General features: G+C 50.9%; 3 protein-coding genes and 1 long non-coding RNA gene across 9 annotated transcripts; 3 read left to right on the plus strand and 1 right to left on the minus strand.

The window, feature by feature from the left end:
* Positions 1-528: 528 nt before the first annotated feature.
* On the plus strand, positions 529-20,810 carry Nr4a1 (nuclear receptor subfamily 4 group A member 1). 4 transcript variants are annotated; one of them, XM_034516919.2, is made up of 8 exons: positions 529-666; positions 4,489-4,599; positions 16,082-16,965; positions 17,744-17,873; positions 18,158-18,309; positions 18,742-18,944; positions 19,033-19,211; positions 20,008-20,810. In XM_034516919.2, exons 3-8 carry the CDS (start codon positions 16,084-16,086, stop codon positions 20,262-20,264), a joined length of 1,803 nt encoding a protein of 600 aa, XP_034372810.1. In that variant the 5' UTR covers positions 529-666; positions 4,489-4,599; positions 16,082-16,083; the 3' UTR covers positions 20,265-20,810. The 4 variants fall into 4 exon arrangements, with proteins under 4 accessions (XP_034372810.1, XP_076768241.1, XP_076768242.1 ...); XM_076912126.1 differs by lacking the exon at positions 529-666 and adding an exon at positions 795-964; XM_076912127.1 differs by lacking the exons at positions 529-666; positions 4,489-4,599 and adding an exon at positions 6,538-6,715.
* A 7,997-nt stretch (positions 20,811-28,807) lies between these two features.
* Atg101 (autophagy related 101) lies at positions 28,808-39,070 on the plus strand. 3 transcript variants are annotated; one of them, XM_076912128.1, is made up of 3 exons: positions 28,808-28,971; positions 32,159-32,471; positions 38,415-39,070. In XM_076912128.1, exons 2-3 carry the CDS (start codon positions 32,220-32,222, stop codon positions 38,817-38,819), a joined length of 657 nt encoding a protein of 218 aa, XP_076768243.1. In that variant the 5' UTR covers positions 28,808-28,971; positions 32,159-32,219; the 3' UTR covers positions 38,820-39,070. The 3 variants fall into 3 exon arrangements, with proteins under 3 accessions (XP_076768243.1, XP_034371852.1, XP_034371851.1); XM_034515961.2 differs by lacking the exon at positions 28,808-28,971 and adding an exon at positions 29,622-29,773; XM_034515960.2 differs by lacking the exon at positions 28,808-28,971 and adding an exon at positions 29,623-29,890.
* Positions 39,071-39,199: 129 nt separating this feature from the next.
* Positions 39,200-44,717, plus strand: Smim41 (small integral membrane protein 41). Its single transcript, XM_034517449.2, has 2 exons — positions 39,200-41,644; positions 43,911-44,717. Exon 1 carries the CDS (start codon positions 41,286-41,288, stop codon positions 41,553-41,555), a length of 270 nt encoding a protein of 89 aa, XP_034373340.1. The 5' UTR covers positions 39,200-41,285; the 3' UTR covers positions 41,556-41,644; positions 43,911-44,717.
* A 2,428-nt stretch (positions 44,718-47,145) lies between these two features.
* Positions 47,146-50,679, minus strand: LOC143434174 (uncharacterized). The gene is made up of 3 exons (XR_013103507.1): positions 50,471-50,679; positions 50,101-50,232; positions 47,146-47,281 (listed from the first exon to the last, which is right to left on the minus strand). It is a non-coding gene; the product is annotated as an uncharacterized LOC143434174 (long non-coding RNA).
* Positions 50,680-69,048: the final 18,369 nt, after the last annotated feature.

Here is a 69,048-nt window from a genome sequence, read left to right on the forward strand (position 1 = left end):
TCTCCCGTGGAAGCCCTGTACCTTGCTACCTTGTTCTTTGTTCTTGGGGTGTTACACAGTCTCACAGGCTGAGAGACTCATGCCACTTTGAGATACCCACGGGCTCAGAGGTAGGCTTGGGTCCTGACCTCCCTAGCCTACTTGCTGTGTGCCTTTGGGTAGCAGCTGAACCCCTCTGGGCCTCACTTTTTCCACCTAGTGTTCAGGGGAAGTCCCCGGGTAGATTTATTCACGAACTGGATGTCGGGGTGATGTCCTGGAGGTTGGAGAGGGCTCACCTGGAAACAGCAACCCTACCCTGGCCGTGTTATGTAACGGGGTGTGCGGCGAAAGAGCTTTGGGAGGCGGGGGGACGCGGGGCGGGGCGCTCGAGGCTATTCCGGGCGCAGCTATTTTTAGCCCATTGATGAGGCTGCGTCGGCCGCCGCCGCCGGGATTCCGGAGACGTCAATGGGCGCACGTCACGGTCCCCGCCCGGCCTCCCGCCGGGGGAGGAGTCGGGGGCGGGGGGCGCGGGGCGCGGGCGCGGCCGGAACCGCGGGCGGGGGCGCCCGGCGCGGCGGGAGCGGAAGGCGCGGCGACCGGGCATGGGCAACCCTTCGGGCCCGAGCGGGGCGCGAGCCCGGAAGGCGCGGGCGGAGACGCGAGCGCAGCCCGCGGGGCCAGGTGAGGGGCCGGGGCGGCGGGGACTTGCATTTGCCTATCTGTCGGTCGATGCGGTCCTCTCCTGCCCGCCCCGGGGGCGGCGGGGCGGGTGGGCGGCGCTGGGTTCGTCCAGGTCCCGGTGTGAAGGAGCCAGCAGTCCAGGCCACCCAATGAGGAGGCGCTGCCAAGGCATCCATTCGGGCTTGGGGACAGCGGTGGCGCCAGTGTGTTCTGCATGGATGCATGCCTCAGCCCCCTCACTTGGACACATCTGTTTATTGATAAGTGACCGAAGGGACTAGACAGACGTGGTTTCAAGGCAAGTGACCTGGGTCTGGGGCTAGTGTAATGGGTATGTTCTGGTAGGCAGGTCCCCGACATGTGTCCAAAGATACTGATGGACCTAGAGCTCTATCTACATGCACTGGGGCATCACCTCCAAGGGGAACGTTCAGGTCACTGACTTGGGCAAAGACTTGACAAGAAAGCCAAGCTTTGTCCTGAGCAGGGGCTAAGAAGAACGATAGTGTGATAGTGTACCGTGCTGTAAGGTCATGATTTTTGATGATGGTGTTTGTGGGGTTCACACCGGTGAAGGGTCAATAGCTCTGATAAGAAATGGTGAGGTCTTGGCTGGATGGAGGTAAGCCTGTCGACTCAGGGCAGGCCCCAAGCCTGACCCAGAAGCTCAACTACCCAGCCACAGAGCTTCACCCTGTTCCTTAGGACAGACTCAGACTGCTGTATGCAATGGAGGCAGGTTCCCACTACACAGGGCTCAGTAGCCACACAGAAGGGATGCCTGGCCACAGACTCCCAGATATGGGGGTCTGGGTGCTAATCACATAGCTTTGCTAGTTTTTAAACCGTGTTTAGGCCTGGTCACTATTTTCAATGAATAACAAAAACGATCCCTTTCTTATAGCACTGCAAGGTGAGATGTCAGTAAAGTCCCTTTTTAAAAATTCTATTTATTTATTTTATGTATATGAGTATACTGTCGCTGTCTTTAGACACACACACCAGAAGAGTGCATTGGATCTCATTACAGTTGGTTGCTGGGAATTGAACTCAGGACCTCTGGTAGAACAGTCAGTGTTCTTAACCACTGAGCCATCTCTCCAGCCCATCAGTAAAGTTCTTAGTTGTTGCTTTTATTTTGTAGAGCTGTGTTCAGATCCAGCACTGCTTTAGGAGCCCTGCTGTCCATGCCTTGGGGCAAGTGTAGATTTTTGTTAAGAAAACACTTGAATGCTTCCTAGGAAGGGCTTAGCAGGTTTCTGGCAGGTCCCTGCAGGAGCTGGCTAGTCCTAGGGGTCAGATTTTTCTGATTCAAAATTACGATTCAGCCAAAAGGGAGACTTGTTTTTTGTTGGATCTGTCCCCAGATGGCAGGGACAGCTCCTTAGCTGGCATGTTGTTCTCATCTAGCTGGTCTTCCTGACCCAGCTCAAGTGTAGGCCTGTATGGGTCAACCCTTGTCCCTCACTCCCACAGACCCTAGCACCTGCCCATCTTTTTCAAACTGAAGGTCATGCTGCTAGGCAGACGTTGTTTTCTAGTAGGGAGTTAGACAAGAGACAAGTGGGAAGTCAGTCCTGGGTGGAGCAAAACACGTTAGTGTGGGGGTGGGGTGGTAGGAATAGGTCTTTGAGAAAGTTAGATGAAATGGAAACCTGATACACCGGGAGGAAGCAGGCAGACAGACAGACAGACAGACAGATGAGGAACAAGCAAAGCCAAGGCTGTAGGTGGTGAAGGAAGGCTCCTGTGACTAGGGGGAGGGATGGGTGTCGAGCAGTAGGAGCTGATACTGAAGTTAGTGGATGTACACCCCCCTTTTAGAGGCCACCTTCCCTCTTTTGAGTCGCCTCAGCCTTGGGTTTACCCTCTACACAGCAACTGGTGCAGTCCCATTTGCAGCTGGGCCCCAGTGTTGGCTTGCTCAAGATCCCAAGGGCTCCCAGGTCTTCCCCTGTCCTGGGCACACTGCCTTGCTCACAGTAGTTCAGGAATGCCGAGCATGTGACTGTTAGGAGGGAGTTTTGATCTAGGGACAGGTGATGGGATAAGACACTTGTTCTTCAGAGCTGTCAGTCACTTTCTGAGGACAAGGTGTTAGGCTCTGGCCCCTGTGGGGGCAGAGGGGGGTGTCAGTCCACCTTGTGATGACAGGCAGTGTTTGTCCGGTTCCTGGTGCACAGGAGGACGATGGCACACTCCCTCTGGGTGGTGGGTTTGACTCCTGCTTGCCTTCTGTTCCTGGCTACAGGTGCCTCAGCTTTTCTGTTAGGCTTCCCTGTCCTGCACTTCGCCCACCTGGCCTTCACTTCTGGCTGTGAGGGACACTAGAGAATCAAGCCCAGGGCTTTGTGCATGCTAGGCACATGCTCTACCACAGTTGAGGGAAAATCTGGGTATCTGAGCCACAAGAGCATCCCTTAGCCGGTGCCCTTGGGGCAGAGGTCAGGAGCATGTGACCCACCACGGGCCTTCCCCTATCTCGGTCCTTCCACCTACTGTTGTGGAAATACCTACTTCTCCTTTCCCACCCCTCTGGCCTGCAACACGGTCCAATAGCTTGAAGGCACTGCCCTGGTTTACTCTGGGCTCTCTCTGGGCTCGAGAGGGAAGGGAGAATGATGGAGAAGGGAGGGGGAGGTGTGGTCGAGGGGCCGTGACCAGTGCTAGAGGAAAGCTAAAGGTTAGGGTTGGGTGCCTCACTGGCTTCTACTTGGATCAGAAGCCAGGTACCCAGTCCAGGAAGAAATCAGAATCTGGAGTTAGCCTTTTCTGTTTTTCTTCTTCTTGTTTTACCTCTGCCTCCCCTCCTTGCACCTCTCCCTGTTCCCTCTGCTGGGGATTGAACCTAGGACCTTGCCCCTGGTGAGCAAGCACTTAACCTTTGTCTCTATCCTTTCTATTTTTCGATAGGTTCTCACTGACTTGCCCAGAGTGGCCTTGAACTCCTGTAGTCCAGACAGGCCCTGCAGTTGTAATCCCCCTGCCTTGGTCTCCCGACACACTGGGATTACCAGCTGTGTTAAGAGGTCCACCTTTTGCATGTGTTCATTTAAAACCTCCCAATGATGACATAGCAATATATGTGCTTGGTTCTGTTTTCTGAGACAGGTCTCCCTAGGTAGCCTTGGGCTGGCCTTGAACTCACAGAGCTCCTCCTGCCTGTGCCTCCCACCCTGTTATAAATCCTGTATGTTTTAAGCCTAATAACGGCCTGCAGCTGCAGCTTTTAGAGATATCAATTACACTTTGTGATTTCTTTCCTGACAAAGAAGCAGAGAGAAACTGTTTCATTAGTTGAGGGACTGTGGGCTGGAGCCAAGATTGGAACCTAGGTCGTCTGATACCCTTCACCTCACTTCCTGTTCAGGGTCTGGTTTCCCATCATAGGATTTCAGAAGAGTCTTCTTGCTTGGGTTAGAAGACTGGGCTCCCTGAGGCCAGAGAGGTTCACATAGAGTCTTGCCCTCTGGGGACCTCTGGGCTCTAGGGCTGAGCTGGAGCCCTGTAAGGAAGGACAGATACTCTGTCCTAGCAGGGGCCACTTTCTTTCTGCTACACATCCCTGTATTCCCAGAGGCTTCAGGCAAGAAGGAAACAGGCAGAGATAGGATGTCTTCCTGGCTCTGAGATGCCCACATGCTGTCCATAGCTCCCAACCACCTTCTTGTTCCTCAGAATCCATTGCCCAGACTGTCTTGTCCCCCTTGTGACCTGGATCCTCCCCCAGTTTTGACTCCTTGGTTCCCAGCCATATTATCTCCAGGAGCATGTATGTCCCTGATGGTTGTTTGTTCTTCACTAATGCTAACTCTTCCGTAGGCCACCATCGACAGAGGCCAGCCCCTGCTCCTCCCTGGTAACTTGGCTGCATTGCTGGGCCCTGAAGGCTGAGGGAAAGGTGTGTTGACAGCTGTTGGCCAACCCAGAGTGGTGAGTATTGCTGCTGTCCTTGGTGCACCCCTGGGGCCCTTGAGCAGGTGGGGTACGATGGAGGCAGAGGTGGGTGCAGGGCTGCCTGGAGAGGATGTGGTCTGGGGGCTGAAGGGGGAAGCCCTGCCGAGGCGAGGCGGCGGGCGAGCTAGGTTGCTAAGCATGGGAACATCTGATTTTTTTTTCAGACGTGGGGTGATGATGCGGGGGTGGGGACGGGGAAGCCTTATGTTCTTAACGGCTTAGGCTGAAGTTCTGGGTCCTGGTCTCATGGCTGAGTGAGGTGACAGCTGCTCTTGGGGCAGCCTGTGCATGGTTCCAGGAAGCTGAAGGGTGGGGTAGGTAGCTGAGGTCTGGGAGCATAGCGAGGGCATGTGGCTTTGAGGCTTGGCCTGTTTCCAGGGTGTAGGTACTGCACCAGGGAGGTGAAAGTCCTGGATTATACCTGCCAAGCATGGGGACCACCCCTGTCACCATGGTAGTGTTCATCCAGTATTCTTGAGAAGGGAAGTCCCTGACCTATGGCCAAACCCAAGGTGTCCTTGGTTTGCTCCTCTACTTACTGCATTACAAGGAAAGTGGCTTCTCATGGTTCCACCAGGAGGGAGGAGGCAGTGTGGGCTGAAATGGAGAATCCTGGTCTGTGGGGCTCCCAAGGAGCCCAGAGGCTGGCTGATGGCTGAGAACATCCTTCTCCAGATGGTAGATCTGTAGGAGAGGGGGAGAGCTTTCTTACAGGGTCCCTGAGATGCTGGGATGGGGCTAAGAGCACCCAAGATTTGGTCAGCATGCTTAGGGGAGCTGGGATTCAGTCTAGCACTCTGGATGTAGGCCCCAGTGCTCTCTTCCTCTTTCTTTGGGACATAGGGCCATCTTCAAGCAACAATTTCTTGGTTTGGGAAACTCTAGATGAGTGCCTCTCAACCTTCTTTGGTGTGACCCTTTAATACAGTTCCTCATGTTGTGGTGACCCTCAACCATACAATTATTTTGTTGCTACTTCTTAACTGTGATCTTGCTACTGTTACAAATTGTAATGTAAAATAATTTTTGTTGCTACTTCTTAACTGTGATTTTGCTACTGTTACGAATCATAATGTAACTATCCTGTTTTCTGATGCTCCTAGGCGACTCCCAGGAAAAGGTTATTCTGCCTCCAAAGGGGGTCTCCACCCACAGGTTGAGAACTACTGTTCTAGGTGATTGTAAGACCGCTCATGGTCTCTCTCAGTGTCTTCAGCCCTATGGAGCTGGCGATTAGCGTGCAGTCTCATGAAGGTAGCTAGACTAGGAAAGACAGTGTGCACTCAGCCTGCAGGAAAGCAGGAGAGGCCTGGGAACCCGGGCTCCTGGGAGCTGGGCTGAGTATACCTGGGAGCCAGCTTCTTGCTGGCAGCGGGGTCCATAACACCAACTTGGGTTGAGGACAGGGAGAATTACTGTAAGTGGAAGGGTCAGGTGGCCCTGGTCAGCGGAGATCTGGACGTAGGGAGCACGTGAGTTGTGATGACAGCAGTGACCAGGTGTCTCCCTCCTCTTGACCTATGTCTCTATCCCCAGCCCACTCCTGGCTTCCTGAAGACCCAGCCTTCCCATTGGGGGCAGCATTTGGGTTTGCTCTGTTGTCTGGGTGATATGACTGGGTGGAATTCCCATGTCAAATATATTGCCAATGCCACCCTAAGGGGCTGCCAGCCAGGGCCCCGTGAGTGTTAGAGCTGCAAGTCTTGTGACGTGGGCACCTGTTTGCCAGGCCTGGGCACAGGCCCAGGGTCATGCTCACTCTGGGGCTCCCGTCAGCTGACTATTTTGGGCTCTTGCTGACCTGGGCCAAAGTCAGGCCCTAGCCAAGAGAGCCTTGAGGCGGCTCTCCCGGTCCCCAGAGGCCGGCTCTGGTTTCTGCTATATAAACAGAAGAGGACACACTGGCTTGGGGACAGTTCCCATCCAGAGTCTGCTCAGCTAATGCATGGTCTCAGCTGGGAAGAACAGGCTGGCCAGCTGTCACAGCTCCCCACTGGGTTCTTTGAGGCTGTGGAAAGACCCCCTAACCCCCCCCCCCTGCACTAACCCTGGATTCCTCTTTTGCCCCCTGGGTCTGTGAGGATACACACTGGTAAGTTTGGGGACTGGGAGATACTGAGGCACAAAAAAAAAAAAAAAAGCTGTTTTCCCCCATTCTGTCCATCCTACCAGATGTTCTGTACTGTGAGTGGCAGGCTAGATCCTCTGGCTTTGAGGGGAGGGGAAAGGAGAGGAAGAGAAGGTTGGTAGGGAGTCCTGTAAACAGAGAATGTATCCTGGCCGCACCGTGGAAGTCAGCCTTGGGACTGATGAGGACGTGGGAACAGATTTGTCCTCTTTCCTCAGACGCTGCCCACAGATTGCCTTTACGGGCTGGTGGAGGCCTCCAGGTTGCTCAAGCAGAGGAAGAAAGCAGCGAGCTGGGTGTCTATTTGCTTATCTCAAGGTTGCTCTCTGAGTAGTGCCCCAGGCTCCCTGTCCTGTAGGAGCCTGCGACTGGGCTGCCCTTAGACATCTTGCTAATCCTCTTGTCTGCTCTCCTTTCTGTCTGTCCCAGGTGCTTTGGGTGCCGAGAAGCAGGGTTGTAGTGAAGCCGGCTTGCCTCAAACATGCTCCCCGGGACCTGGGCCAGAGGCAGCCTCTTTCGTGGGAGGCTCCTATGCTCCCCTCCTCCGTTCTTTTTAAAAAAAAAAAAAAAGTTTCCCCTTTCCGAACATGAGTCTCTAACTGAATCCAGAGCCTGCCACTAAAAATACTTTAACAATAGGAAAGTGTGGCTGTCTTCCGGCTGAGGTTCCTTATTGGGGAGGTTTTATTTTGGAATTTGACTTTGTGCTGAGGAGGTTGGGTGGGGAAGCCTAGGGCAGGGCTAAGGAAATTTGGTGGGTGTGGGTGTTCTGTCAGGTAGTGGAAGACCCTCCGAGTCGGAGAACTGGCCAGTAGAGATGCACCCAAAGAGCTTGTGAGGAGGGAGAAATGAGGTAGCCTTTCCCAGAGAACTTGGAACTCTTCTGTGTCTTCCTGCTCTACCTGCCAGTTCCTCTTAAGGTCTGATCTTATTCCTATATGCTGTGTATTGGTTTCTTCTGCCTGGAAGATAGATGGGGTGCAAAAAAAAAAAAAAAAAAAAATCACTGGACTGAAGGTAGCTCCTGCAGCTATGCAGACTTCCTTTAGTAATAACACCCCCGTATTAATGGAGCACTTTCTGCAGAGAGAGCTTTTGGGTAGAACTGTTGAACTGCTCCTGCTTTCTCTCACCCAGCCCCTCAGAGGGGATGGGGTTACTGTTCAGGTCTCAGACAGGGAGAATGTAACCCTGGTCCCTGGTCTGTCCCTGCCTGTCCCTTGCCACTCTCAGGTTTCTGCTGCCAGTTCCTGGCATCCAGATCTAAGCGCTCCGTTCAGGGGTTTAGCTTTCTCTCCCCTTAGTGAACTGAACTCCCCACTGTGGAACTTAGGGTCTCCCTAGGGGGCCATGGGACCTGGCCAGGTTTCACTATGTAGAGATAGGCTAGCCTGGAGCAAGATACCTGTGATAGCTCTTCCTCAGCTTGCCTGTATTGAGGGAGGGGTGTGTGTGTACAGGGCTCATGGGCTAACTTGGGAACTCAAACTGGGAAACCTGTTTTTTTGAGGCGGGGGGTACGTAAAAATATATGATCATTGCAGGGCCTGAAGAAGGACCAGGAAATCAGGCCTGGAGACCTGGTCTTGACCCTTTACCTGGGTTCCCAGAGCTGCCCTGGGAAACCCCTGAGGCAGCAGGTAGCACTTCCCTGCCCACAACACAAATCCTCATGCCCACTGCCAGGGCAGGAAGCGGAAGTGGCCTGGTCAGGGCTGGCTGCAGGCTCTGGGGCTGAGCAGGGGAAGCTCCCCAGGCTACTTCTCAGTGGAGGAAACCAGGCTTACTCCCTTGACCCACCCCATGGGAAGAGCATTGGGGGTTGTGGGTGGGGACACCTCTTAGTAAAAGGAGGGAGGTTCCTGTCCTCTGCTTTACAGGATGGGACCCAGCCCAAGAGGCATCGTGGGAAAGGGCTGTGTGAGTCCACTTCCCCTATTCCATGTTTACCCAACTCTGCAGAGGAATGATAGTGGAGATTGCTAGCTCAGGCTACTTACTGTTGAAGAGTGGAGGCTATAACAGAAAAGACTTTCTGCAGGAAGGGGAGACAGTACACTACCCTCGTGCTCCTCACACATAGTTGGGAGTGGGTCTGTGGCCCGCGCAACCTCCCGCCAGCAGGAACGAGCGGCACACACAGGATCCTTCTGCAGTAAAGCTTTTATGCGTCTTGAGACTGTAATCCCTATCATCCTGGGCTCTCCCTAAACCCCGTTTTCTGAGACTGAGTCTGAGTATGTGTTTCAGGTTGCCCCTGAACTTTCAGTGGTCCTCCTGCCTCAGTGCTAGGACTACAGAGGTATGCCGCCATGTTTTTCTTATGTCATGTTGCAGCTCCTCCTGTCTCCCTGTTCTGAGTAACTGTTGATAGGACAGATGTATACTGAGAAACAGCTACTCTGATTTCAGAAATGTATACTTGAAAGAATTTGAATTCAGTCAAGTCCAGCTACATCTGCATCCACTTAGGTCAGCGGCTTCCTGACACTGCAACCTTTTAATACCTCATGTTGTGGTGTCCCCCAACCATAAAGTTACTTTTGATGCTACTTCATAACTGTAATTTTGCCAGTTTTGAATCATAATGTAAATATTCATGTTTTCAGGTGGTCTTTAGTGACCTCTGTGAAAGAGTTGTTTGACCCCTCCAGTGGGTCATGACCTACAGGTTGAGAACCGTTGTCATAGGTTAAGAGCTTGGGATGTAGTCTGATGACCAACCTGGAGCCAGCACACGTGAGGCTCTAGCGTTCCAGTCATCCACATCAGGAACAGCCCCACCCAAGGCTCCCCCAGAAACGCCTGTAACACACTGTGGTCTGATCTGCCTCTGCAGTTGTATTTACACCCACTGGGGACAAAGCAACAGGGTCAGCGTGAAACGGGAGTTAGAGGATGTGTTTATAAGATGCAGGTTGTAATTTTAAGCTCAGAGTGGGCAGGAAGAGGGCTGAATGGGTGAATTCAAGCATGGTATCTTGGCACCAAGTTTGACCCTTTGTTGGTATCTTGCTTCTGGGCGTTCCTCTCCATACCAGTGAGAAAGGGCTTCTTAGGAATCAGGGAGCCCAGAAACTGAAGGAGGCCAGTCATGATTCCAGTAGAGGGAAGGAGGCTGGAGGGTAGGCCTGTGGCTGACTTTGCACTGCAGACAGGACAGGATTCAGCTGAAGTACCTTACTGAGGGTGCACTGGTAGGTAGGCTGGGTCCTGGTGTGGGGCCTGACTGGATAGCACTGGTTTGTATCTGCAGTTTGTTAGTTCTTCTCCCTGACCTTGGTGGGTTTCTGGCGTTCACCTCTAGTTTTGGACACAGCTCCCAGAATTATTCATTCTCCTTTCACCCCCTGCAGTGAGTAGTTGAACCTGGTTTGAACCTTTTTTGTTTTGTTTTGTTTTTTCAAGACAGGGTTTCTTTGTGTAACCCTGGCTGTCCTGGAACTCACTCAGTAGACCAGGCTGGCCTCGAACTCAGAAATCTGCCTGCCTCTGCCTCCCAAGTGCTGGGATTAAAGGTGTGCGCCACCACTGCCCGGCCCTGGTTTGAGTCTTAAGAGCAGGACTTGGTGGTCCATTGACAGGCTTCTGCCCAGTCTAGGACAAGGTTTGCTCTAGGTCTTTCAAAGCTTGCATCAATTATATACCTGCTTCTACCTTGCAGAGCCCTGGGCTAGTGTTCTTGGACAGCCTCTGGCCCACAGGGATGAGGCCCACAGGGATGAAGTCTGGGATGTCCCCAAGTCCTTTTTGCCTTTCTTCTGTCTGTGCTAGGATCCATGCTCCACACTGGTGCCTGTATGAGTGGCCCTAGCTATATTCCCACAGAGAATCTCTTTCTCTGTATTGATGGTAGAGTGTAGCATCACACTTCCTGGTAGCAGCCACCTCTGTTCCTTGTCTCCCTCTGGCTTTGAGGCAGCAAGAAGGCAGCCTCTGCGATGTGTTGTGGTTCAAGGGGGTTGGTCTGGGTGAGAGTATGCTCTTGGGTTGTCTACAACGAGTCCTCTGCTGTTTACCTGTCAGCTTCTCCCTTGGGGTGGTCTGTGCCACTTTTTGCAAAGGCAAAATGGTGGGAAGGGAGGATAACACTCGAACTCAGGATGGCTAAGCCTAGGATTCAGAACACTCTGCTGAAGACAGGATGTGCACCTGCTTCTGCTGGAGGGAAGAACCCTTTTGGCTTGTCTTGCTGGCATATTAAAAAAAAAAAAAAAACAAAACATTTTGGGAGTAGAAGCATCTGGGGCTGGGTGGAGAAATAAAGTGGGGAGCCAGATGTGACATAACCAGGGCTAAAATTACATGTCCTTTAGAGCAAAGATGTCGCTCCTCATGGAACCCCTGGGTCCTGTCTTCGATGGTGGTGGCTTCCATATTTAAACAAAAGCCCAAGCTTATTTTGTGCAAAGGCCCAAGGAAAGAAAAATCCAACTACGGATGATGGGGGGTGGGGGTGGGAAGGAAAGGTCCATGATGGCTCCAGTTGGCATCCTCCTGTCCACACTGCATTTTCTCCTAGGTGACTTTATGTTCTCGTGGCTTGGGAAAGCCAAGAGCTGTGGACTCAATCGCAGCAAGACTACACGTTAGCTTGGGGGTTCTGGTAACTTCTGAACATATCACTGAATGATACCAGCAATGTATGAAAGCTGCTCCAGATGCAGGGGACAGCAATTAGAAAGGAGTAACAAGCCGGTTACGGAGGTCTTTTGTGGTGCTGGGATGGACTCCAGGTTACAAAAGCTAGGCAGGCACTCTACCATTGAGCTACACCCTCAGCCCGTTTTTTAAAAACCGGTTATAGCCAGAATAGGAGATCATTGGATAGTCTCTGTTAGGCTGCTGCATTGGTGGGCTGGTGTTGGTTGTGGTTGACAGCAGAGGGGTGGGGGAGGGCAAAGAAACTGCAAAGAGAATTCCTGGTGGGGAAAGTTAACCACTGAACGATTTCTCCACACCCCTTTCTTTCTCTTACCTTGCTAGCAAACGAGGGTTCCATAAGTTTAGACTGGGATGGAGATGTGACCTGCAGGGTGATAGCTCCAGGTGGCTGCAGGCTGGTCTGTACTTTGAGTACAGCCATGGCTGGGCCCTTCCCTGAAAGCAGTAACTGGTTACAGCTGCTCTCTTCACTGCTGGAGCAGGTAGTGGGGAGGCAGGTGGTCCCCATCAGGGACTGGGACCAGGGAATTGACAGGAGAGTGTGAAAGGGGCTTCTTGGAGATTGTGGCATGGTCCTGGGTTCTAGACCCCTGTGTGCTACTACCTAGCTTAGTGACCTTGAACAAGTGCCATTATGTCTCTGAATCTATTTATAAAATGGGGAAGAGTTGGCATGAGTTTGGAAAGATTTCTCAGGCTCCACCCGGTTCTGAAATTCGGCAATTTCTCAACTAGGGTGCATCCATCCTGTGAGGGGTTAGGGAGGCCACCGCTGAGAAACCAGCATCAGTGTGGAGCAGAGCCCGTGGACCAAGCCTGGCAAAGCCATGCCCTTTCGGAAGGGACTTTGAAGGCCAGATCACCCGTCGCCAGGAGCGAAGCTGGGGTTCTAACTGCCATTCCTGGGATTAGAGACCGTGCTAGGCGAGACACATCAAGTGCACATTGCCAAGGCTGAGGCACGGGCCCAGCCCACCTCCCATATTCTGGGTGTGTCCCAGAATTGCTTGCCTCAGCCCTGAACTGCCCTGGCTGCCTAGAGTGGCAGAGAGTGACACACTAGGTGTCCAGGACAGACTGGGAAATGGACAAAGGCGGAGCAGGGCCTGGGGTTGGGGTGGGTAAGAGGGAGAGGGCGCTGTTGACACCGGGAGCAACTGGAGGGGAGGAGATCTTGTTCTGGGGAAGCCCTGCGGGCGCGGCTTTACAACACCCCCTCCTCCTGGTCGGTTATTTCGGACCCCAGGACCCGATCCCGGGTCCGGCTTGGGGAGCCTAGTGGGTCTGGAAGCTGCTATATTTAGCTGGCGCGGCGGGCGAGAGGAAAACTATTTATAGATCAAACAATCCGCGCTCCCTGCGTCAATGGAACCCCGCGTGCGTCACGCGCGCAGACATTCCAGGCCCCCCCTCTTCGCCCCGCCCCCTCGGGCTCCCCGTCCCCGCGCCTCCTCCTGGCCGCCTCCCGCCGGAACCGCGCCGCCCCCCGCGCCCTTGTATGGCCAAAGCTCGCCGGGCCATGTGCGTCAGTGGCGCCCCCGCCCCTCTCCATGCGTCACGGAGCGCTTAAGAGGTGGGTCGGGCTCGCCAGGGGAGCCCCAGTGCAGGAGGCTGCGAAAGTTGGGGGAGTGTGCGAGAAGGACTGCGGAGCGCACGCGGGACCAGGCTGAGACTGGGTCGCTGGTCCCGGCCACGGGGAGCGGGAGCCGGCTGGGTAGGTACCCCGCAGGGACCGTGCGTCTGTTTTTAGGGGTGGTGCATGAAAAAGATGGGGTACGCGCGGGCGGAAAGGGTGTTTTCGGGTCGGCTTACGAGGAGGGGTGTGTAGGGTGCATTTTTGATATTAAAAGATCTTGGAGTAGGGTGAGCACGGACTTGAGGTTTAGGAAGTGGACGAAGGGTCTGTAAGGTGCTTGGTGCCAGTAGGTAGTGGAGGCTTGTCCTGGAGTCGTTTCCTCCTAGGATGCCCAGTGTGAGGCACTCTGTACACTGGGTTTGGGTGTTGATTGTGGGGTAGGGGGTGTTTTAGCATGGGGCGGGGAGAAGGTACTCAGAGCTTCAGAGTTCTGGGATCCATCCAAGTACAAGTAAGATTGGATTTCCATGGGTGTCCCTCCGGGGCTTTCAGCCCCTTTCCCTAGTGTTTATTTAACACTTCATTGGCTGTACTTTTCTGATTCCCTTACCGAACTTTCTGTCTGAACGGTGCTAGAAGACCTGGGGGATAGCTGAAGGAAATGGCTCTCTAAATTAGCTGGGTAATTGCTGTGTTCAATTAAGTTGTCAGAGTATCTAGAAGCATAGGAAGGATTGTTTTAGCTGTAGCCTGGTGCTGCCAGGGAAGGGGGCACCTTCCCTGGCAGCACCAGGGAGACTGGGTGGAAGTTACTTCTGATGGAGTCTTGGTGTGGTACTGACTAGCGGAGAACCCTTCTGTCATCCCAGACAGGCTTGCAGAGCCCAATGCTCTCTGTTCGATCTCTTAGGTAGGGTGCAGCCTGCAGGCTTGTTCACCTAACAGGTGCTAGCCACGGTGTTGCCAGGACCTGCCCCAAGCCGGATTCTCCCACTCCCTCCTTCAACCCCGCCTCTTCCTCCTCCTTGAGACACCCCCACCCCGTCAGGAGGCTAGGTGCAGGTCTGTATCTTGTGTTGCTGACTGTCAGCCTGAAGCAGGGTAGATTGGTGGGGGTTGATCCGGATGTAGGATGTCCAAGTGGAGAAACAGGATTTGAATGGAGCTGGAACAAGTGCCCAGTCCTGACTGGCTGCCACCCTCCTTCCTCCACCCCCAACCCATCCCTGCCCAGGCTGCTTCTTGCAAAGAGAGGCAGAAGTGGCCATATTTATTTCTCGCAGGTGCTGTATGCCGGAGGGACTTGCCACACCGGAGGCGGGGCTGGAAGGGGGGGGGGCACTGTTTTCTGGGAATTGTATGCCTAGCCAGTGGTGGAGCTGTCCTGTCCAGGCACCCAGGGGTGGGGTGGGGATGGGAGAAATACCGGCACTAGAGGGTTTCAAGGGCCAGCAAGTGGTGACAATCTTTTTCCCAGTACCACCCTACCCTCTGCTCCAGCTTGTGTTCCTGTGTGGCTTGTCTTCCCAACTAGAAAGTCTAGAACTATGCAGACCCCAGACTTGGAGGTGGAAAGGGACATTAGTTCCTGGAGCCTCCTCTGCAGGTTTTTTGAGCAGATGTGAACTTAAGGGCGTCCTCCAGCTATCTCTGGTCATTCAGGTGCTTCAGGTTTGGGTGTGTGTGTTACTTTTGCTGAGACCCTGGATGCTACAGGAATCAGACATCTGCTTTAGCAGAGGGACACAGGCAGGGACAACTTGTCTCTGCATCTACTGGTGGGATCCTCTCCACTCTGCCTAATTAGCTTGTGTCTACTACCGGGTTCTGAGTGTTTTTTTAATAAAATGACCAGGTTAGGGGCTGGAGAGATGGCTCAGCGGCTAAGAGCACCTACGTGGCAGTTCACAACTGTCTGTCACTCCTGTCCCAGGGGGATCTGACACCCTCATACAGACATACCTGCAGGCAAAACACTGGTTTTCATGAAAAATAAATAAAAGATAAATGACCGGGTTAGCTGAGAAGTCCCTTTTAGCTGAGAAGTCCCTTTTGAGAGCTGTCCTTTCTCCTGTCCAGAGATTTCTTTCTGGATCTTCCTGCTCAGTTCAAAATATGGTACTTAAGGTTTTATTTTTGAATTTTTAATTGTTTTTAGTTGCATTTATATGTGACTCTGTGTGTGCACACGAGTATGGGTATCCTATAAGGATAGAGACATCAGATGTCCTGGAGTTGGAGTTACAGATGGTTGTGAGCCACCTCATATAGGTGCTGGGGACTGAATTTAGGTACTGTGGCAGAGCAAGCAGTATATACTCTTCACTGAGCAATTTCTCCAGCCCCCAGTATATGGTATTTAATGGTCTGTAGCAATGTTACCCAACCCATTGAGGAGCTGGGGAGGGAGAGGAGGCCTGGTTCCCCACAACTCCTGGTAACACCCCAGAAAGTACAGAGTGGGTGCATAGCTGCAGATGGTAAGATTGGAGTGTCTGTGGGATCAGCATGCAGAGGTGAGGTGGGGTTGCTGTCTGGTGCTGCTTTCTCCTAAGGCTATTATGGTAGACAATTGTACCTTGACCCTCAGATTGTACTCCATTTCCTCAGATGTCTACATGGAGATGTCTGTCTCCACAGACTCTGTGTGAAGAGGTGAGGAAGGGGCACACAGAGCCCAGGCTGTGTCTGGGAATGTATTCCCAGGAAGTGACTGGTTGAAAAGTCAGCAGATCTGTTCCTGGGGGGTGGGTTGAAGCTCTGTGGGTTGCCTCTCCCAGCCCCAACTTGTGAACATGGAGGCTGGGGGTTGGAGGGACACAGCTTCCTCCTGTTCCTGAAGGGACTTTGCTGGATAGATGCCTTTCCTAGTTCCCAGGCCCACTCGGGTGTGGCTGGACTTCTGACTGAACCCTCTTGGACCGGGTCTCTGCCTGTGAGCATTGTGGCTCATTGAGAGAGTGCTTCCGCTGTGGGATTAGGATTCTTGGGTTCTGTAGGCCTGCCACCTGGCTGCCCTGGGCCTACCATGTTTCTTGCTTCCCTTACTGACCCTCCTCCTTCCTCCCTTGGGTCTCCTCCTTCTCCAGAGATGCCCTGTATCCAAGCTCAATATGGAACACCGGCAACGAGCCCAGGACCGTGTGACCACCTGACAGGCGACCCCCTGGCCCTTGAGTTCAGCAAGCCTACCATGGACCTGGCCAGCCCTGAGACAGCACCCACCGCACCCGCCACACTGCCCAGCTTCAGTACCTTCATGGACGGGTACACCGGAGAGTTTGACACCTTCTTGTACCAGCTGCCGGGGACAACCCAGCCATGCTCCTCAGCTTGTTCCTCAGCCTCCTCCACGTCTTCTTCCTCATCCTCCGCCACCTCTCCCGCTTCCGCCTCCTTCAAGTTTGAGGACTTCCAGGTGTACGGCTGCTACCCTGGCACCCTGAGTGGCCCATTAGATGAGACCCTGTCCTCCAGTGGCTCTGATTACTATGGTAGCCCCTGCTCAGCCCCCTCACCGTCTACACCCAACTTCCAGCCGTCCCAGCTCTCCCCCTGGGATGGTTCATTTGGCCACTTCTCCCCCAGCCAGACTTACGAAGGCCTTCGGGCATGGACAGAGCAGTTGCCTAAGGCTTCTGGGCCTCCGCCACCTCCAACCTTCTTCTCCTTCAGTCCTCCCACTGGTCCCAGCCCCAGCCTGGCCCAGAGTTCCCTAAAATTGTTCCCACCATCAGCCACCCACCAGCTTGGGGAGGGAGAGAGCTATTCCGTTCCAGTTGTTTTCCCGGGCTTGGCACCCACCTCTCCGAACTGTGACACTTCCGGCATTCTGGATGCACCCGTGACATCCACCAAGGCGCGGAGTGGGGCTTCGGGTGGCAGCGAGGGCCGCTGTGCTGTCTGTGGAGACAACGCTTCATGCCAGCATTATGGTGTCCGCACCTGCGAGGGATGCAAAGGCTTCTTCAAGGTATTTTGCTGTTCTGGGTGACTACATCCTGTTGGGAGTAGGGATGGGTTGGATCATCCACTGGGATCTGTAGTGACCTCCCTTGAGGTTTCTTCCCAGCTGGTTCTGTCCTGCTGGAGGGGACAGGCATGCCATCTTAGGGGCTGGGACCCTTTATTCAGCAGGGCACACAGCCCTCTAGGGCGCAGGAAGCTGGGGAAGGGGGCAGAAGGTGTGTGTGGCCTTCAGTGGTGCTCAGGAACAGAAAATCTAGTGGGCAGCCTCTGGTTCCCCCCACCCCCATCCTGGGGGCGAGGGGGCCACAGGCACTTGTGCTCCTGGCACTGGATGAAAGGACACAGGCAGAGGGTTTGGTTCTTGCTGGGGGTGGACTTGGGAACAGGCTGTGTGTTTGTCCCAGAGCTGGGTTGCCTGCTTGGCTTCCCCTCCTACCTCCACCCTCTTAGCTCTCTCCTCTGTGCCCCAGGAATGGGCAGGTGGACACACAAAGACACCTGTTAGAACAGGTGTCTGGACAGCCTTGGGAGTTCCCAGCCCCTGGTCTTGGGTTGTGGGATCTTCCCTTTGAGGTAGAAACCTCCTCCAGTGTCTCCTAGACTTCTCTCCCTGCTCTGGCCCTCCATTTCTCCCTCCCCTACACCCAAATGTTAGGAAAATAGCTATGAACAGAGCGCTTTTGTCTGCATCAGCCACAGGATCTGGACGGTCCCCTCCCCTGGGCTCTCCCCCCCCCCAATCCCATGCTCTGACAGCCTGTTCCGTGTCCCCCCCTCTCCAGCGCACAGTACAGAAAAGTGCCAAGTACATCTGCCTGGCAAACAAGGACTGCCCTGTGGACAAGAGGCGCCGGAATCGCTGCCAGTTCTGTCGCTTCCAGAAGTGCCTGGCTGTGGGCATGGTGAAGGAAGGTGGGTGGCAAGATGGTGCCCTCGGCATAGGCGACCTGATGGGGTGGGACAGCCGGGCTCACCAGGATCTGTGCCTAATTCCCACTTCTTCCTCTAGACTCCAGCCCCTAAAAGTAGGTGCAGCTTCCACCTGCTTTCTGGGAAGGGTGGGGTGGGAAGGGCCATGGTCTGGGTTCCCTGTCTCTGACTTCTCAGAAGTGGGGTGTATAGTATGCACTGAAGCACGCCCCCCCCCTTTGAAGGTCCCTTCATCTCCTTTCTCAATACTCCCTGTTTCTCTGCAGTTGTCCGGACAGACAGTCTAAAGGGGCGGCGAGGCCGGCTACCTTCCAAACCCAAGCAGCCCCCAGATGCATCTCCTACCAATCTCCTCACTTCCCTCATCCGGGCACACTTGGACTCCGGGCCCAGCACTGCCAAGTTGGACTATTCCAAGGTGAGGTCTTGCCCGCCCATCCACCTTGCCCTAAGAACATAGGCAGTGCCTTTGTGCCTGTTAGGAAAGGCTCTCCCTCCAGGGCAACATCAGGAAGCAAGGATCCCCTTAGCGCTGGCTAGTTGGAGAAATGCACTGAAGTGGGCGTGGGGTCGGGGAGACAATTACAAATAGCTGCCATAGCCCTGTGTTTCCCTGTGGAAATTGACAAGCACATGTGCCTAGTCTGGGAATCTTTTGCACTCCTGGATCTGGTGTTCCAGTGCATGAAGCTCTGTGGTGCAGCTGGTGCAGGCCCTGCTGTAGATACAGTGTGTGACACAGCTGTGTGGTACGGCTGGTGCAGGCCCTGCTGTGGATCCAGTGTGTGACACAGCTGTGTGGTGCAGCTGGTGCAGGCCCTGCTGTGGAACTTAACTTAATTCCTTTCAGTTCCAGGAACTGGTGCTGCCCCGCTTTGGGAAGGAAGATGCCGGTGATGTGCAACAGTTTTATGACTTGCTTTCTGGTTCCCTGGACGTTATCCGAAAGTGGGCAGAAAAGATTCCTGGCTTCGTTGAGCTTTCCCCAGGAGACCAAGACCTGCTGCTAGAGTCCGCCTTCCTGGAGCTCTTCATCCTCCGCCTGGCCTACCGGTAAGCTGCCCACCATTCTCCTGGCCCTATCCCTGCTGCCCCAGCCTGTCCGCACCGTGAGTACTGACTGTTCTCTCCCTCCTGCCAGATCTAAGCCCGGTGAGGGGAAACTCATCTTCTGCTCAGGCCTGGTGCTACACCGGTTACAGTGTGCCCGTGGGTTCGGCGACTGGATTGACAACATTCTAGCCTTCTCACGGTCACTGCACAGCTTGGGTGTTGATGTCCCTGCCTTTGCCTGCTTGTCTGCTCTGGTCCTCATCACTGGTGAGTGGCAGGTACCAGACTGGGCCCATGGGTTGCAGGACCATTGGGTAGGTAGCATCTAACACTTTGGGGGCCCCTAGAGTGCCTGCAACATTGGGATTTTAGGACCTGCAAAGGGATTTAGCTCTATTCACCCCTAAAGCTTTAATCAGCCTCTGAATGACCCGACTCCTTGGGGTACGCCTATAGGTGCTGGACATCTAGCTTAGGGTTTCGGTTTGTTTTAAAACCTTCCTGTCAACCTCTTAAGACACAGGAAAGTGCACGCATGAGTTTTTCACATTCTGCTCTTGGATAGCCAGCACCATGGTCCAGAAACGGAACTGGCTTCAGGTCTCTTAGGCTCCCTCCTTATTGTCTCTGTAAAAGGCAGCCACTCTGCCAGCCACAGTGGTGTTCTTGTCATGGACTTTAGTGTGCACATCACAGGGTATGACTCTGGTGTTAAATGTAGAGGTTTCTGGGTACCTTTTGCTTCTGCCCCCATTCCCACTTAAATTTCTTAGGGGACCCTCCTGAATAGAACAAGACCAGAACAGCTGGAGCTTGAAGGGGTGGTTAGTGAGGTCTATACCCAGCTCTCCCTGGTGGTAGCCCTAAGTCACTCCTGTGAGACTCCCTAGAAAACCTGGATCAGGGTTTTATGCTGTTTGTCTGAACCTCGGCCAGCCATTCACTGGTTTCAAAGATTGGCCAGTCTGGAAAATGGGTTCCTGTGGGACATGCTAAAGGGTTGGGGGAGCTTGTGAGGGAGAGGGGGTCAACTGAGTGACTAACTCTACTTTCCCTGCTGCAGATCGACACGGGCTCCAGGACCCTCGGCGGGTAGAGGAGCTGCAGAACCGCATTGCTAGCTGTCTGAAGGAGCACATGGCTACCGTGGCAGGAGACCCACAGCCGGCCAGCTGCCTGTCACGTCTGCTGGGCAAACTGCCTGAGCTTCGGACCCTGTGCACCCAAGGCCTGCAGCGCATCTTTTGCCTCAAGCTGGAGGACTTGGTGCCCCCTCCGCCTATTGTGGACAAGATCTTTATGGACACGTTGTCTTTCTGACTCCTGCCCTGAATGCGTGTGCACACATGTGCAAGCTCTTCTGTCACCCATGTGCCTTTAAGCCCACGGACCCCCAGACCACCTCACTCCCAGCTTGTTTTGAGCTAAGACTGATGTACCTCCTCACTCCAGAAGATGGACAAGGAGCTCAAGACCTGGGGGAGGGTGTGTATTCACGGGGGTGACCCCACTATTTGTCTTACCCCTCCAGCTCAGTCCTGGCCTCCGTGTGTTTTTGTAAGATAAATCATTTTTAACACATACCACTCTGTTGTAAATAAGCTGTCGCTACTGTAAATACAGAAAGGAAGAGGGTGAGGTGGGGGTTGGGAGGAAGTGTTGGGGCCCCCACTAGCTGGGCTAAGCCTTTCGAGCCTCCATCTTGAGATCTCTTCCGCTCTCCTTCCATGTGTACATAACTGTCACTCAAGAAGGCGATTGACAGATTCTGATTTATATTTGTGTATTTTTCCTGGATTTATAGGATGTGACTTTTCTGATTAATATATTTAATATATTGAATAAAAAATAGACATGTAGCTGAAATTGAGTTTTTCTCTGACATCACTAGACAGTCTGCCATGATTATATAAGAGAGATCAATATCCGTGGGCAAATCTTAGCTGTCGCCAGTGATCTGGTCAGCCTCGGTTATTCACCTGTAGGTGGCAGGTCACGATGGAGCCCTGTTTCATGCAGCCATTAAGGAGATGGTGGGACTAGCTTTCCCTTCTCACACTAACACACATCTCACTATGGTGCACAGATGATGTAGACGTGCTGTCAGTCCTCCCATATAATTCCTGAGTGTTGGTATTATAGATGTTCATCCTACACCTGCATCTGGAACTAGTTCCTAATGTCGGAAGCCTCTGGTGACTGCTGGCTGCTGGGCCCTCAGTGGACAGCTGCTAACCCAGGGATTAAAGCAGCAAGATAGACCTGGCCTCAGGTCTCAGGTCTGTCTCTTACCCTTCTGACCCTGGGATAAATAAAGGACAACTTATGATTTGAGCTACTTTTTAAGTATTTTAAAAAATATTTATTCGTTAAGAAAAAAAAAATGCCCAAAGTTTTAGATGGACACAGTGGTACACATGTTTAATCCCAGCATTTGGGAGGCAGAGGCAGGCACATCTCTGAGTTTGTGGCTAGCCTGATCTATGAGTCGAGTTCCAGGATAGACAGGGCTACACGTAGAAACCCTGTCTTGAAAAAAAAGGTTGGAGTACATGTGTGCATACATGGGTATATGTGAGTGCACACATGCCGTAGCGTGCGTGTGGAAGTTGAAAGACAAGTTGTAGAATCACAATCACGTCTGTCCTTTCACCTTGAGATAGAAGTTAGATCGTCCAGCTTAGCGATAAACACTTTCACCTCCTGAGCCCCCTCACCCCATTTTATTTTGGGGTCGTGGAGTGGGAGGGGGTGATGCTGGGGCCTCACAGATGTCTAGCAAGCAGTACTCTACCATAGGCCAGACCCCAAGGTCTCTCACTTCTTGGTTTGTACATTTGTAAGAAAGAGAAATAGAGCCGGGCAGTGGTGGCACCTGCCTTTAATCCCAGCACTTGGGCGGCAAAGGCAGGTGGATTTCTGAGTTCGAGGCCAGCCTGGTCTACAGTGAGTTCCTGGACAGCCAAGGCTACGCAGAGAAACCCTGTCTCAAAAAACCAAAAACCAAACCAAACCAAAAAAAAAAAACCCAAAAACCAAAACAAAAGAAAGAAAGAAAGAAAGAAAGAAAGAAAGAAAGAAAGAAAGAAATAGACCTAGCCTTTTAGGGTCAGAGGAGAGTTTTGATGTGTGGTGAGCTTGGGAACTGCCGTAGCTGGTAATTAATGCAAGCTTTGTTGGATCTGCATTCTTAGTGTCCTCCCTACTCACTGCCAACCCAGCAGTGGGAGCTATGCATCCAGAAGTCCTTGGATTCTTGGCGGGACGATTGTTCTGAAGTCATTAGCGGTACCAAGTGTCCTGTCAAACCCTCTAGCTCCTGTGTTTACCTGCCCCTCATTTGGTGGCCTAGAGGCAGGTTCTGGCGCTGGACCTCAGCTGGACCTCAGTAAAGGAATATCTGCCTTGAATGTGTGAGTTCCAGATTTGATACCCAGCACTGGAGGTGAAGATGACCAGAGAAACATGAATTGAAACCGAGAGCATCCTTAGGCCTGTGACAGGCTGGCGAGAGGCAGGGGACTGGCCACCTTCGTTGTGCTTAGCTTCAACTCAATTCCAGAATCTCACAGGAGCCCTGAAGGCAGGACTCTCAGCCATTGCTCACCACCCTTGGTCTCAGCACCCAAGGCAACAGCATCGTCATGGATCAGAGTGGGCAAAATGGGACTCTGCTTTACAGTCAGGAAGACATAAGCACTTCTAGGCGCTAACTCGGCACGGGATTCCCTAAGGAGCTCCAGCTGTGCATTCTTATTTTAAGATCTGGGAGTACATGTCAGCCTCGGGCCTAAGAAAGGTCTACGGGCTCGGGCAGACCCTGCCTAGCATGACAGGCTTCCAAGCATGCGTCTTGGGACAGCAGCTCCTTCCAAGTGAGCTTTCCCAGCACCCAGACCCACTTCCCTTTACTGTTAGAGAAGCCAGTGCCTCACCCAGACTCAGTTTCCCTGTCTCTTTGATGACTCAGGCTGGGAACAGAAGGGTAGTAGCTGATGCCCAGGCTAGTTCCCTCTCTTTTTCCTTGTACCTGAGGACAGGCAAAAGAGTTAATACCTCATGCTACGTGTGTGGGGGACAAGGGTGTGTCTCGGTCCTTACAGGACTCTGAGCTAGCTTGTTGACAGCTGCTGTATATTTGGTCCTCTACCAGCTGGATTCTTTTCATTGGAGGCGCTTGGCACCATGACCTGCTTTTCTGTTTGTTTTGAGACAGTTTTGCAGTGTGGCAAGGCTGCCTTTGAACTCACAAGGGATCTGTCTCATCCTCCCAAAGTGCTGGGATTGTAGGCCTGTACCTAGATAAAAGTTAGCCACTGTAGTTTTAGGAGAGGGTAATTCTCTTCAGAGGAGGGAAGTGACTTCCCCAGGCTTTATTAATTAATTGACTGTGCCGGGTGTGTGCAGTCTCTTGACCATTGGGCTGTCCAGCCCATGCTTTGCAAATAAAAGACTCTCCACTGACAGCAGTTCCTTTCCCGGACTCTTGCACTTGGGCCACAGGGTGGGGGCTGATCTGAGACTCCTGCCCTGCCCCACCCGAAGGCTGGAGCCTGCAGGCAAGCCCTTTCTTTCCACCAGCAACTGGAAGAACTGGCCTCCAAGTCTTGCTAGGGGCTGAGAGGGCGAACAAGGGGGCATTGAGCCTATTGGGGCCTCACAATGGTGGCTCTGTCCCTGTTGGTCGGGGGCTGGGCCCATTTCCGATGGGGACAATAGTCAAAAGGCAGTGACGCTGGCAGGGCCTGGAATCCCGGGCGGGATTTTCCAGGGCCTACTGTTTGTCCTCATGGGAGACCCAGGAAACCTGCCTCCCTATTGCCCCCCACCCACGCTGGGCTCAGTGCCCAGAGGCCCTGTCCCCCTCCCCAGCCCTGAGACGACTGCGCCCTGGGAAGGGTGGGTTCTGAGGTGGGTATGGCAGCATCTCATTTTCTCTTTAGATCTGGGTGGATGAGGGTGCCTCACATCTGGTCCTGGCCACCCAGTCTCCATTAGGGAGGGAGGTGGTGGAGATAAGCCTTGAGGAGACCAGGAACTTGTCTATGCTGTTGCTGTGTTGAGCTGACTACAGATCTGCTCTTATCCTGTGTACTCTGCTCCCTGGTAGTGGCCCAGTCCTACAGATGGAAGCACGTGGGGGCTTGTGAGGTGGGAGGCCATTTTGTGGTGAGCGGCCATATGAAGCAGATCAAGGTCATATCCTGGATGAGGGTGGTTCTGGATGGCCTCACATGAGGGCTGAGCTAGGGATTCTAGAGGGCTTTAGTTTCAACACGTGGGTGAGCCCGGGACCTCTCCAACACACCGCTGACTTCGGACAGCGAAGCCCAGGACCAGTAGGCTTTCTCAGAGTGTGAGAACAACAGCCAAGCCCCTGTCTATTTGGTTTCCACTTATGTCTAGGCTCGGTCTTACTGCCCCATAGCTCAGCTGGCAGCTCTTCTTCCCTTCAGAGGAACCTGTGTTCATCCCCAGGCTGTCTCTAGCCCTGTGCTAAGTGCAGGCTCTCAGGATTCTGCCTATGTCCTATGTCGCTATGCCCCAAGTTTGGGGGACTATCTGGTGAAGGCCTTGATGGTTATCAGGACTAGACACTTCAGAGCCAGGTGGGAAAAAAAGCCTCTTTGCTGTCTCTTCTGAGGGCAGGAGCCCCATTCCAGGCTCCCCAGCTGGATTCCAGCCTGGTCTTGCATTCCAGGGGTCCCCCAGAATCCTTGGCCTGGCCTCTGCCTCAGTCCTGCCTCCCCTAGACTCCCGTTCATCTTCCTCACCACTTTGACTCTCTTCTTGTCTTGCTGGGCCCTGAACCTGGCAGGCTGGGGGGGGCCACTTAAGGTCTCTTCAAGGTCTGACCCAGACACTGGCAATGTCTTCCTCCACTCATGACCATAAATCAGGCTCTCTGTGGCTGTGGGGGTTGGGGGTGGCAGCTGAGCCGGTTAGGGGAGGGTGTTCACGGGCCTGTCCTCGTTGGTACATGCTGTGTTAGCAGGGAGCGGTGCCCAGCTGCAAGCCAGGCAGGCCTGGTGCTGACTGGCCCTGCTCCTCCAGCCTGAGCCCCCCAGGAGACCAGCCTTGGGGGGGGGGTAACCAAGCAGGAAACCTGGATCTTTTGCTAGTGTCTCGGGGAGCTAGAATACCCTAAAGATAGATTGTCCCTGTTTAGCTTGAAGCCCGGTCCAGAGAAAGAGTCCCCAAGGAGAGATATAGACCCCAACCAGAATTCTAGGGTTTTTCTCCAGATATATAGGCCTTTACAGTAAATGGACATACAGCCCTTGAAACTCAAGGAGAGTAGATCCCCTAAAGTCCTGAGGTCAGACAGCAGACACAAGCACACAGCCTGAAGAAGCTGGCAAGTTTGTCACCGTCTCTGTTACTCTCACCACATTACTTTCCACTTTTTCCTCCGCTCAGCCACTTTGTCTGCTACAGAGGGCGGAGGTGGGGAGTGACATCTCAGAAAGGGTGGGAGGTGGAGGAATCCTTGGATCCCAGGGGACATCAGGGGATGTCAGAAGGGGACAGCTGGTCTCCTTTGCACCCCGTGGCCTAGCTAGAGGGTCAGCAGATACGGTTCTGGCTATGCTGCAAGGCTGGCCACCGTCAGGAGCCCCCAGCCTGACGTCAGTCCCACTCAGAGTTGTTGCTGGGGTTTGAGTCATGCCCTGTGACGCCACTAGGGTCAGCTCTGCAGCAGCTGGAGTGGCCTTCGGGGGCCAGCTTCAGGGCTCAGAACTCCCCCTGGGCACACCCCAGGATGAGGTGGGGCCACCCGAGGCCACATTCATCAAGCAGCACCAGCTGCCTGCTTCCAAGGACTTGGGTTGGTCTTCAAGGTCTCTCCCCAGACCTTTGCAGCATGCACGGCTGATAGCACCCTAGTCAGCAGCCTGGCTGCCTGGCTGCCAGGACACAGGACTCTCGCTGAGAAGTCTGAGCTTCTGCCCTTGTTTATTCTGTCTCAGAGCTGCACTCTTAACCCTCAGCAAGCCCTCTCTGCCAGCCTCTTTGTCCCCTTCTCCAGAAAACTCTGTAGCTCCATGGCTTCCTGGCATTCTCCCCTCCATGCCCAGCTGCTTAAGTTGCTACACTGTGTTCTCTGCCATAGGCTGGCTTTTCTTCTCATGTCTAGTCACTTCCCACCTTTCTGAGAATTTGACTTGCTACTTCTCTTAATCTGGTGGATTTCTTGTTTTCTTTTGTTTTGAGACAGGATCTTTCTTGCCACATGACCCAGGCTGGCCTCATACTTATTCTGTAGCCCAGGCTGGCCTTGTATTTTTGATCCTCAGGCTCCCACGGGCTGGATTACAGGACTGTACTACCAGACCCAGTTTCCTCTTTTCTCTGAGCAAGTCCATTTTCTTTCCAGACCACTGGTGTCTTCTGAGGATGACAGCAGTAGCTGCCCTCCTCCCTCCTGATGGAGTTTCCCCCAAACCGCTTATTTTTTTATTCCCACTTTAAAAGATTTTATTTTGCATGCACGAGTATTTTTGCTCGTATGTGTGTCTTGCACCACCTGATTGTTAAGAGAGGGCGCCAGTGGACAGTTGTGATCTGCCATATGGGTGCTGATGACCAAACTTGGGTCCTGTGCAAGAGCAGAGGCACCTCTTCAGCCTTCAGCCATTTCTCCAGGCTTCTTGGCTAGGTTCGTCTCCTGGCTCATCTCTGTTGTAAGCCTCAGCATCCCCAGAGAACTGGGATGGTTAATCTGCTCTGTATTAATCTGGTGTTTCATGGGGCTCATGCTGAACATTGAACTATATTCCCAGAACTCTTTTTTTTGTTTGTTTGTTTGTTTTTTTGTTTTTTTTTGAGACAGGGTTTCTCTGTGTAGCCCTGGCTGACCTAGAACTCACTCTGTAGACCAGGCTGGCCTCGAACTCAGAAATCCGCCTGCCTCTGCCTCCCAAGTGCTGGGATTAAAGGCGTGCGCCACCACCGCCCGGCTCTCCAGCCCTTTTTATAATATTAATTTTGACACGTTTCTTTAATTGCTCAGGTTGGCCTTGAACTCACTCTGTATCTTAGGGTGGCTTTGAGCAGTGGAAATTATAGCTATGAGTCCAGACTAAATAACTGCATCTTGATCATTAGGGGTCAGGGCATAGGATGGGAGAACTCAGACCACAGACAAACATTTATTTATTTTGGCTAAGGCTGGAATAATCAGAGAAGGGCTTGAGGTGCCCTGGAAGGAGTCAGGAAGGTCTGAGGAGGCGAGGCTTGGCCAGCATGGGAAGCCAGAGAAGTGAAAGGACTCAGCCTTAATGGCAGGCAGCAGAGGCCACACAGGCAGGACGAATTGAGATGAGAGCTGGAAGGAAGCCAGGCTAGAGGCCCATCCTTCCAGCTCTCAGAGGTGGAGACAGGGGGATCAAGAATCAGAAGCCAGCCCTGGAAAGAGGCTCTCTCAAAATCACCAGCACACCACCACCACCACCAGCAGCAACAACAACAGCAGCAGCAACAACAGCAGCAGCAACAACAATGGAGTAACAACAAAGTGAGTGAAAACATTGAGAGAGCAAGAGGCAAGAGCGGCTACGTGGCCCTGGCAAGTGTCTGTACCGGGACACAGAACCAGTGGGATACACACACACACACACACACACACACACACACACACAGGGAATGACATGGTTATTACATGGGATAGTTTACATCATTATAGAGACAGCCCAAGAGCTGGTGTCAGCAGTGCGAGAGCCAGGAGAGCTGAGGTTTAGGGTGAGTCTGAGTACTTCAGTCCAGAGACTGGAGAAAGGAAGAATGTTCCTCACAGGGGACTGAGCCTTTGTGTTCTAGCAGACGTGTGTGTGAGTGGACGGTGCCCACCGCTCTGGGAGGACCATCCATTTCATTGAGTCTACCACTTTCAGTGTTGCTTTCCCCAGAAACACCTTCAGTGCATCATCTGACAAGTGTCTGGGGGTGTTCCAGGCAAGTTGGGGGTGTCACATACAATTAACCACCACAGTAAAGTACTGCACATCACTGAGCCTCAGTTTCATTATCTGTAACTGGGGCTGCTGGGCAGTGTTTTATCTCATGAGAAAGGTACAGTTGCGGGTACGTCAGCACTGCTCTGCCTCTGAAGTGCGGGCGCGACGGCTACTGAGGCCGAATGGTGTCCTTAGATTAGTGCCAGCAAGGGTCTTGAGACAGAGTGTGGGCTCAAGTTGTAGCTTAGTGGGAGAGAATCCACCTAGCAGGCACAGGGCCCTAGGTTCGACACCCCATCCCCTTGGTTTTAACCCTCAGGATTCCATAGTGCTCCTTTTGATCAATCAGCAGTATAATCCTTTATCCATTTTAGGCTCTGAATTCAGCAGTGTCCTGTGGCTTGAAACTGACACCGTGGGATGCTGGCAAGCATACCGTGAATCAAGGAGGTTCCCTCCTACACAGTGAGTGCTGAGCGTCTGACACACTCCTTCCTGAGGGTGAGATGTGTTAAAGGATGGTAGTGAGTGTGGCAGGTTGTCCAGGAGAAGCCAGGCAGATAAGCTCATGTATCAGTAAAATGCACAGGTTTGAACTCGAGGTTCTGTTATTTACTTAGTGATCTATCTAAGTGAGTGACTTAACTTCTCTTACTGTCAGATTCCTACCCACCTTGTAGGATTGCTGGGTACAAGACATTCACTGCTTTGGGAGATGAAATGTGTTTGGAAACCGAGCATATTAATGCTCACGTTAAACAACTCAGGAGTGCCCCCTGTTGGAAGTTAGCGATGTGTGTGCTCTTTAGGAGCTAAGAGCAACTGACCAAACCTGTGGGCTCTGGGGCTTATCAACGACATAGACAACTAAAATCTCTCCGAGAAATTATACAGCAGGAACACTTAATTTATACTTATGGGACGCCTTATAGATCACAAAGGTATCTCTTGCGATCCCTCACAGCAGGTCCCCGTTTATAAGGGATTTCGGAAAGGATAAGTAATGCCAGAGGAGCAACCGCGAAATCGTTAAAGACAAGACTGCCACCTGCTCGGTCATGATACATCAGGTAGTGTTTCTGTATGAAGATAACTTAGGGAGATTAAGCTCCCTTTTCGACGTCTTCCTGTGGGTCTGAGCTCAGTGAGCCCGACTGTTGTGCACTTTGGGTAGGCACAGATTCGCCATCCGCTCGGCGTCCTGCAGCACACCGGCGTGCGCTCATCTCCGGGCACCTCTTAGATGCTACGGCCTTGATCTTGAGATTCCTGTTGTCTTACGGTTGTCGGCACCGAGTCGGGGGGGTGGGATGGGGTGGGATGGAGGGTAGGGGGTGGGGTCCACGATGGGTCTCTGAAGAGGGCTCTCCGCCGATGACACTGCCCGGCCACCAGGGGCAGCGCAGGGTCCATTTGTCTCCTCTGTCCCTTTCGTCTCGATGGCGGAAGTGAGTTGTCCCAGTCCAAACAATGCTCTCGCTGGTGGGAGTGAATGGACTCGTCCAAACGAGGGGGTGGGTTCTCTCTACGAGTCTAGGGTCAGAAGCACAAACAAGAAAAAATCCTAGCACCGAAGTTACACGGTATCATGGGAGAGTATTTAACTTGTGCGAGCTTCCCGATGCCGCCGTTGCAGCGGTGTTGGGCTGGGTCGAGTCGAGCCTGTCCAGCACCCTCCATGGGCGCGGTGGTTCCTTCCGGTTCCGCCCTCCGGCCGGGCAAAACTTCCGGTCCGCGCGCCGCTCCGGCGGAGGGAGCGCAGCCCTGGACAGGCGTCTGTAGGGTCTTGACTCTGTCCTCATATTCTGTGCTGCTGCCCCGAGACGGCGCGAGGTTGCCGGCAGCGACCCTGACGTCCGATCCGAATTCTCGGTACGGATCCAGATAGCCTGATTTTGCTTTTGGTCTGTCCCTGAATACTCGAGGTTCGCGCTAGGGAAGACGAGAACCCGAGGCTGAGTGGCTCCTGCTCGGATTTCTACAAGCAAGGTGGGGCATGGCGTGTCCTGGGTCAGCCTGATGGGTCCGGGGACCCGAGGGAAATGCAAATGTAGTCTCTGTGTAAAAACTGTCTGGGGCTAGAAGGAAGGGGTTGGTCCTGGAATAAAGCTGAAACCGAGGGAAGTTGCTGGTGAGAGGGAGAAATAGTAGAAAAGGCTGGACCAGAGCTGGGAATCTCTAGGTGGGAAAATGTAGGATGGAATTAAACAAGAGAACAAATAATAATGAGTAAGGGACCCGTCGCATCCTTGATCCACGAGAAACGAACTCTTGGAAGAACCTGGTACCCCGGGCCAGGGTGCACTGAGGGGTTAACAGGAGCCAGTTTATAGCGACAAATAGGATATGATCTCTCTGCTGTAGGAACAGTGTCTAGTGAGAGAGGCAGAAAACACCCGGTGGAACAGGTGCCTGAGCTGATAATGGTCAGGTAAGGGGGGAACCAGGCTGATGGCAGAGTGGTCCCCACACTGTTGTCTTACGCCCAGACTGGAGTGCTACTATTTAAGGGCAGGATACAAAGCCCAGGTCTTGGGAAGTTGAGGCAGAAAATTGCTACCTCAATCAAGGAGTAGGAGGGCAGCCTGGATTAGATGAAGGGCTGTCTCAAAAATAAAAAAACAACCCCCCTCCCCAACACACTAATAAGGCAGCTAGCAAAACTAAAGCCAGTGATTGAAATACAAGTCGAGGATTCCTTTAGTAGAAGAAATAGTTGAATTGTCTAAAGATGAGATGGTGTGTTGAAGGTGGCGAGAAGTCACCAAGAAAATGGCAAGTAGAACACACATGCAAGAAATGTTAACTGCTTCACTCCCTGTGGGCTGGGTTTGTTATCTTCTAAGTTCCTTCCCCACCCTGCCACCTCAGTGGTTCTTTATATGATTACCAAGTAGTAACAGTATATAACAAATATAACATCTGATGCTTAGGGTTTGCCACTTGATAGGCAGTTTTAAGGGGAATACACAGCTAGCTTCTTCAGCCCGAGGCAGTTAATTTAAGGCACATTGCTTTGCTATGACTAGCTCCCTTTTTATGGGTCCTGGAGGTCAGACCCCTCACTCATCCCAGACGACCGCCCTGCCACTGAACTACACCCTCAGCTTGTACAGCTGTAGGGCAGAGCTTCGTGCACTCTAATCCTGGATGCCTGACATTTGAGTCATTGCTTTCAACTAGTAGACTGTTTTACATAAAATATCCTAAATCTTTGCTGCAGTCCCAGTTTATAGGTAGAGAACAGGTTTGCAAAAGCTGAATGGTTTTCTTAAGGTCTGAGAGAGTCGTAGTTCTGTTCCTGTTGTAAAATACCTGAGATTGCGGGCGGTCTCAGCACTTGGAAGGCAGAGGCAAGATGATCTCTGAGTTCAAGGCCAGCCAGATCTTGTCTGTCTGTCTGTCTGTCTCTTTCTTTGTTGAGGGGGACAGGTCATGCTTTTAAGTACACGTGTCTGTTTTGTCCTGGAACTCACTTTGTAGTCTAGGCTATTCTCGAGCTCACTGAGATCCACCTCCTCTGAGCCTCTGCCTCCTGAGCGCTGGGATTAAAGGTGTGTGCCACCACAACCAGCTCAGACTTTTTCTGTTACAAATGAATAAGAAGCAGGAGCATTGTTGTTAGGTATTGACCTAAGACTGTTGGATGTGAGTGCTCCCACACTGCATCCCTCACTGCCCCATTGCTAGTTGCACTTCTGCTCGTCTTGCTACCCAGCCTTTCTGTAGTAAATGTACTTTACCATAAAGTCTGGATGGCCCTGCAGTGTGTGTATTACAGGTTTTAAAGCCATCCTTTATAGCTTCCATTGGTTTGTCCAAAGAGGTTTGTGACCCCAAAGGAGTCAACAAGAGCTGGCTTTCCGATGCAGAGATCCGATATTGATGCTGGCGTAAGGGTTCTATAACTTGTCCGCTTGCTTTAACCAGGCTGCTAAGGTTTGAGGAAATGGACTCACTGTGCTCCCACCTCAGGCTCTTGCCATTGTGAGACCCTTTCCCTTCCTGCTGACTGTTGTAGCACAGCGGGTCTTGACTGAACTGCTGGACTGAACACCACACATGAATGCAAGTCTCACCTCACTTGGTATTTGGCCTGGAAATCTTGAAGCTCAGCCTCTTGCTGATCCCAAGGGTCTGTGGCTTTCTCATAAAATGTGCTGCCAAAACACAGGTGGGCCAGTAGAGGCCGGGAGTGAGCTCAGTTGAGCAGGAGGTGGGCAAGACCATCTAGGTGATCTGACTTGGTTCCTACAGGTTGGCCCTAGGTGGGGTGAAGCGTCCTGTCTCTCGCCTTTCCTCCGGCTCCGGCTGCAGGATGAACTGTCGATCAGAAGTGCTGGAGGTGTCAGTGGAGGGGCGGCAGGTGGAGGAGGCCATGCTGGCCGTGCTGCACACGGTGCTCCTGCACCGCAGCACAGGCAAGTTTCACTACAAGAAGGAGGGCACCTACTCCATCGGCACCGTGGGCATCCAGGATGTGGACTGTGACTTCATTGACTTCACGTACGTGCGCGTCTCCTCTGAGGAGCTGGACCGAGCCTTGCGCAAGGTTGTTGGGGAATTCAAGGTAGGTAGGTGCGTGGCCCAGCCAATGGCAGGTGGACCTGGAATATGTACTTCTTCACCCTGGCTGTGTGCTGGACTGGCTTGCCTTTCCGAAGAGCAGAGTCATTTCCTCAAGGCTCAAAAGGGCAGATGTGTTGAGGGAGGGCATGTATATAATTCCTCAGGAGGAAGAGCAAGCTGGCTGCCACCTCAGCCCCTCAGCTAAGCAGTGAGGTCCCTGTTCCCGTGGTGGCCTCCCTGGCTCCACAGCTGTCTGTGACAGCTTCTCTCACTTCTCTTTCTTCCTCACACAGTCTGGGCTGAAACTGTAAGAGGAGACGTGCTTGGCAGAGTGGTTTCTGTCTGAATGTGAAGTCCCTTTGGGCACTGTGACCTGTGCCTGTGGACACGACACAGCAGGCCACTCACGTCGGTCACCTCCCTCTGGTGATGGGAATGGCATTGTGGATTTTTTTTGTTGTTGTTGTTATTTTGGGTAGTGTAGAGAATAATGGTTTCGTTGTGACGTGTTACACATGTATGTCTTTGTACCTTGCCCTTACCCATCCATCTCGTGATGATCTCCTTCCTCCCCAGTAGTGCTCCTTTCATGTCACTCATGTGTGACACATTGTTTTCATTTCTCCCACGTTGCCCTATTCCCCCCTCATGGGGCGATGTGGTTTTTATCTTTGTCTTATTGAGACGTCTACTTTCAAAGTATGGGAGGGAAATCCTTCCCCTTTCTCGCCTTTCTCCCTCCCTCCATTCCTCTGTTCCCAGGCACAATGGCAGGGTTTGCACAGCTGGGTGGATGCTCTCCTAGGCTCTGACATCGAGCTCCTTCACCACCATCCTGTAAGCTTGGAAAGGGTGAGGTTGTCAGGATTTCCTGGTGACTCTCTTAAGACAGGCAGTGTCTGTCCCTCTGACCTCCTGGTGACAGGCAGGCACAGAGAAGAGGACTTAAGAGTCGGGACCTTCGTGCATGGAGGCTAGCCTAGTCTACATAGTTCTAAGACAGCTAGAGCTATGTAGTGAGGCCGTGCCTCAGAAAAGAAGTGTGTATGGGTGACTGTTAGGTACTGGAGCCATCCCTCCTCCTTAATAAGTCTGACCTTGGCAGGTGACATCAATGAACCTGGAGTGACAGCGGCACCTGCCTCATGGGACAACAAGGGGTTAGTGATCAAGATGTGCCTAGGGGTTGAATGGAGCCTGGTGCTGTTGCAGGGCTATGGAGGGATGACTGTACCACCCGGGGCATCTTAACCTTCTGGTGCTCAGGGTGCCGCCCAGCCCAGCCTGGAGCTGCAGCCCACAGGACAGCGTAGGTCGAATTATAGATGGTCGGTTCCATGAAGACAACAAGTACAAGTGAAGCTGCCGGATCTGTCTCCCTCACCTCTCCTGCTCCTTCCCTTAGCTGCCTCTTTCCTAAACTGGTCCCTGAGGCTTCACCATCCCTGCTTTTAAAAGGGACAGAGCTGGTGCTGGAGACATGGCTCAGCGGTTAAGAGCACTGGCTGTTCTTGCAGAGGTCCTGAGTTCAATTCCCAGCAACCACATGTTGGCTCATGGCCATCTATAATGGAATTTGATGCCTTCTTCTGGCACAGAAATGCAGATAGAGCACTCTTACATTAAATGAATAAATCTTTCTAAAAAAATAAAAGCGAGTTTGTACTGTCAGGATATAGAAAAGCAAGTAGAGTATCAGGGGAGGAGATACTGGAGAGTGTTTAGAAGTGATTGTATTTTATTTACATGTATGTATATGTGTGTGTCTATGTATGTACAAGTGTGCACATGCTGGTGGAAGCCAGAAGAGGCCGTCAGAGTCTCTGGAGCAGAAATTAGATGTGGTTGTGAATGTTGGAACTCCTCAGGTCCTTTGCAAGAACTTGTAACCAGTGAGCCCTTTCTGCAGCTCTGGGAAGTGATTTGAAGGTTGGGGGGACCCAAGACTGGTGTAGCAGAAAGAGGAGGCCCTAAGTGTGAAAGAAGAGGCTCTTATTGTGAAGCTGAATGACAGGCATTGAGATCAGACAATTTGGAGATCACTTTGTAAAGTGATCTTTTAAAATACCTGTATGCACATGTACATGTAGATGCAGGTATATTGTGCAAGTGGAGTCCAGAAGATGGCCTAGGGTATCATCCTTTGAGACCATCTCTTACTGGCTCCAAAGCTCTAGGCTGGACCAGTTGGTTAGTGAGCCCAGACATTGTCCTGCTCTACCTCCCTAGCACTGGGGCAATAAACATCCACACCTCACCCACCATCTTTATGTGGGTGGGGATCAGACTCTCAGGCTTGTGGGCAAGCTCTTTCCTTACTGAGCCATCTCCTCGCCCATGTGAGCCTCCCTTCTGCAATTGTTCAGAGAAACCAGTGGGGCTGTTGGGAGTTCTCGACATAGAATGGACACCTCTAGACCTGGTAGCCTACTTGAGCTCCCCAAGTCTTCACCTCCCCTGTGCTAGGATTACAGGCATGCACCCTGTCTTAGTGTTGTATTCCTGTGATAAAACATCACAGCCAAAGCAACCATTAAAAAGATATTTTATTTGGGACTTACAGTGTCAGAGGGTTAGAATCCATGATCATTATGTCAGGAGCATGGCAGCAAACAGGCAGGTCATTGAAACAGGAGCTGAGAACTGACATCAGTCCATGAGCAGGAGACAGTGAGCTTTTGAGATCTCAAAGCCTGTTCTAGTGGCAGACCTCTTCCAACAGGGCCACACCTCGAAATCCTTCCCAGACAGTTCTACCAACTGGGGACCAAGCAGTTGAACTTAGAAGCCTCATTCAGACCAACGCATTCCACTCCTGGCCCTGTAGGCTTTTGCTATACTAATGCAGAATGTCCTGAGTCCAACTTAAAAAGTCTCCATGGTCTTTCACAGTCTCAGCACAATTTTTTTGTTTTTGTTTTTCAAGATAGAGTTTTTGGTGTAGCCCTGGCTGTTTGGATCTCACTCTATAGACCAGGCTGGCTTTGAACTCAGAGATCTACCTGCTTCTGTCTCCCAAACGATGGGATTAAAGTTGTCACCACACCTGCATTCAATTTTTATAGTCCAAAGTCTTCTGAAACTCAAGTTAACCTCTTATTTGTAACCCTTTATAAAATAAAAAAGCCTATCACATAATTCCAACATACAGTGGCACAGACAACGTTGCCATTCCCACAGGAAACACTGGACCAAAGCAGGACTGAAAACCCAGCAGGACAAACTCCTATCTGGTGTCCAAGGTTGTAGATGGCTGTTTGCCTTAGAAAATCTCCTCCCCCAGTGCCAGCATTAAAAACACTGGTGATTGTTGTAGGCCTGTGTAACAGTGGTGATTGCTGTAGGCCTGTGTAACAGTGGTGATTGCTGTAGACCTGTGTAACAGTGGTGATTGCTGTAGACCTGTGTAACAGTGGTGATTGCTGTAGGCCTGTGTAACAGTGGTGATTGCTGTAGACCTGTGTAACAGTGGTGATTGCTGTAGGCCTGTGTAACAGTGGTGATTGCTGTAGGTCTGTGTAACAGTGGTGATTGCTGTAGGCCTGTGTAACAGTGGTGATTGCTGTAGGTCTGTGTAACAGTGGTGATTGCTGTAGACCTGTGTAACAGTGGTGATTGCTGTAGGCCTGTGTAACAGTGGTGATTGCTGTAGGCCTGTGTAACAGTGGTGATTGCTGTAGACCTGTGTAACAGTGGTGATTGCTGTAGGCCTGTGTAACAGTGGTGATTGCTGTAGGCCTGTGTAACAGTGGTGATTGCTGTAGGCCTGTGTAACAGTGGTGATTGCTGTAGGCCTGTGTAACAGTGGTGATTGCTGTAGGCCTGTGGTTGTAGGCCTGTGTAACAGTGGTGATTGCTGTAGGCCTGTGTAACAGTGGTGATTGCTGTAGGCCTGTGTAACAGTGGTGATTGCTGTAGACCTGTGTAACAGTGGTGATTGCTGTAGGCCTGTGTAACAGTGGTGATTGCTGTAGACCTGTGTAACAGTGGTGATTGCTGTAGGCCTGTGTAACAGTGGTGATTGCTGTAGGCCTGTGTAACAGTGGTGATTGCTGTAGGCCTGTGTAACAGTGGTGATTGCTGTAGACCTGTGTAACAGTGGTGATTGCTGTAGGCCTGTGTAACAGTGGTGATTGCTGTAGGCCTGTGTAACAGTGGTGATTGTTAACCATATGATGAGTCAGTCTTAGGCTGTCTTGTATCTCCTCTGTCAACAAAATTGTTAGTTTTAAATCTATCCTCAGGCAGACTCTTGGGACAGGGTGCATAAAAGGATGCATAAACATCCCAGGAATGGCCTCTAGCCCAGTCGTTAATATTGTTGCCCTCTGAAGCCTCTTGTGTGTGTGTGTGTGTGTGGGGGGGGCTCCATAGTCCACATTGTCTAGCACCACTGTCTTCTAGACATCTACTAGGATGGCCCATTGAGCCTCACTTACAGTATTCATTTACCTTCCTAGTCCAAATTCCCTACGTCTTCCACATTCCCTCAAAACAGCGTGGTCAGACCTGTCACCGGAGGCACCCACTCCTGGTATCAACTTCTTACTTTTTTCTTGCTGTGATAGACACTGTGACCAAGGTAACTAGTAGAAGAATGTATTCGGACTTACAGTTTGAGAGTGTCAGTTTGTCACCATCAGGGTGGGGAGTGTGGCAGCAGGCAAGCAGGCGTGGTGCTGAGGCAGTAGTTGAGAGCTTACAGCAGGTTGAGGCAGAGAAAGCTCACTGGGGAAGGCACAAGTCTTTTCAAACCTCAAAGCCCCCCCCCCCCCCACCAGTGTTGTACCTCCTCCCAGGCTACACCCCCTCCAACCAGGCTACACCCCCTCCAACCAGGCTACACCCCCTCCAACAAGGTTACACCCCCTCCAACCAGGCTACACCCCCTCCAACCAGGCTACACCCCCTCCAACCAGGCTACACCCCCTCCAACCAGGCTACACCCCCTCCAACCAGGCTACACCCCCTCCAACCAGGCTACACCCCCTCCAACCAGGCTACACCCCCTCCAACAAGGCCGTATTCCCTGTCTATTCCAAACAGTTCTTTTTTTAAAAAAATATTTATTTTATGTACATGAGTACACTGTAACAAGAAGGGGGCATCAGATCCCATTACAGCTGGTTGTGAGCCACCATGTGGTTGCTGGGAATTGAACTCAGGACCTCTGGAAGAGCAGACAGTGCTCTTAACTGCTGAGCCATCTCTCCAGCCCTCCAAATAGTTCTTATGAGAGGTAATTAATTGGTGCAGAAAAAACCGAAACAGGAAACCAGGGACCCATGGCAGTGGGCATTCACTCATCGAAAGGCTTGTCTTTGTCATTACAGCTTCGTGATGTGTTCCATGTTTACAGTCTGGCTAGAAACCAGAGAAGCCTGGCTCTTGGGCACACTTTCAGGGTTATATAAACATCCGGGGCAGGAGAGCATCTTCTGCCCTATTTTCTAGAAACCGAGGAAGGCCACAGGCATCCGTGTTCTCACATTTGTTGGCATTCCAGATTCCTTTCTTGAGAAACACAACATCAGATGTTTCTATGTCCCTGTCACAGATTCTGTACAGCCTCACATAACCTTAATCCAAACTCCTGCGGTTTCCCCAGTTAGGGACCGAGTATTGGAATGTATGAGCCTGTGGGGGCCGATCCCATTCAAACCACAGCACGGCCTCTGGCTATAACATTTACCACGTGTGAGAGTGTCACGTGTGCATCAGCCCCTCATTTCACACTTGTTAGCATAGATAGAGCTGGGCATGGAGGGTTAGTGCTTGAACCATGCAGGCTGCCCGTGTTTGATGTCGCCATCACAGGTCCCCCTCTAGGTCTCGTCTGCCAGTGTTTAGTGGGCAGGGTGGGTACAGGTGAAAATGAATTCCCCAGGGTGAGGGAATCAGGCCTCTAACGCTGTGGCCCGCTCATCTCTCGTGTCTTCCCCAGGATGCACTGCGGAACTCAGGTGGTGACGGGCTAGGCCAGATGTCCTTGGAATTCTATCAGAAGAAAAAGTCTCGGTGGCCTTTTTCGGATGAGTGCATCCCCTGGGAGGTGTGGACTGTCAAGGTGCATGTGGTAGCCTTGGCCACAGAGCAGGAGCGGCAGATCTGTAGAGAGAAGGTGGGAGAGAAGCTGTGTGAGAAGATCGTCAACATCGTGGAGGTGATGAGCCGGCATGAGTACCTGCCCAAGATGCCCACGCAGTCGGAGGTGGACAACGTGTTTGACACGGGCTTGCGGGATGTGCAGCCCTACCTCTACAAGCTCTCCTTCCAGATCACCGAGGCCCTGGGCACCTCCGTCACCACCACTATGCGCAGGCTCATCAAAGACACCCTTGCCCTGTAGGCCTTGCTGGAGCCTTGGCAGCTCCTTAATGGTTCTGGGAGTGTGTTGCTGGGATCTCGGGGCTCTGGAACCTGCACTAGATTCTTGGTGAGACTTGAAGAGAAGCTCTTGGTGTCCTTGTTTTGTGGTTACTGGCCTCTGGTGACCCTGTCACTGTTGCAGTGGTTCGGTCCTGGGTGCAGCCTTTGCTGTACAGTGAGGGCACTGAATAAAGCTGAGGTGCGAGTTTGTCTCCTGTCCTGAAACATGAACACTTTGTGACATTCTCCTGATGACATACATGTATGTTGAGGCCATTATTCCAGGTTTCGAGGAGGAGGTGGGCTTATGCAGGTTTTTTGTTTGTTTGTTTTTTTTTTTTTTTTTTTTTTGGTTTTTCGAGACAGGGTTTCTCTGTGTAGCCCTGGCTGCCCTGGAACTCACTCTGTAGACCAGGCTGGCCTCGAACTCAGAAATCCACCTGCCTCTGCCTCCCGAGTGCTGGGATTAAAGGCGTGAGCCACCGCCGCCCTGCTGAGGACAGGTTGAACCTGATGCAGCCTGCGCTCTGTTAGACACTCATACGCACAGGTGTTTCCCAGCCAGTCTTGGTTTGTGATGTCCTGTGACTGCTCTGGTCAGCCTGCCCTCACTGTCCGCTGATGTCTGGGGACTCACTCATTTCTACACAGGCCTGTCTACGCAGTGTCCACTGCTGTGCTTTGCTCACTTGCTCTGAGGAGGCCTGAGCCCTGCTGATGGAGCTCCTGTGGGGAGGGATGCTGGACTGGCTGGGGCCTGCACATGGTCCTGGAGCAGGGCATCTAGAGTTGTGCCTGCCTTGCTCGGGCTGTTTTCCTGACAGGTTGTGGTATTCTGCTCAGTCTCCGGGTGCTCTGCAGGATCACGTCCAAGAGGGCTTGGTGTTGGAGGAGGTGTCTTCACAAGTTTGCCTGGTGTGTTTCTGTCTGGGTGTGACTTTTTTTTTTTTTTTTTTTTTTTTTTTTGAGGTGTTAGAGGTTAAATTTTTTTGTTTTGTCTGTTTGTTTGAGGCAGGGTCTACATAGCCCTGTCCTGGAACTTGCTTTGTAGCCCAGGCTGGCCTCAAACTCAGATCTACCTGCCTCTGCCTGGGATTAAAGGTGTGTGCCACCTTGCTAGCTGGCTCTTTGTTCTTTGTGAGTCAAAAGTTTTAGGTAGTCCGAGCTGGCCTCGAATTCATTCTGTAGTCTGACCTTGGGATTCTGTCCTACCTCTAAGAGCCGGGATTACAGGTTGGTGCTACTCTGTCCTGTTTTATGCCAGGCTGGGATTTAAAACCTGAAGCTTCCTGCTGGGCAAGTTGCTAGGCAGGCATTCTACCAATTGAGCTATATCCCAAATCTCTCCACAGTGGCTTTATTTTTGAAAAGGGAATTTAAAATTTGCTCAAGGATCTCCAGGAGCCCTGGGCAGGCTTCTCTGCCTCAAGATCCACTGGCCTCTACCCCTGGCTGTGTGACAGATCTAGTTAGCAGTGGCCATCTTGGACACCGAGACAGGAGTGTCCTCTTCCTTCTGCAGCATATGATTCCCCTGCGGTAGGGCAGTGGGCCAGATCTCTGCTCCCTTTAACAAAATGCTTTTAGTTCATAATATAATTAGTACGTCATTCTCCCCTTCTCTTTCCTCCCTCCAAACCCTCCATGTGCCCCTCCTTGCTCTCTAGGTCTGTGTTGTGTTCTTTGTAAACAGGGTCCCTTGGCCAAGAGGACGGGAGAGAAAGAATGGCGGTAGACCTTGGCACCTGGGGTCTGGAGGAGTCCTGTGTTCTACTTGCCTGCCCTGAGGGAAGGGTTCTCACCATTCGGACTGTCCCTGTGGACGAGAAGTGTTGAACTTGTAGTTCAGGAACAGGAAGCTGTTTGTCCTGTGCTTTGCTCAGAGTGGTCGGCACCTGGGATGGAGTCTAAGAATCTGAAAAGCTCTGGAAGCTCTGAGGTGCAAGATCTTGGCCTTTTTTTAGGGAGGAAAGCCTTGGACACGGGCCTTTTGGGCTTACCTGGCAAATTTTTTTTTTTTTTTAAATTTTATTTATTTTGTGTATGTGAATACACTGTCACTGTCTTCAGACATTAGAAGAGGGTATCGGATCCCATTACGGATGGTTGTGAGACACCATGTGGTTGCTGGGAATTGAACTCAGGACCTCTAGAAGAGCAGTCAGGGCTCTTAACCGCTGAGCCATCTCTCCAGCCCCTTACCTGGAAATTTTGAATTATGGGCATGGGGTTGGAGAACAGATAGGATGGGCCTAAGAATCTAGCCTGTCAGAGCAGGACCTAGAGGCCACTCCGGAGGAGCCTGTCTAGGAGGGGCCTGAGCGTTTGCTCAGCATGCAGTTGGGTAGAGTGGGCGGTAGGGCCCTGGGAGGCCCGCCCCTTAGAGACATCTGACACAGCCTCAACTCTCAGGGTAGTGTGCACATCTGGGCAGCTGGTGGGAAGCATGAACAGCTCACAGGTGGGAGCTGCGGCCAAGGCTGCCTGGCTGAGCTGCTGCAACCAATCTGGGTTGCCACTCCGACCCCCGGAGGGGCCACGCATGGTGCAGGCAGTAGTGTTAGGCGTCCTGTCGCTTCTGGTGCTCTGTGGGATCCTGTTCCTGGGTGGTGGACTCCTCCTCCGTGCTCAGGGCCTGATAGCCCTGCTGGCTCGAGAAAGGCATTCATCCCCTGAGGCTGAGCCTGGTGCCTGTGGAGGAGATGAAGACTCTTAGATTCTGCCCCTTCTGTACCCTGCAGTCCAGAGCTCGTCCTCTGGGGCACAGCAGAAGGTTCAGCCCACAAGCTCTTGTTTTCTGCACAGGTGAGAACCTTGAAGCACAGGGAGAGTGGGGTTGGGGCTGGGTGGGGTGGGCACAGTGATGTCCTCTGTTCTCATTGAGTGGACATCACTGGGTGCAGCCAGACAGCTGCAAGGCCAGGGTAGAGCTGGAGGTTCCCTGTGCCTCTGGGGCACAGACAGCCTTCGTGCCCATGTGCTAAAGGAGGGAGGCCCGAGACTTCTGTGAATGGAGCTCTTTGGGTACCTATGTCCTCCATATTCTGCATCTGCCCAGCTCACCTTGTGGTCTGCTGGACTCAGCAGGGCTCTCTGTCCTGGAGGCTAATACCATCCAGCCTTAGCTCTCAGATTGCTGCTGTCTCCTTCCGAAAGCCTTTGTCCATGGAGGGAGTGGGCAGGCTGGGGCCCACCGAGGTGAAGGTAGAGGAGAGATTCTTCAGTCCCACTCGAGGTACCCCTGGTTGTTTGGGTGAACTGTAGGGATAGAAAGATGTGCCAAAAACCCCTCCCCTGACCCCTGCTCGTGTGTAGGTCAGCCAGGAGCTTTGTGTGCTGCGTTGGGGGCAGGGATGGCAAGGTTTGGAGGAGTGTATGCGTAGGAAGAAGCGAGGCTGAGTATTCCCAGCTGTGGGGGCTGTGTCTGGGTCTCCTGCCTCCAGCTCTCTAAGGACGGGAACCATCTGGAGAGAAGGGTCTGGGTGGCTCAAAGGACAAGTAACTCCAGTCCAAGGCCACCTCCAACTGAACGGTGAAATGGGGGCACTTTCACCGGCTCATTGGAACTCAGCTGTGTGTGAGGGTTGCTGGGGGCTTCTGTGAGTGGCCGTTTCTTAGTGACTCTCAAGGCTCCTACTTTCCAGGAAGGCACTGGTACATGATGCCAACGATGATGGCCTGGTGGGGGGCTGGGGATGCGGGCAGGTGCAGGTAATCTGCTGCGAAGCTGACGATGTGTGATCCTTGCTTAGCACCTAAGAGGTTGGCACTGGTTCTGGGCAGCCATGCCATGTTAGCCTCAAGAGTGACAGATTTCACATCTGAGATGCCTCCTCCACAGCCTCGGACTGCACCGCCAGGCCAGGGCAGTGTGGGTGTGTGTGTTGGCATGGAGATGGTGGGCAGGGCCCAGGGAACTGTCCCTATTCACTTTCCTGGTCTTGGGCACCAGGGAGCTTCTGTTGTATCAGGCTCCTCTCAGCCTGCCGCCTGATACATTCTGCAGTCTTCCACCATGTGCCTTCCCTCTCTCTCCTCAGTGGGATAGAGGGCGTCTAGATTCCTTTGAACCTCTTCACTGACAATCAGGTACACCCAGAGGAACTTTGAGAAAAGGTGAAGCTCGAAGAGACAAACAGGTGACAGACATACTCCGGAGAGCGGCAGAGCTGGAGCTGAACCCGTGGGGCTCACGATTCTAAGTTCGGTCTCCTGGGTTCGCTCTCCCTTCTGCTTTCCTAGCATTCTGAGATGCTGGTAAAATAAACAAAACAAACAAACAAAAACCATGGCCTTCTGTCCCCATCAGGGAACAGATAGAGCATGCAGGCTGAGTCAGGGACCGCAACCTTAAGGCTCACTGTCACTGTCCCCTCTAGTCCCTGCTTCCTCAGTGGCCTTACCAGATATTGTTTTGCTTCTAAAACAGTCTCCAGAGGCCAGGCAGCAGCTAGCAGCTCCTCATCAGCTGGGCCCAGCTTTCCCAGTTTGAACCTGAGGACTGGGGAGGGGCCCAGAGGATTGCTGGAGTAGACAGGGCTGGGGAAGATCCAAGCCCAAGTCCCTGTGGCCTTAGGGATGGGTGGTGGCAGGAGAGACTGTGTCTCCAGCATTGTCTTGTCTGCTCACACAGGACTAAGAGAGCTGGGACAGGGGGAGGCAACAGTTTCTTCATCAAACTTCCTGCCTTTGATGTCCCTTGGGCTCAGTGTTTGGAATGGCTATGTGATGTTCTGGGGCCTAAGTGTTGGAGGCAGGGAAAATACTCAGAATTTGCTCCAGATTTCTGGTCAAGGCTGTTACGCTTGGGTGGGGATGAAAGGATTCAGAAAACGGGAGAGGGGATGTTGTGCTCACCTCCTTGAGAGATGTGGGCTGGGGGTTATCTGAGAAGCAGAGAAGACATCTTGGATCCCACTGTATTCTATTAGCCTGAGCCTGCCCTGCAAATCTGGGCAGTGGATGGACTGACACCCTGCCCTAACCTATCAGCCTGAGGTCAGACAGGACCTGTGTGGTCTCCTCAGCTGACTGCTTCCTCCAATCGAGATAGGGGCACCCTGTCTTACAGGTGCTGGACCTCTCCCCTCACCTCCCGCCCACCCGCACCCCATTTGTGCTGAACATGATTGACTGAAGACACCGGACAGACTGTTGACTCCTCATCCTGGGACCCTGGCACTCAGCTGCCTCCAAGCTGCTCCGATGCTCCTGGGGTGAGTGCAGGAGCCCCGTTCTCAGAATAAGCGAGTCTGCCATATGCCATGGGCACTGGCTTTATACCCCGACTGCGTGGACACTAGTGTGCCCTCTGCGGACGTGAGTGCAGCTCCCGTTCTGCCTGATGCTACACAGCCGTATCTGACGATGGATCCAGCGACCTATGGCTGTTGAGAACCTGGATTAGTACCTCCCATCTGGAGAGCGCGTCAGCCAACCGGTGACACGCACCATCGCTTTCCATGGCTTTGCTATTAAATAGGCCAACAACGCAGTTCTGAGTGTGTGGTCTCTTTCCAGTCCTTGACCCTTGGGATTCTTGGTTTCTTTTCTCATCTCCCCTCAATTTGGCCTGCTTCTAGTAGATTTTTTTTTTCCCTTTTAAGAAAGGGTTTTACAAGGAGCTGGAGAGATGGCTCAGTGGTTAAGAGCACTGACTGCTCTTCCAGAGGTCCTGAGTTCAATTCCTAGCAACCACATGGTGGCTCACAACCATCTATAACAGGATTCGCTGCCCTCTTCTGGTGAGTTTGAAGACAGCTGTGATATACTCAAATATATTAAATAAATAAAATATATTAAATATATATGGACAGGGCCTACCACAGCTGGTTTAGAACCAAGGGTGGATGGGAGTGATTCTCACTGGGAGTGATTCTCACTGGTCAGTGTGATCAAGAGCTTGACTTTATTCAACATTGTGTGTGTGTATGTGTCTGTGTATGTGTGTGTGCATGTATGTGAGTGTGTGTATGTGTATATGCATGTGTGTGAGTGAGTGTATATGAGTATGAGAGTGTGTACATTCATGTGTGTGTGTATAGTTACTTCTCTGAGAGTGGGCTTTGTAAACCTTCCTGACTCACAGTCCCTCACCTGTGAAGTAGAAGTGACGCCATCAGTGTGAGTGTGGACCCAGCGGATAATGTGCTTGCCCATCTCTATAAGGTTTCGGATACTACAGTTACCAAAGAACACTGTTTTCCCAAGCCTGGCTCTGTTAATTATTGTTCTATTGTGATAAAACATCACGACTAAGGCAACTTACAGAAGAAAACGTTTATTTTGGGGCTTATGGTTTCAGAGGGTTAGGGTCTGTTATGTCAGGCATTGGCAGCTGAGATGGCGGGTGCAGCTGGAAGCTAAGCATTGAGACCTCATATGTCGAACCACAAACAAGCAGCAGAGAACACACGGAAATGGTGTGAGACTTTTAAACTTTCACAGCCTGCCTCTGACATTTCCTCCAACAAGGTCACACTTCCTAAGTCTTCCAAACAGTCCCACCAACTAGGGACCAAGTATTCAAATGTCCAGGACTATGGGGACATCTCATCCAGATCACCACACTGACCATTTCCAGAGAAAGGAGGAGAGGAAGAAGGCGAGGGTTTGAGTGAGAACGGCCCCACAGGCTCATGTTCGAGTCCTTAGCTCCTGTTGATGGGGCTCTTTGGGAAGGATTAGGAGGTGTGGCCTTGATGGAACTCTTTGGGAAGGATTAGGAGGTGTGGCCTTGTTGGAGGAGGAGGAGGCGTAACACTGGGGGTAGGTGGGCCTTGAGGTTTCAGAAGACTCACACCACTACCAGTTAGCTTGCTCTCTCTGCCTCGTGGATGTGTCACAGGATGTAAACTTTCAGCTGCTGCTCCAGCACCATACCTGCCTGTTTACTGCCAGGCTCCCCATCCTGATGGGCATGGACTCACACTCTGAAACTGTAAGCCCATAAATGCCTTCTTTTCATAGTTGCCTTGGTCATGGTGCTTTATCCTAAAATAGGGAAGTAACTAAGCCAGAGAGGAAGGAAGCAGAAGGATGGGAAGGAAGAGGAAGAAAGGGAAGGGGAATGGGGGATCCATTGGGCTCCTCGGGATACACTTGATTTCTTTGTTCCTTTCACAAGTGCTCTATGCTGACATTCCATGCGCTCTGGAAACTGGACATGGGGAGAAAAGGAGAAAGTTCTGCCTTCAGGGAGCTTTCAGTCTCACAGAGAGTGGGGTCCAAAGACTGAGGTTAAAATAGACCACAAACCATGCCCGGGTGGAGAGAGCCAAAAGCAGGAGTCCCCAGCTAGGGAGCTGGCGAAGGCCACCTCACAGAGAGGCAGCTGTGCTTCACCAGCATTGGTCACCTGGTGGAGGGAGGGAGGAGTGCAGCCCCACAGAGGGGCCCTAGAGAGTTGACACCCAGGGCCAGGAACAGGCAGGAGTCTGAGGGAGCAGTTGGGAATGAAGAGGCAGCAAGGACATGATGTCATAAAGCAGCCAGGTGTCCTGAGCTGGAGCTTGGATCTCAGCTGCATGTGAGGGGTCGGGGAGAGATAGGAGAAGTGGCTGCTGCTTGTGGCCTTACACCCCTCACTCAGACGCTGGGCATATGCAATGAGGACGTCTCAGGCCTGCATCCACAGAAAAACAGCTTGGTTGGCAGAGATGAGAATTTCTTAACCCACTTGAGAGACAAGGCTGAGGAGGAGTCCGGACTCTTAGCTGACCTAGGGCCTAAGCTACAAGAACAGGCTTGCCTTTCTCCTTCTAGCTTCTGTCCCTCAGTTTGCTTCTGTCAGCCTCAAGGTCAGCTTTGGGCAGTGTTGCCTAGCAGTCAGAGCACTGATAGGCCCATGCTGCCTGGGTTTGCACTCTGTTAGTACAGGTGGCCTAAGAAGGTGCTTGTCTTCTATAGTGTCCCCCACCCCCACCCCCTATCTTCAGACCAAGGAACATCAGACTCATGTTATTTTTGTAAGGACAAAAGGAAGTCCACACAGATAAGGTATGAATGCCCCGCTGTGTGCTGCCTTCACGTGTGGCCTCAGCTCTGGCTTCAAATCTATCAGGACAGAGAGAAATCAAGTCCAAGGGGTGCAGGCCAAGCCCTGGCTCTGTCTTGAATGAACAGAATCACTGTTATACTGAGAGTATAGAGTGTTCCAGACCTTGGTCACAGGATCCGCTTGACTTGATGCTGAGAGACACTACAAACTCTTGGATCCAAAGCAGGGACATGTCTCCTCATCAAACCTGGGCTGGTTTAATTCTGGGTGAGCAGAAGTTCTTGGCTGCTGCAGATGTGGCACAGACAGAGGTGTCACAGACAGCCCCAAGACACCTCAGGGACAGTTCATTCCTGGGTTGGAGCTTAGGAGAGAATTCTGGGCCATGATGTTGCTAGAGTCACACATGAAGGCTGCATGGATCGGTCCTGGTGCACCGTCACCTAAATAAAGGCAGAAGAGGAGCATGAGAGAGCTGGGGAAGAGAGACAGGCTGTTCTGCGTTGGTGAAGAGTGGATCTTGGAAACTGGGGGCTTGACCAGGAGACTCCAGATCCCCAGCAGATCTGGGGTTTTGGGAAAAAGCCTGCAGCTTTGGATGGAGGCAGTACAGGAGGCCCCCTGACTATCTGAGCTGATATCTCACAACCTCAAACAAAGAACATGCACACAGAATGGTGGTTAGTTTTTTTAAGAGAGGATCTCACTTTGTAGCCTGGCTGGCTTGGAATTTGCTATATAGACCAGGCTGGCTTGAACTCTGCCATCTCCCCAGGGCTGGAATTAAAGGCACTTTGACCATAACTGTCATCTTACTTTGTATAAGACTTCCTTCTCATGTGTGAGTGCACATGTGCATATGTGTGCAGGGGTGTAGGCCACAAAAGTGCTCATGTGTGTGTGTGTGGGGGGTGTAGGCCACATGAATGCACAAGTGTATACAGGTATGTAGGCCACATGAGTGCACATGTGTGTGTACAGGGGTGTAGGCCACATGAATGCACACATGTATACACGTATGTAGGCCACATGAATGCACATGTGTTTGCAGGCCACAAGTCAACTTTGGGTGTCTTCCTCTATCACTAACTTGTTTTTTTTGTGGCAGTCTTCCACTAAACTTGGATCTCTTTTCATTTTGTGTAGACTGGTTACCATGGAGCCCTGGGGAACTACCTGTCTCTGAGGCCCCTCCCCCAGAACCTTGTTATACTGCTAGCTTTATCATTATCATTATCATCATCATCATCATCATCATCATCATCATCATCATTATTTTAAACAGGATTTTTCTAGTATCCCTGGCTGGTCTAGAACTTTCTATGGAGACCAGGCTGACCTTGAACTCACAGAGATCCGTCGGTCTCTGCCTCTCTACTGCTATGATTAAAGGGGTACGCCATCATGCACAACAACTTTTTAAAATTACATCTTACTTTTTATTTATTGTGTGTGCACATGTGTATGTGGTGTGTGTATACGTTTGTACATGTGTGTGTTGTGTTCATGTGTGTGTACGTGTGTGTGCTCATGCGTGTATGTGTGCGCATGTGTGTGCGTGTCTGTGTTTGTGTGTGTGCCATAGCTTATGTGTGGATGTCAGAGGACAACTCTGAGGCGTCAGTTCACTCTTTCCACCATGTCAATCCTGGGTGGGAACTCAGGTCTCAGTCTTGGTGGCAGGTACCTTTGCGTGTGGACCCTGGAAATGTGAACTCTGGTCTTCATGCACACACTGTGAGCGCTTTGCCCACTGAGCTATCTACTGAATCCCTGTAGGACATCTCTCTGTGTAGTGTGAATCTCTGCCATGCACCTGTCTCCCCTAGACCAAATCAACCCTGAAACATTCCTCCCATGCAGTGGGGGCCCAGTGTAGCTGCAGTTCACAGACCCTGTGGGATAGCTGAGCTGTGGATCCCACTCTGTGTCTGTCCCTCTTCTGTCTGACAGATATGTCCCTCCTCTTAAGAGCCCATGGTCACCCCGTTCGTTCAGGTGCTCATGTAAGCATTTTATCGTTTATTTAGGATGCATGTGTGTGTATGTGTGTGTATACACACTCCCTGGCACACATATGGAGGTCAGAGGACCACTTACAGGAATTGGTTCTCTCTTTTCATCTGTAGGTCCCAGAGACTGAACTCAGATTCTCAGACTTGGTGGTAAGTTTGTCCACTGAGTCATTTCACTGGCCCATCTTCCAACCACTTTTATGCAGGTCTCCTGACCCATGACCTCTTCTTTTGCTCTGTCCCTTAGTCTCTTCCAGTTTAGACTTAGTGATCCATGGCCTCAGTCATTCTTGTCTGTGTCCTAGCATCATTCCTTCCACAGATGCAGTCCAGACAAACTTCATCCCAGGTGACTCCAAGTCAAAGTTTATCCTTTGACTTGGAGCCGATGCTGGGTGGCCTCAAATAATACACACCGGTGTTACTAGGACTGGTTACTAGGTACCCTGAACCCTCACCTCTGCTCCACTCTTCCAGAAGGTTCTTCCCCTTCACCCTGCCCTTCCAGCCTCCCTGTCTCAGACCTTGAGCCTCCTGACATCCTCCTTCATCCTGTGTCTTCTGTTGCTCCTCATTGGCTCTAGTGTCCCAACACTCAGGTTTCTTCTGTCTTAAAATAGCCCTTCTGCAGCCCCACTGCCTGCTCCAGTTACTCTCCTGCAGCCAAGCCTCTCAGATCGGACCCCACTCACCACCCCCTCTCTCTGGGCTTCCAACTGGTTCTAGGACCTTCCCAGCCTGGCCTCCAGCGGTTCCTTCTCGTTCCTTATGTTGGCTGCTCTTTTGGCCCCTTTGTCTGTCCTTACCCCCACTCCTCGTGGCATCCACTCCCCCTCCACTAACATTTCTGAGGGACTAGAGACTGTGGGCTTTAGGATAACACTGGGGCCCAGTGCACCTGCTTCTTTCCATGTTACCTAAGTTCTCCCCATTTTTAGAAAACAGGATGAAGCTGGCATGGTGGCAAATGCCTTTAATCCCAGTACTCAGGAGGCAGAGGCAGGTGGATCTCTGTGGGTTCAGGGCGAGCCTGGTCTACAGAGTGAGTTCCAGGACAGCCAGGGCTACACAGAGAAACCCTGTCTTGAAAAACCAAAATTGACTAACTGACCAACCACCTAAGCAAAAAGGACAGGGTGATGTCAGTAGACAGTTGGGGACTGTCTTAGTTACTTTCCTATTACTGTGAAGAGACACTTTGACCAAGGCAACTTATAAAAGAAAGCGTTTAACTAGGGGATCCTTACAGTTTCAGAAGGCGTGTCCATGACCATCATGGTGGGGAGCGTGGCGGCAGACAAGCTGGCGCAGCACTGGAGCAGTAGCTGAGAGTTCACATGCAATCCACAACCACGAGGCAGAGAGAGAATGAAGGCCAACTGGAATGGCAGAGGCTTTTGTAATCTCAAGGAACAACCCCAAATGACACCTCTTCCAACAAGACCATACCCCTAACCCTTCCCAAACAGTTCCACCAACTGTGGACCAAGCATTCAAACACAAGAGCCTATGGGAACCATTCTCATTCAAACCACCACAGTGACACTGAGGGTTAGGAAGATGTTCACAGTTGTGGTTGAGCACCGTTATCTCATGCATTGTCTGGGCTTCTGATACCTTGTTTGCAATTGGCCAGCATCTATTTTTGTCTCTAGGAGCTTCCCACTCAGCGCCTCAGGGTTCTGTCCTGCCCTCCTCCTAGTCAATCTTTCTTGTGCTTCCTCTCCTGGCACTGGATTGGCTCACAGTATGATGATGGCAGTCCATCTTCATCTGAACCTTGAAACCCTGCCTTGCAGAACCCTTTGGAATGGCTGCCTGGGTAGCCCTAGTACTGGAGAGCAGAGCTCCCTGTCTTAAGAATCCCAGGTTTTGGTAAGGGGACATCACGTGGACCTATAAAAAGAGGCATGAGGTATTTATAGACGGTGACTGTACCATGATAGTGGTGGCATCAGTGAAGGTGGTCAGGGAAAGCCTCTGTGGGAGGTGATATTTTAGCTGAGACCTGACCCATGGGAAGACCCAGCCAGGACGTGATGTTCCTGTCAGAGAGACAGCGGGTGAAAAGGTCCATGTTAGGAATGAATCTGTCATGTCTGAGTAGGAAAGAGGCCAGTGTGGCAGAGATTTACTGAACAAGAGGGGCAGGAGAGGACACGAGTTTGGGCAGGCAGAAAGGTGTTTCCAAGTACACCCCACCCCAAACACTGTCCTTGCATGCTTTGGCTGACCATGCCTCAGTTTCTGTCCTTGGCCTTCCTCTCAACCAGGCGTCTCTTCTGAGGTCCTTTCCACCTTGTAGAGTTTTCTGTCTTCTATCGTCAGCCTTGCCTCTTACTCGGCCCACAGGTCCACTGGAGCTTCTGGGTCCACCACTCTCTACCAATGTTCTTAGTCAGGGTTTCTATTCCTGCAAAAAACATCTTGACCAAGGAGCAAGCTGGGGAGGAAAGGGTTTATTTAGCTTACACTTCCACATTGCTGTTCATCACCAAAGGAAGTCAGGACTGGAACTCAGGGCAGGAAGCAGGAGCTGATGCAGAGGCCATGGAGGGATGTTCCTTACTGGCTTGCTTCCCCTGGCTTGCTCAGCTTGCTTTCTTATAGAACCCAGGACCACCAGCCCAGGGATGATCCCATCCACAATAGACCTGTGGTGGATAGCCCTAGCCTCTTGTTGTCATGGTAACTCCACTCCTGGGAGGGGCTGCGAAGGAGGAGTGAATCTTGTAAACCTTCTGTCCAATCAAATTTGTTAAATAAAGGCTACAGCCAGTGATTGGGCAGTAGAAGAGGAGTGGGAGGAGCCAGAGGAGATAAGAGGAAGACCAGGGAGCCATTGGAGAGAGGGTGGTGTGGAGTTGGCAGTTGGTCGAAGCAGAGGGCAGTTGGTGGAGAGAGAGAAGACGAAGAAGACCTTGACCTAGGAAACCGCAAGTTGTTAAGAGCTCTCATAGCCGGGGAATAGTGTAGTTTAATGGTAAATCTGCCCAATCTAGGCATGCAGCATTCATTTGATATTTATTGACTTGTGTCTTTTCTTCTATGGACTACCAATGGGTGAGAGATTTACCGCAACATAGACCCCCCCCCACCCCCTTGATCACTAATTGAGAAAATGCCTTACAGCTGGATCTCATGGAGGCATTTCCTCAAGGGAGACTCCTTTCTCTGTGATAACTCCAGCTTGTGTCAAGTTGACACACAGAACCAGCCAGTACAGATGTCATGGTGTCTTTTATTTTACTTTTTTCAAAGATACATTTATATCTTACATACATGAACGCTTTGCATGTATTTATGTGTGCCATGTGTATGTAGTGCCAGTGGGAGCCAGAAGAGGCATCAGAGCCCTTGGAACTACAGTTATAGATGGTTGTGAGCTGCCTGATGTGGGTGCTGAGAACTGAACCCAACACCTCTGTAAGGCAGCCAGTGCACTTAACCACAGCTTCATCTCTCCAGCCCCCATCAGGGTGTTATTAAAACAGGCACCCTGCCAGGCCACTTCCTGTGTAACCTGTCCCTGGAACCAGTGAAGCTACTCATGCCCAGAGGTTAAAATCTCCAGACCTTCCTGCAGTCCCTAAGTTGTGGCCCTTCTGGGGATGTGCTCCTCCTGAATTTTCATCCCTCTCACTCAAACACTCTATGTCCTTATTGGCCTTTGAAAATGCTGTTCCTACCCCAACTGCCCTTGTGCAATCTGGTTCACATCTCATCTTGCCCTTCAGATCTGAGATGCCCCTTCCTTTCTGATAACCTCCCAGACAACTGGGAACTCTGTCAGGTGTTCCTTGTTGGGGGGGGGGCATATCCTTGAGTCTTTCTTTATATGTTTAGTTACATATTGAGTGTGTTTTCTTCAGTTAGGCAAACCCTGGAAGAACGGGGCCTATGATTGTGTATGCTCATGGCTTGACCTGGTGTCTGATGCCTAGTGTTCACTGTCATGCCTGGTATATCACAGGTCCTCAGTAAACATGTGTTGGACAAGTGAGTGAGTGAGTTCTGCAGAGAACCCTGGGAGGAGAAGCAGATGGAGAAGCAGCTTGTTGGCCTGCCCACATGCTACAGATCGCTCACTCACCTTCCTTACCACTCCTGGTCTTTCAGGGTAGGGCCCAAGTTGCCTGATATTTTCCTGGCCTCTGTCCTGATCCCATTGCAGCTCACGGTCCAGGTTCCAGCTTGTGCACCTCAGCCTGGGTGAGTGATTCAGGTCCAGGGCACCAGACCTGGGTTTTTAGTCATCTGCTTCTCTGAAGGCATCTTTGCCCAAGAAAGGCAGGTCCTGGGTCTAGCCCCAAAGACAACCTCAGTGGGCCAGGTCCAGGTGAAGCCAAATCAGGAAATTGCGGGGGTTTAGTTGGCACTGTGGTCGAAACAGAGAGTGAGGCTGAAATGATCTCTGTGTTCCATGAGAGAGGACAGATGGGGTGGCCAGCCTTTTGAGCTCTGTGCTGGAGTGTCTGTTTCTTTTGTACAAGAAGGCACTTCCAAGAGTGGTACTTTCCCTATCTATCATCTATCTATCTATCTATCTATCTATCTATCTATCTATCTATCTATCTATCTATCTATCTATCTATCTATCATCTATCTATCTATCATCTATCTATCTATCTACCTATCATCTATCTATCTATCTATCTATCTATCTATCTATCTATCTATCTATCATCTATCTATCTATCTATCTATCATCTATCTATCTATCTATCTATCATCTATCTATCTATCATCTATCTATCATCTATCTATCTATCTATCTATCTATCTATCTATCTATCTATCATCTATCTATCTATCTATCTATCTATCATCTATCTATCATCTATTTATCTATCTATCTATCTATCTATCTATCTATCTATCTATCTATCTATCTATCTATCTATCATCTATCTATCATCTATCTATCTATCTATCATCTATCTATCTATCTATCTATCTATCTATCTATCTATCTATCTATCTATCTATCTATCTATCTATCATCTATCTATCTATCTATCTATCTGTCTATCATCTATCTATCATCTATCTATCTATCATCTATCTATTTATCTATCTATCTATCATCTATCATCTATCATCTATCTATCTATCTATCTATCTATCTATCTATCTATCATCTATCTATCTATCATCTATCTATCTATCTATCTATCTATCATCTATCATCTATCTATCTATCTATCTATCTATCTATCTATCTATCTATCTATAAAAGATTCTTCTTTTCTATATATATATTCTATATATATAATCTTGTGGGTCTGGAGAGATGGCTCAGCAGTTAAGAGCATCGGCTGATCTTCCAGAGGTCCTGAGTTCAGTTCCCAGCAACCACATGGTGGCTCACAACCATCTATAATTCAGTCTGATGCCCTCTTCAGGCATGCAGGTAGAACACTTATAAATAAATAAATAAATCTTGAAGAAGAAGGAGGAGGAGGAAAAGGAGGAGGAAGAGAAGGAGAAGGGAGAGGAGGATGGAGAGAAGGAGGAGAGAAGGAGGAGGAGGAGGAAGAGAAAGAGAAAAGAAGAAGAAGAAGAAGAAGAAGAAGAAGAAGAAGAAGAAGAAGAATAAGAAGAAGAAGAATTATTCTTCATCTCCTGAGAGCTGAGATTATAGGTGTGTGTCACCATGGCTAGCTCCACCTTGAACACTGGCCTTGTCCCTGCTGCTGGCCACTCCTTGCTCAGTACACACTGAACACCACTAATGTCCAGAGTGTATTTTAGGGAGGAATTAAGCAAGGCTTCCAAAGCCTCAGGGATCACCTCAGTAAGCCAATGTGTTCTTGCTCACCATGTAAGCTTCTCTGCCATTTCTGCTGTCCCTCTAGATGGTTCTCCTCGATCATTATGTTTCATGAAGATGCTCTGTGCTTTAGGTGGCTGTCCTTAGTCCTCAGCCTGGGCCTGGGGCATCTCCACATGGGCCTTTCTGACCCTGGCTTTGTATCTCTCTCCTCCAGGGCTCTCTAATTTCCAGGTCCTGCTGGCCTTTGAAAGCTACTCAGATTGAGGCTGACAGTTTATGTGGACCTTCACATCTTCATGACTCCAGACCTATTCTTTACACAGCTAGTCTCCAGATGTGTGCTCCCTTCTTGGGCTGGTTTTATAATAAGAGGCGTCATATTAACTGAAAACTTGTCTGCCTGAGCCATCTGCTCAAATGCCAGCCCCATTAGGAAGTGAGGGTTGCTGTTTCAAAATGTTGTGATTTAAAATGTCTTAAAAGATTATTCAATTATTATATGTATGAGTGTTTTGCCTGCATGTGTATGTGTGTTCTATGTATGTGCCTGGTGCCATGGAGGTCTGAAGAGAGGGTTGGATCTCCTAGAAGTAGAGTGGTGAGCCACCATGTGGGTGCTGGGAAGTGAACCTGGATCCCCTGCAATAGCCATGATGGTCTTAGCGTTCTTAGCCCCCGAGCCTGTGTTCCAGCTCCAAGGTGAGCTGTTTGTTCACTTTGCACAGACAGCCATTAGGAAGTGTGTTTCTGAAGGAACGGTACCTTCTCTTGAACTTCTTCATTCATCACAGGGTGGCAAGAAGGGGTGCTGTAAATGTGTTATAGTTACTTAACTTTCTCAAGCCAACAAATGAAATATCACCTCCCAGAGCATGCTGGAACCTAACGGAAGCACCAGAAGACTTAGAGAGAGATGTCATGCCAGAGTTTAGGAGGACATTAGTCGGCTTGCATACTTCATTCTCTGCCTTTCAGATTTAGCAGTAAGGATGTTTTGTGAAAAAGTCAAGTTCAGAATGTTTCCAGCTAGGTCTCCAGATACCACTCCCAAAGGAGTTAAAAAAAACAAAAACAAAACCCAACAACCAGCATTCTTTTCTCTGTGTGCTGGCTGGGTGCTCCTGTACTTGGGAGGACATCCCAGAGGTTAGAGGATCCTGGGTGTGAAGCCAGCAGCCTGGAGACACACAGGTGGCTGCAGAACAGTTTGCTGCTTCTTGTTTCCCAGTTTTGAATGTATCTTTTTTGTTTAAATGCCTTTATGGTGCACAAAATGTTTCAGGAGTTGTCGGGGAAATGAACTAAAAGCAGACGCAATATTTCATCATTTGTTATTTGAGAGAATTGATGAATATTTCAAAACCATTTGGCAGGAAACAGAGGATTACGGCCCAACTTCCTCCCCCAGGGGCTAAGGCAGTATTTCTTCAAATGGGCTCCAAACTCTGCCACCCCCAAGGGCTCTAATGAGAGTAACACAGGAACAAAGGGTTTCGTTGTCTGATATTTTTTTTTTTTGGGGGGGACTACTGGGCTAAGCAGAGTCAGGCCCTGCCCCCAACATGTTAAAGCGATAGGTTTATTTTTTAAATTAGCATGCAGGAGCTGGAGAGATAGCTCAGTGGTTACTAGCATTGACTGCTCTCTCAGAGGTTCTGAGTTCAGCTCCCCAAACCCATGTGGCAGCTCACAACTGTCTGTAGCTCCGGTTCCAGAGGATCTGACACCAGTACACATAAAATACATTTTAAAAACGAGTTAGCATGTGAAGTAATTGGTGTCATTGTGGCATTTTTCCTACACAGGGGCTAGACTTCAAATTAGCAGGGGCTAAATTACCTCATTTCTCACCCGGTGAAACAGGGCTCTTCATCACGACAGTACCCTCCTCTTCCTCGGGTCAATTGATTTTTAAGTTAATGTTTTGTGTGTGTCAGGGTCTGTCTTACATAGCCTAGGCTGTCTGGGACTAACATACCATCCATACCATCCAATCTCCTGAGTGCTGAGATTACAGACATGATCTGCCTTGCCTTGTTGCTATGCCAACATAAAGGTAAGTGTAAAAGCAAGGTTGGGAGGCTAAGGCAGGACAGTCTCCTGAGTCTAGGAGTGGAAGACCAGCCTGGGCCACACAGCCACATCCTGCCCTTAGAACAGAACAAGTGGGCATAGTGTCTGTCATATGCCTGTATTTCTAGAACCTGGGGAACACACACCAGACAACAAGGAGTTCAGGATCATCCCCGGCCCCAGAGTGAGTCTGAGGCCAGCCTGGACTACGTGAGGACTTACATCACAAGAACAAACCAAGGGCTGGAGAGCTGGCTCAGCAGTTAAGAGCAGGTACTCCTCTTGCAGAGGCCCTGAGTTTGGTTCCCAGGACCCATGCAGGGCAGCTCACAGCTGTCTGTAACCCCAGCTCCTGAGCATCTAACTGGTTGGCCTGAACTCACTATGTAGATCTGGCTGGCTTCAAATTCATAGAGATCTGACCCCTGTCCCCAGAGTGCTGCACTAAAAGCATGTGATACCACACCCGACTCTTTCTTTTCTATCTTTAAAAAAAAAAAAAGACTTATTTTTGTTTCTAATACAGTTCAACTAATATCTTTATTTTTAAATGTAAAAAATTAGCTGGACATGGTGATGCACACCTTTAAGCTCAGCATTCAGGAGGCAGACACAGGTGGATCTCTCTGTGTTTGAGGCCAGCCTGGTCTATGAAGTGAGTTCTAGGACAGTCAGGGCTACACAGAGAAACCCTGCATTGAAAATAAATAAATAAATAATTTTTACAAAGTAAAACTTTGTTTTGTGCACGTGAATGCTTTACCTGGATGTCTGTCTGAGCACCATGTGCATGCGTGGTGCACAGACGTACTTCACGGGGCAGAAGAAGGCATCGGATCTCCTGGAACTGGAGTTTTAGACATTTGTGAGCCCCTATGTGAGTACCAGGAACTGAACCTAGATCATCCATTAGATCATTGAGTGCTCTTAACTTCTGAGCCCTCCCTCCAGACCCTCAGCATTTACTTTACTGGTTTGTTTATTTATTTATTTATTTTTGGCAAGGTGTAATGTAGCCTAGGCTGACCTCTAACCAGGAAGCTGGGGATGATTTTAAACTTCCTGATCCTCCTGACCCCCCTCTTCCCTTCAGTATCAGGGTTTCATGTATCCAAGTCTGGCTTTGAGCTTTCTATGTAGCTGCGACCAGCTTTGAACTCCTGATCCTCTGCTTACACTCCCCACTGCTGGGAAGCATCACCATGCTGTGCTTGATGGATGTTTTCCCAGGGGCATCTTTTGCAGCCTCATCTGATGAATATGCTTCAGGGACCATTGTCTAGAACCTTCCTTCTGGAAGAAGAGAAACACTTTGTAAGAAAATCAGATCACGCCTGTTCAGAGAGAAGCTTCCCCCTTCTGTCGGAACAACAGTACCAGACTCAACTTTATTTCCAACGACTGTAATGTCAAGCTACTAAATTTAAGTCCTTTCCCCACTAAAGAGCAATTTAAAATCACATTTCCGAGCTGTGACTTAGATGAGACAGCCTCTGCACGGAGCAATGGCCAAATGTGCGCATGGGTTTTATGTAGGATGCAAATGTTCTGGGATTTGGTTTTTGCTGCAACTGTCTTCCGCCAAGTTCCCTGTGCTCCGTGGTTCCAGTTCGATCCCCTTCTGGAAGCTCAGGAGAAGTTGGCTGCTGTTCCCCAGCACAGATGTCATGAAGGACAGTCCTTTCCTGGAGCCATAGCAGCCCAAGCAACACTACTGGCTAAAATGAGCTGGGGGTCAGTGCTCTGGCTCTTCCTCAGGGCACAGGGGCTGGGGGCCAAAGAAGGGAGGCTGGAGGCCTGACTTTCCTGCTCTGTGGGGAAGCTGATGGCACAGGCTCGGGGCCAGAGGAAACCGTTTCCTGATCTGTGTTTGCCTTGTAGGTCTTAGGCCTTAATGCTTCCTTCCGAGCATCAGTTTCTGGGTCATGACAACTGTGTTTGGGCCTGTCCTAGTGCCTGAACTCGAGGCAGGGTCTCAAGTAGCCCAGGCTAACCTCAAACTGGATAGGTAGCTAAGGATAACACCGAGCTCCCGATCCTCCTGCCTCCACCTCCTGAGAGTGAAGGCACGATCCCGTGAGGACTGCTAATCTTAGCTGTTACCTTGATTGCAATCTAGAATGAACTAAAATTCAAACTGCTGACAGGCACTCCTGTGAGGGATTTTCTTGGTCAGGTTATTTAAAGTGGGACGTTCTACCTGTCTTCATTAGAGTTTTTATTGCTGTGTTAAAACACCATGGACAGAAGCAACTGGGGAAAGAAAAGCTTATTTTAGCTTACATATCGCAGTCCATCACTGAGGAAAGTCAGGGCAGGAACTCATACTAAACAGGGCAGGAACCTGGGGGCAGGAGCTGATGCAGAGGCCATGGAGGGGTGCCGCGTACTAGCTTGCTCCTCATGGCTTGCTCAAAGCTCCCAGGGCCACCATCCCAGGAGTGGCACTGCCCAGAGAGCTGGACCCTTCCAGATTAATCATCAATGAAGAAAATGTACCATAGGCTTGCCCACAGGCCAATCTGGAGGGACCATTTTATCAACTGAGGTTTTCTTTTCCAAAACGACTTTGGCTTGTATCATGTAGACATAAGAACCTACACCTGGTGGTCTTCTGGTAGCAGCCTGCATGAAAGGACATGGAAGAAAGAAACTGCTTTTTGCCTGTGTGCCTTCATTCTGGTGAGCAAGTCCAGTCTATCCTATTGTCTGTCACCCATACCAGAAACAACTTTCTTTGGGCTTCCAATGTAGACCAAAGACCAGCAGCTCTCCAGAAACCCTCCAGGACTCTAGATAAAGACTGCAGATACATCCAACTTTATGGACTGAATAAATATTAGATTCCCTCCCAGACTCTCCAGTGGGAGATAGCCATTGTTGGACTACCTGGACCACAGCCTGTAAGCCAATCTAAGAAATCCCACAAATATGTTTTTATCCTATCTGTTATGTCCCTGTAATAATCCCTGCCTAAAACAGCTCCAGGCCCGACTTGACCTCCTGCATCAGCAGGTCAGTGTGGCTGGTCTCTAGGTTCAGAGTGTGGTCACCTCCCAGAACTGGGTCAAAGGAGACGCAAGGAAACCACTTTCCCTGAACATAAAGTTATGAATACTTTCATGTGCTATTTGACAATATAAAAACAGATGTAAAAACGCCCCATGGTGGATACTTGCCAATATGGTGGACGTGGACTCGAGGCCCTGTGTTTGGATCACCTGCCTCATTCAGTCGGCCCTGCCTGGGTCTTGCTGTGTTCTTCCGTGAAGATCAGGTCTGTCTGTCCTCCTAATTCCTGTTGCAGTTTCTACTGTTGCATTAACCAATAACTCCTGCCCTGCTGATTAACTCTCTGAGGAGTGTGGGTGGCATCCTGGGGCTGGAGGAGCATGGGAACTTATTGAGTTAGAATTTAAGGGTTGCAACCACGGCTCTGGGCAATGGGACTTTGAAGAGGTCATGAAGAGGTCATGGTCACTTTGAAGAGGTCTGCCCTCGAGACTGGATTATGCCCATAGTTGTCTCTGGAGTGGCTTTGTTACAAGGCCAGCTCTCTGCCTTCTACACTTCGCATCATTGAGAATGGCCAATCACCAGTGACTTCGTGGCAGCTGCTGATAGGATTAAGGCAATGCTTATAAGGGGATGCACGTGGAGGGAAGGGAGGAGAAAAGGGGGAAAAGAGGAGAGAGAGAAGCTCGCTGTACAGGGATAGCTGAATAAACCGCTTGAAGAAGAACACGGTTGCCGTATTCCGCGGGTTGCAGACGTGGGTAGTGACAGCGATGGATCCCCTGAAACTGGAGTTACAGAGGATGTGAGTTGTGATGTGGGTGCTGGGAATTGAACGCTGGTCCATCAATCTGGAAGAACAAGCATTTGGTGCTCCAACCACCGAGTCACTTCTCCTGCTAGCTCTTCTTTCTGGCCTCCATCTGAGCCTCAAAAGCCCCACAGCACCCAAAGCCTCCATACTGAACACCAGAGATGCTTCCCCACTACCAAGAACTGTGTTTGCAGTCTCTCTAGAAACTTCCGCCTATCATGTGCTGCCTCCAGCAGCTCCTCTCCTCTCGTCCCTACACCCTTATCCTTCCAGACAAGGAGCTCCAGAGGCATCCTGATAGGTTTTCCATCTGCCTGACTGTCAGTCTCCAGCTGGGTGCTGGTCACTCAAGGCTCAGATGAGGCATTGTCTCACCCCAGGCTGACAGGTATGGCTGCCCTCAGCCACACAGTACCCCAGAGACCTCTGGTGGATACTCTCTGTCAGGTCCAGCGGTGTTTCTTCCCATCTGCATGTTAGATCTAGTACCACGGGTGGCTTACTGGGACAATCTCTGCTGAGGTGTTGCCCAGGAAGCAGTTCAAAGACATAACCCGTTCTTAGCTGGGGGGGGGGGGGGAGGGACTTTAGGGACATATCTTGAAACTTGGCCTAGGGTTAGGTTAGGAATGGGTAAGGGTTTATTTCAGTTTACAATCCCAAAGCACACACAGTCCACTGAGGAAAGTCAGAGCAGGAGCTCAAACAGGACAGGAACCTGGAGGCAGGAGCTGATGCAGAGCCACAGAGGAGTGCTGCTGACTGGCTTGCTCCTCATGGCTTGCTCAGCCTGCTTGCTCAAAGCTCCCAGGGCCACCAGCCCAGGGGTGGCACTGCCTACAGAGAGCTGGGCCCTTCCATTCGTTTGCAAAGAAAAGCATCTCTCACACCGGCTTCAACGGTTGCCAGGTTACACCAGTGACCAGGCCAGCCCAGTCAGTCAACAGGTTCTCCAGTGCAGGAGTGAGGATTAAAAAGAAAAAAAAAAAAGACAATTAGACAACATTGTAGCATGAACCCAGCCAGTTCTGAGGCTGAGGGCGGCCTTAGTTTTTCCTAATTTGCTTTTATGCCATTTTAATTACATGCAAGTATTTAGGTCAGTTCTAGGTTGAGGAACTAGCAATACAATAAATGCAAATAGTCAAGGAACCAGCAAGGCAATAAGTCAAGCAATAAGCAAAGTTCCTGTGATCACTGTTTCTAAGGGCTCATCAGAATGACCAAACTATCTGAGCCTACTTCCCTGTCCTAGCCCAAAGTCATATTCATGCCTGAGGCCTACTTCTTTGTTCTAGCCTAAGATTTAGATTCCTGACTGAAATTACTTCTCTGTTTCAGCCTAAAATTAGATTCCTGCCTGAACTTATTTCCTTGTCATGGCCCAATGTCAGATTCCTGCCTAAGGCCATTTGCTTGTCCTTGGCCAATGTCAGATTTCTGCCAAGCAGCCCCAAAGGCTCTCCACACACCAGTTTAGCAGGCTCATCAGTGTGGTGAAGGGTCCCAGGGTTGGTTTGACTCTGCCTTGGATTTTCGGGTTCCTCTAGCCGATGTCCCCTGTACAGCACACACCCAAGACTGGTACCCCCGTGTTGTCTAAGTGGCACCGTGCCTCCTGGGGCCACTGTTTCCTGGTGTCTAGAGAGTGGGAGGGGCTTCTGGAGACTTCTAGGAGACCCTGGAAATGGCTTTCTAAGATGTCTGCAGCAAAACTCTCTTGGCCCCGATGAAATCCTAGATCCATTTTGAGTTTGCTGACCCACAGTCTAGCTGAAGCAGGCAAGCATAGCGATGATCTTGCCCGTACAGCCTAGAACAGACAAAGACCTCAGCAAAAAACACATAGGCTGCAAGTGTGTGTGTGTTTGCATGCGTGCATCCCTGCAATGAAAGGAGAGATGTTACATCCCCTTCAAAGAGGAGAGTGGCATGGTTGCTGGAGAGGCATCTTAGGGCTAGTGCTGCCCTCTAGTGGGTACCATGGGTAGCTTGCTGAAACAGTTCAAAGACACACCCCTTCCGTCTCTCCCTCCCCAGTCACACTGAAGTGAGTTGCTCGGCTTTCTTAGGGAGCTAGCCAGCCATTAGCGTGCCCGGAGGCCATTGAGGGAGCCCACCTCCTCAATTAGCTTCGGACCCTGTTGTGCTCCTAGTAACACTAATGTTAAAGGAAGGGGTAGCATTGTAACTGCCATTAAAATACTATGTGAAAGGAAGGAGCTGGAGGGAGGAGGGCTCTGCTGCGGCCCATTAAAGGAAAGCTGTTTTTCCGTGCTTATTTTATAGATTTACTTCTTAAATAAAAAGGTTAATGTTTTTAAAAATTGCATTCTATTTGTGTGTGTGCCTGTGTGTGTGTGGTGTGTGTGTGTGTGTTCACACGTGACCCATGGCCCATGTGTAGAGGTCAGAAGACAGGAGGTAGTAGGTTCTCTCCTTCTATTATGTAGGCTCTAGGCTAGACCTCAGGTTTTCAGGCTTGCTGGTTGACATCTTTTACTCCCTGAGCTATGATAGCACAGGCTGTCACAGACCTGGCTGTCCTTGAACTCAGAGATCTTCCTGCCTCTTCCGCTCATGTGCTGTCATGTCCAGCTGCAAGAGTTGTACTTCCAGACCTCTGCCCCTTCCCTTGGCGTAGCTCCTTACAGAGCCTCTCTTGAATTTGCCCATGTTCTGAGTAGAGTTAAATTTTCCTTTTCCCCCAATGTCTCCCTTGCCCTTACCCTCTGTAGACTGCCGCCGTGTTTTGGTGAGCTGTGGTGAGGACGCACTCTTCAGAACCACAAACCCCAGTGTGTGCTTTGTAAACTCTGCCACCTGACGGGCAACACTGACGGTCATTAGCTCACAGTAGGTCCAGCCTTGCACTGGGTGTGCCAGCTTCACAGGCTGCTGGGGCTATGGCACAGGACTCAAGGTATTCACCTGAACCCACAATAACCATGCAAGGTGTTCTGGCTGGTTTTGTGTCAACTTGCTACAGTCGAGAGTCATCAGAGAAGGAGCCTCAGTTGAGGAAATGCCTCCATGAGATCCAGCTGTAGGGTATTTTCTCAATTAGTGATGGTTGGGGAGGGCCCAGCCCATGGTGGTGCTATCCCTGGGTTGGTGGTCCTAGGTTCTATAAGAAGACAGGCTGAGCAAGCCGATAAACAGCATCCCTCCACACATCAGATCCCGCATCAGGATCCTGCTCCATTTGAGTTCCTGTTCTGACCTCCTATAATGATGAATAGCATATATGAAAGTGTAAGCCAGATAAACCCTTTTCTTCCCAACTTGCTTTTTGGTCATGGTGTTTCATTACAGCAATAGAAACTCTAAGGCTTGTCTTAGATATTGCTCTGTGGTTGTAAAGAGACACCATAACCAAGGCAACTTATAGAAAGCATGTGACTTGGGGCTTGCTTACAGTTGGACCATGGCAGGGAGCATGGTTCTGGAGCCGGAGCTGAGAGCTTACATCATGGCCCTCGGGCAGGAGACAGAGTTTACTGGGCCTGGTGTGAACTTTTGAAACCCTCAAAGCCCACAACCAGTGACCCACCTCCTCCAGCAGAGGCCATACCTCCTAATCATCCCTAAACAGTTCCATCAACTGGGAGCCAGATATTAAAAAATATGAACCTATGGAGGCCATTCTGACTCAAGCCAGCACGAGGATCCCGGTGTGCTAGGATCTGGGGAAGAACTTGCTGCTCAGGACCTCTTCCATCTTTTGTCTCCTGACTCCCCAGGGTTTCTGTCAGGCAGGGGACTCACCTTCTGAAATCCAGTCTCCAGCTTGTCACTCGGCTCTTAGGTCAGCCACACCCTGGGCTTCAGTTTTCCCATTGTTCTGTGAAGAACCGTGCTCTTTGAAGGTCGAGACTGATTTCAGAAGTCTGTTTATCTCACAGAGCCCTGTGCCCAGGTGGCTGCTGGGAGGAAGGACGATGGATGACATTTCCCAGGGGGCTCCTACAGAGACAAGAGTCTGTGGGTTTGTCTGCTGCATGAGCTTCACAACAATGATGGCCTAAACAGGATGGAGTCTTAGTTTTCCTTCCGTCCCCAGAAGGGACTATACCAGCCAGGGTCTTTGACTGTAGCTCCCTGGCCCCACAGGCTGAATGTGAAGTTTGTACAAAACTGACCAGCTACCACCATCTCTAGAGACGGACAAGGCAAAAAGGCTTTTATCCATGATGTCTTCTAGCATCCTAATGCCCAGCACTCAGTCAGGTGACTGCCCCAGATGCAAGGGTTGCTGGGAAACTGAGAGACCAAAACAGGAACAATATACCTTGCTGGCTAAGGGTTCTGTTTGTAGAATAAGCCCCTGTTGGTCCTGTGTTGAGTCCTTGCAACTTAAGGTTTCTATATGTAATTAAGAGTAAGTTCCTCTTTCTTAGAGCAGTTGTAACTGTTGTAACAGATGTGTATCCTTCCCCCTCTGCCTTCCCTTTCGTTGTTTCTTTCTAACAATGTGCAACCCTGGCTCTCGCTCCTGTGAGCACTTTATATCACATATTAAAATGACCTCAAGAGGCCAGCAGGGACTGCTCTCCCAATCCAGAGTTAGGGTGAGAAACAGCTGGCCAGTTCTGGGTGTATCCTAAAATACAGCTTGTTTTAATTGGACAATCGTGGATTTGGTGTTTTCTCCACAAGATTTGCAGGTTTAACAAAACATTACAATGTTCCCTCCATCTTAAAACAAAGCCTAGTGTAGCCTGGGCAGGCCTCAGTTTCCGACTCTCCTGCCTCTACACACCTCTCAAGTAAGGTGTGCGCTCCCTGGCCTGGCTAGGCTCATTACCTTTACAGAAGCAAAGAGCCAGCCAGTTAGGCTTGGTGGCATATTTGTGTTCCTAGCACCTGGGAATCAGAAACAGGAAGATCAGTAGTTCAAAGCCATCAAACAAACAGAGAGGGGGGGGGGGAGGAAGAGGAGGCAAGTAGATACTGTTGTGGGGTCTGCTTTAGATCTAACATAAACTCAACATAACTCAAGCCAGGTCAATGCAGACATAGAACATTATTGTAACCAAGCTGCTACTGATCCATGGGGGCTGCAGAACAGAGCCAGGGGCCGAACTGTGACCCTGAAGGGACAGGGACGTTACAGCAGATTTAAAAGATGTTAACTATGAGGAGAGAGGGAGCCGGGTGGGCTGTAGTAGCACTGTCCAATCATATTTTGACATAAGGGGCAAGCAAGGGAGTTTCCACCAATCAGGTTAGGAGTAGAGTCATGGGTCTTGAGAACATGAACTTAGTTTGACCCTGCCAGCAAGAAGGAAGATTTGTCCTTGAGATGTCTGGACTCAGGCGACTGTTCCCTTACAAGTTGTCCCTGAGATGTCTGGACTCAGGCAGCTATTTCCTTATAATAGGAGCTGCTCAGTTATTGGGAAAGTCTCCAGCTCCCCTAGGGCCTAGGACCTTGAACTTAGTTACTCCCTATGATTAAATGGGGTCTGAAAATGAAATAGTATTTCATTAGAAAACGTTTCTTTTGCTTGCTCCCAACGGATACTAGAGGCAAAAGAAGAGTCAGCTACACCAGGCAGGTTGCAAGGCCTATGGTAGGCAAGGGGTGGGAACTAGGAGAGGAGGCAGAAAACTTGCAAATGCTAACATGTATGCATGCAAGTCTCAAGTCACTCGTTAGTGCTTAGTTAAAAACAAAGCAGAAGCAGGCTGGAAGAACAGCTCAGCGGCAGGCAGCTTGCCTGGCATGCACAACACCCCCTCCCCCTGCCCCGGTTCAATTCCTAGTGCTGCAAACCCAAAACCAAAATCCTGACCCAACTACCTAGACACAAAGCCAGAGGAAGCAGGTCACACTGACCTAGGACCGCCTGGTGTAAAACTAACTAAAGCTAACAGGGTAAACACCAATAAATTTGGTTAACAACTCCTTTATCTAACACCTGTCTGTGGTTTTAGGACACCCACAGCCCCTGACTGACTGCAAAGATAAACCATCAGGAATAAAAGGTGGTTAATTATTGTTCTTGGTTGACCCAGGAGGGTGAACAGAGCCCAGTTTTCATATCCAAGACTCAGGCTATCCTATGCAGAATGAGGGTCCCATGCCCACTTCTACAAAAAGCCTTAGGTAGCAGGGCTGTGGTGGCACACACTTTTAATCTCAGCACCTGGGAGACAAAGGCAAGAAGGATCTGTGAGTTCAAAGCTAGCTTGGTCTACAGAGTTCCAGGACAGCCAGGGCTACACAGAGAGATCATGCCTGGAAAGTCTGGATAGGACTGGCTGTTCTTTCTCAGTCAGCCCTTCGAGAGGCTGACATCCTTTCCACAAACTGCTTCAGTGAAAGCTCTGTTTAAAGGCCGGCCACTAAGACACTTTCTCCTTCTCTTGCTCATTTTGGTTTTATCTGATGAGAGGCCATAGGCAAGATCCTCACCAGAGGACCTGCATGGGTCTCCATGGCCTTCTTTACAGCATCCTAGCTGTCCAGGTGCCAAACTGCGGGCAGAGTTAGAGAACCTGGAAGAGCTCATTCTGCTCCAGGGCCGGCCAGTGTCTCAGAGCAGTCTAGTGTCTGTGCCAGGCATTTAGCATGGGTTGTCAGGCTGAGTTATCCAGCCAGCTCTGGGCACTCTGGGTCCTGAGCTTGACCTGACCATCCCAGCCCGTTTTGAGCCTGTTTTGAGTCTGTTTTGAGCACTGCGGGCTCTGGAGTACTCAGTGTCCCTGAGTGTGGTGTCCCCAGCATGGGCCAATATTCCCATAAAAGATGGTTTCCTTTTGCTTTAAAACTGTTTTCCTTAGGGCATAGCCAGTCCACCCACCCCTCAGCTTTTTTCCTAGCAAGGCCCATGTGAGCAATTTTTATTACAATGAGATAAAGACTTTGTGGCTATGGAGCAAACAGCCTGCTTCCTGCAGATAATCAGGGGTCAGATTTCTCCTCCCCACCCGGCTGCCTTGAGGCTTAGTCACAACGTCCTTGCCACCTCTGTTTCCCAGGGCCAAACACTTTTCAGTTCTGTGTGTTGGTTGAGACTCTGAGACAGATTGCTTCCCACTTTGATTATTGAACAGAAGCAGGCTGTCATTAATGATAAAATTAAGAATGAGAACCTCCTAACTGAAAAGAAAGCATCTGTGTCCTTGTGGCAGTGAGTACCACCGCTGTACTTGCACATCAGCTGGGCAGAGTTTATCAGAGGTGGGGCAGAAAGGGAGAGGAGACAGCCTTGGAAGGCAAGGGATGGCCATATTGCAAGAGAGGTACAGCTTTAGGGCTGGAACAGGCTAGAGGGCAGATGAGAAACAGGACCTTGAGACCAGACCTATCACTCAGAAACTGTGTGACCCTGGGTGACTCACTCAGCCTTTCTAGCAATATTAACTGCCACACAGGATGTTGGGAGAACTTGGTGTTTAAATCACTATACCTGAGGGGTTTGAATAGAGCCTGGCGTTTTAGTAGTGAAAGAATCTTGGGCTGTGACTGAATGGGTGGAAAGAGGGAGGGAGGAAGAAGAAGAGAAGGAGCGAAGGGAGAAGGGGAGGGGGAGGGCTCACAGTGAGGGCTGGTGTGTGTGTGTGTGTGTGTGTGTAGGCACATGCTCTGGCCTCCTTTTGATGCCAGAGAGGCCTGGATTCAGGATGCTGTGTCGAAGGGGGGGGGGGGTTTGAGATGATCACGCCCCCTCCCTCAGTTCTGCTGCTTCTGACTTCCTTCTCTGCTTGGCTGACTCCCAGGAATTTTAACACAGGCAGCTCACCTACAAAGGACCAGGATGGCCCCGTTTAGGAAACACCACTAGTGAGACCCTTAGCAATGGCTCTCGGACCATGCTGTAGGTCTAGCCTCCTTGTGATATGAAGCTCACAAGCTCAGGGGTGCAGCCAGGAGGATCCAAGGATCAGAGATCAGAATGGCTGAGAATGTGGTATCCCCAAGCAAGCAGATGAATAAGCAGCAGGTGCAGGAACTCTGTGTGTTATTCAGAGACCAAGAATGATGCCCAGGAGATCAGGTAATTCCACCAGGTTCTAACCTGTGAATGGAGAGTGAAGGGGTGGGGGTGGGGACGCGACTGGTGAGATAGTGATCTGAGACACAGCAGAACTGACAGACACACTCTACAAACTTCTGCCGTTAGACATCTACAACCCAGAGAGAGTGTGTGGTTCTCTGTGACATCTTGGGGTAGGGAGTGAAGCTTCAGTGCCATTCCCCGAGAGTGTGGGCATCCCAGAACTCTCTTCCAAGGACTACAAGGACTTCCAAGTCTGAATGAGGAGTTAGCAAACCTTCTGGGATTATCTGGAGTCAATATCCTTGGCTTTGCTAATGGCCTCTGCTGTGATGGTGTAGCTGTGCCAGTGATGTGAGTGAAGGACACGGGGACACAGCTTGAGGGAGGGTTCATCAGACTCCGGTCTGAGTTCATACAAGCACTATGGCTCCCCCCAGGATCTCCTCTTTCTCTGTGAGGGAAGCTAGTTGTCACAACGCCGGGTCGTGTGGGCAGACAGTGGCATGGC

The sequence above is a fragment of the Arvicanthis niloticus genome, chromosome 13, assembly GCF_011762505.2.
Source record: "Arvicanthis niloticus isolate mArvNil1 chromosome 13, mArvNil1.pat.X, whole genome shotgun sequence".
Taxonomy (NCBI): domain Eukaryota; kingdom Metazoa; phylum Chordata; class Mammalia; order Rodentia; family Muridae; genus Arvicanthis; species Arvicanthis niloticus.

Bases quoted from the DNA above. Each gene is read 5' to 3' on its own strand.
- Nr4a1 (XM_034516919.2), top strand. From the start codon at position 16,084: ATGCCCTGTATCCAAGCTCAATATGGAACACCGGCAACGAGCCCAGGA. The intron at 16,966-17,743 runs GTATTTTGCTGT...CCCCCTCTCCAG, and splicing joins GATGCAAAGGCTTCTTCAAG to CGCACAGTACAGAAAAGTGC. The intron at 18,310-18,741 runs GTGAGGTCTTGC...AATTCCTTTCAG, and splicing joins CCAAGTTGGACTATTCCAAG to TTCCAGGAACTGGTGCTGCC.
- Atg101 (XM_076912128.1), top strand. From the start codon at position 32,220: ATGAACTGTCGATCAGAAGTGCTGGAGGTGTCAGTGGAGGGGCGGCAG. The intron at 32,472-38,414 runs GTAGGTAGGTGC...TGTCTTCCCCAG, and splicing joins AGGTTGTTGGGGAATTCAAG to GATGCACTGCGGAACTCAGG.
- Smim41 (XM_034517449.2), top strand. From the start codon at position 41,286: ATGAACAGCTCACAGGTGGGAGCTGCGGCCAAGGCTGCCTGGCTGAGC.